Here is a 65095-nt window from a genome sequence, read left to right as displayed (position 1 = left end):
TGTGGCCTTACCCAAATCAGCTGCTGGAGGCCTCTTCAAGCCTTGGGACCCCTTGTGGTATTTCTCTAGAAGCACCTACAAGACAGAAGGGTTTTGAAGGTATGCTACTGACATGGAAATCCTAAGTTGACAGCAGTCAGTAGGCAGTGGGAGCATTCTAGATCCCTGGCGGTCAGGTTTGGCTTTCCCTGCTCCATCCTGCCTTGGAGTTCCTGTGAACTTCCCCCATCTTTCTCTCCAGAGCAAGTAAAGTTTTTCCTCTGTTCGCCTCCTCTAGTGCTCAACCATGGCCCAAAGGATGCTCTCAGGACCGGGTATAAAGTGAATGAATGAACAAATGAATGAATGAATAAACAAATGAATGAACAAATGGATAACTCTGAGGTGGTGGGGTTAAGAGCAGGGGAGTGAGTCACTCCCCCAGGGCGAAATTTAAAGGGACACCAAAACCCTGTCACATAAATGAGTGATGATTTAATAAAATATTGTAAATACATTCAAATAAGCATAAAAATACAAGAGATGAAATGCCAGCCATTTTTTTTGGACGTACCTTCAGGGATACACTCGTCATTTCTTATCTCCCAATGCAGAGCTACAGAGACAGGAGACCAGGCACTAGGAGAGGGGCCCGTGGGCAGGGGGACAGCAGTGAGTTCAAGATGAAGCAGAGTGGGTCCCAAACGGTGAAAACCATCCACCCACCTCTGGCCTGATCCTTTCCCGAGATCAGTGCATCCGGGTCTCACAGTTGTAATCCACAATGGCGCACACACCTGATGTCCGCACACCAGTGAGTTCTGTTTTACTTGACATTTTCTTTTATTCAACAGAAAACGAAAGTCAAGAAGATGGCACGCTGATTTGTCGTGAGAGACGCAGTCCATGGGACAGAGGGCAGGTGTGTTGGTTCACAATGGTGTTCAACTAAGGTCTTAGTCAACCCTTTTTTACCCATGCAGTAGCCACATCCATCGGCTGCAAATGGCACAGAGGATGAATTGTGCGGTACCTAGGAGAGGTTTTCATTGAACACGTGGGATGCCCACACAAGGCTATCTGTCCGATAACTGGATCCACTGTCCTATGAGACCTTGAAATTCAGAGAAATCAGTATCTCTTCACACAGTCTAAAACTATTTATATCTCCAAACATCTTACTCTTTGAGATAATTGACACTTCATCCAGACGGCCCTTGAACTCAATGACTAAATGGTCACGTCCACCATCCCCACCGACACGGGACACTCCAGACATGTAAAATTGACAAGAAATCCTTGATCCCTTGCTCATAGAGAAGGGACAACGCATCGTTCTGGAGGACCTACCTAGTTTTTGGGATCAGTGGCAGCCTAGGGCCCCAGAGGATCCTTGTCATCAAACTCTTGCTAACTCCTTTAAACACCCATTGCTTTCTTAACCCAGACTGTCCCCAGATCAAGGTGCCCGTGTCCTAAGAGGGTCAGTCTCCGCTCAATTTCAGATCTCAACTCAAAGTGAAAACGAGCACAGGTGGTGAGCAGCCCCAAAGGCCATGAAGAAGAACTTCCCTAAGAACAACAAGGCTGTGGTATGACTAAGCCATCCAATAGGTTTGCATGTCACCTTTTAAACTGGAAGTCCCTGTCGTGTTTATGCAGTGTATCCTACAGTTTGCAAATTAGAGCCTTGGAAACAGTATCTGCCTTAAAGCAATAGATACACGAAATAACCCTACCATAATTTATACAGGTGAAGTGCTTAAAATATGTTTCCATATATTCATAAGCTGCCTTAGTCAGCTTATCTGATGACTTGTTCAGCCTAGAGTCACCTAAGAAAGCAGTCTCAAATGAGGGCTTGTCCAGATCACATGGGGTTGTCATGACTGTTTCTTGGCTTGGGAGACAGCATCTCCCTATGCAGCCCTGAATGGCCTCAAACTCACAGAGATCTGCTTGCCTGTGTCTTCAAAAGGCATGAGCAACCACAGTAGTTGTCTTGACTGTGGGCGGTACCATTCCCTGGGTATGAGATCTTGAAACACATAAGACAGTTACATAAGCATGAACTTATGAGCCAGCCAGCACACAGTGTTCTTCCACGGTTCATGATTCACACTTCTGCTTGAGTTCCTGCCCTGACTTCCCCTCCGTGATGGTCTGTGACCTGAAGTAGGTCTTTTCCTCCCCTACGTTGCTTTGGCTGTGGTTCTAGTCACAGCTTAAATAAAATCACAATAACTCACATATACCTATATGCTCATTCATGCCTTTTGCAGAATCGGGCACACACACACATGCTGCAGCCCATCACTGGCTCTTACCCCTCGGTATCAAGGACACCCACCAGCTTTTAAAGTCTTAAGGGGTGGAAGGAACAAAGCTCTCCATCAAGAAAAAGGGACAGGCTTGATACTCCTTCTAGTGTGAGGAAAGCTTATGCCAGCTGTCGCAGGTCTAAACACACAGGGGGCCGCAGGCACCACACAGAGCATCATGCCTACATGGGGCAGGACACATGCCTGTGGCTTTGATGCTCCTGGAAGTCCCAGGTATGTGACAGAAATGCCTCACTAACTGGTTTACTGGGATGGCCGGCTCACCGTTAGAGACTGGCACAGCCCACTGTCGAATGGCAGATCTGAATCCCCTAAGACCCATGCTCTGAGTTTGGACCTGTAACTTCACTGTCCCACAACTCAGGCACCAACCTCCTCTGGGGACTTGTGCAGAATCAACTCCCTGTACTGCACAATGGTAAAGACACCTAAGGAGTTTCCGTCTTTGCCAACTAAGTTACCACATTTATGACCATTGTAAATGAAAAAAAAAAAAGCCACTATGGAAACAAAGCCATAACTCACACGGCTTGCTCTCCAAGAGGAGAGCATCCCGGATCTCTCTATACCAAGGCCTTTCCAAACATGCTCTCTCCTCACTTTCAGTGGATGTGGTGGTATGGTGGGTGACAAAAGATAGGGATGCCCAAACTGTTCCGTGGCAGCTGGAGGCAGACTGGGCTGTCATTCAGAACTGGCCCCATAGCTGGGCGGTGATGGTGCACACCTTTAATCCCAGCACTCAGGAGGCAGAGGCAGGCGGATTTCTGAGTTTGAAGCCAGCCTGCTCTACAGAGTGAGTTCCAGGACAGCCAGGGATACACAGAGAAAACAAGTCTTGAAAAAGAAAAAAAAGGTGCCAGTTAAGGGATCAGTTAAGGGATCAGCTGACAGTTAAGGGTTCCATCAAAATGACGTGGAGGGTATCTCTGAGCAGCGTGCAGATACAGGCGCAGTGGCGTGCTTCTTTGCAGAGACATTTGTCAGTGATCAGCTCCTGACATAATGTTCGCTCCTGGGGATGCTCCCTGTTGCCTTTCATGCCACGGACAGAGGGTCACCTCTCTCCATCCTAGAAAAATCTAATCGACAAACATGCTCAGTTTGAAGTCCTTCGAGGGGGCACTCACGGGAGGTCTTGTGTCTGAGACCTCCTGGTCTTGGTTACATCCACCAGGTTGGGAACTCCTTACATTGCATAGCAGAGTCTCTGCAGCCGCATCCTGAGCAGTTAGCAGGATGAAGATGTGTTCTCAGGAACATTCCTGGAAAAGAGCTCTCCAAAGAAAGGCCAAAGACTTTTTTTTTACTGATTCTCTAAGTACATCACAGAGGAAGAACACAGCAGACCAGAGACATCCAATCCATGGCAGCAGGAAAGCCAAACTTAACAATGCAGGGTTTTTGTTGTTGTTGTTTTCTCTGTGTGTCTCTGTCTCTGTCTCTGTCTGTCTGTCTGTCTGTCTGTCTGTATGTATGTATGTATGTATGTATGTCTTCTTGTTCTTGTTTTCTTCTTGTTCTTTTTGTTGTTGTACCCTTCTTCTTCTTCTTCTTCTTCTTCTTCTTCTTCTTCTTCTTCTTCTTCTTCTTCTTCTTCTTCTTCTTCTTCTTCTTCTTCTTCTTCTTCTTCTTCTTCTTCTCCTTCTCCTCCTCCTCCTCCTCCTCCTCCTCCTCCTCCTCCTCCTCCTCCTCCTCCTCCTCCATCCAGGCAGAGCTCGCAATATTTTACCCTGACAGGAAAATCCCTGGCTGGAGTGTCCAGAGAGAAGTTTCTGACCCCAATTTCTTTCAGGTACTGCTACCCAGTGTGATGTCTCTTTCTGCTGTGGCAAGGTCAGGGGGGAATTGCCTTGGGCTGCGGGGGACAGGCTTGAAGAATGTCTCTCTGGACCTCCTTCCCTGAACTTCCCCTCTTTTCCTGGGAAGGGCTGAGAATTCTGGAAGGGACTGTCATTGAGTGCTGGTCGCTAGGTGCCCAGGTGGGGAAGAGTTCTCAGCATGGAGATCAAAGCAGCTGGCCAGTGCTTGTTCCGTACAGCTTGGCCCCTCTGTGGATTTCATGCTTAAGTGACCTGCTGGGTATAGATCTTTCTTTCTGGCAAGGATTTCTGTCACCAGGGAGTTTGGAAGTTTCAATTACTGCCCAAAGTAAAGCCTAACCACATTGCCCACCAAGAAACCCACCTTGGTGAGGAGCTGGGTTATGGTTAAAATCTACATAACAAATATGGTTATGTAGTTCCTAGGCCTAGGCACTTTCCAAAGGTTGCCTGGTGGGTCTATGCAGGAAGAGCCCAGATCTACGCGGAGGTTTCTGAGGGGCACTGACATCAAGGACTGGGTACCCTGGACTGTCATGGTCCTCCACATCTTTGTGTTCCTGGCCAACTGTGCTATGTCTGAATCCCTCTATGACACCTTGGGCTGAGGTCGTCAAGGTGCACCGCAGTCGAGGATTCCCCACAGAGAAGGAGAAAGGCCTTGACAACACTTATCCCCTTCCAGTTGTACCCTCACCCCATGCCTTCCTCCTTCCTTTCCAGGGGCTCTGCAGACTGCTAGAGCTTTTGTTCTGGGCTCTCTCAACAATAAAGTGAGGGACGTATGTGCTGACCCTTCAGAGCCTCCGTCCACCTTCCTCAGGGGAAACAGCAGAGCAATGGCTGTGTCCCTCAGGGCTGGGCTCGCCACCCAACAAGTATCACAGGCCAACACCTTTGTCCTTTCCCATTTCTCTTAGTCAACATAACCCTGGGGAGCTCAGCTGAGCTCCTGACAACTGGGACCCCCTTTTCTTGGGTATGCAAAGATGTGCCTCATCCTCGGGCCTTCCTGTGGAAGCATCCAGTCCACACCCAGGAAGTGACCTAAAAGTGGAATATCGGAACTGGACCATCTCCCACCTGAAGAAATAGAATTGTGGATGACATAAAACCAAGCATCCAGAACAGCTAAAGTAGAGTGGAACTGGAACCGCTTCTTTCTGGTCTCACAGGGACCTTAGATGTCCCCAAATGAAGTTTTGTTATCTGTTCAGAGAAACATTGCAAGTGGGCAAGGCTCAGCCTCCTGAGCTCTTGAATACAAGTGGCTTATGGGCTGGGCGTGTAGCTCCAGGCTTTAACAAAGTGGAGACTATGGCTCCAGGCATTTAAAGGCAGAATCTCCACAGCTCTAGGCTGCAGCTTGAGCAAGCGCTAAGCTTTCATAATTGAGAGAGACATCTCTGGACCCTGAGAACTAGAAACTTAGCAGAGACTTGTGGGTTTTCAGGTCAGTTGCTTATTGCTTTGAGACTTGAAGACCAGCAGGCCTGCAAAAGTCAATGTGAGTTTCCTGGAGCCTTCATGCCTGGAGCAAGGCCTCCTGGGGCAGCAGCATGGCTTCCACAACAGCCCTGCTTGCTGTTGTGATTGAAGTGCTTCCTTTGAGTGGTAGAGGGTTTAAAACAGCTAGGATTAATGACCCCTATTTGTGTTTAAACACTCTTTGGCCCCATGTGCCTTTATACACGCCAAAGGGCAGACAATGGATTCTCTTGACTTACCTCATGGCGGGAGGGCAAAGCAGCTCAGCTAACTGTGTCCTTTTTATGTAGTCAGAGACCCTAGCCCACGGCCTAGCGCCATGAACATCTCGCTTGGGTCTTCCCACCTCCGTCAGCCTAATCCAGAATTGCCTTCAGAGGCACACGGTGGTGAGTCTAAATCCAGTCAGGTTGACAGTGAGATGAGTCAGGCGCACTCTGCTGGACTGCCTCGCCTGCTGAAGGAGGGGCCGCCTGGCTTACAGCTCCAGATCAAAGGCTTCAGGCAGTGTGACCCCGGGACCAGACTGGCTTCATGGATAGAAAAATGGGTCTATTGGGGATTAAATTGCCAAGACTATCTCTCAGGAGGCAGAGTGGGGGGAGGGGTGCGGAGCAAGCAGATTTTTATGTGTCAGCAGGGTACGGTGCTTAAACTAAGACTGCTGGCTGTTCGGATTGACCCAGAAATAGATATCTTTGCCCAAAGTCATTGACCTTTGAGACTGATTAAGGGAAGTTTCCCATAAACTGAAACCTCCTTAAGATAGCTGCTTTTCCAGTAAACAGAAATCTGTCTTTAGACTTGTTTATCCAATAACATTCTCTCTGATTACCTGACCAAAGTCCTTCTGATTGGGACACTGTCAGCAGCACTGCCATTTTGGGGTGCTGCTTTGAACCTAATGGGCACAAGGAGAGGTGTCTGTCAACTGTCATTTAAGCACTGCACAGAAGGCATAGCAAGTTTACATTTCTAAGACTGCTAACGTTGCTTCGTCACATTCATGTACCCTTACAGTGTTAAGCATCTTTGACCCACCTCAGATATGGCTGTGGGTTCCATTTTGGACACTGACAGGTGTCACATGAGGAGTGGTCTTATATGCCCATCTCCAGAATGTTCCTGTCTCCCCCACCTGACACAGCTCGGCAGAATGCAATTCTCCTTTGTGGGTCCCAGAAACCAGCATTCCACATTCCGCCTCTGTAAATTTGACTAATTAGGGACCCCGTCTAAGTAGCACCGCACTATTCATTCTTCTGTGCCTGCTTTATCTCAATATATTTTCTTCAAGATTTATGTGACCGCAGGCCAGACAGACCACTGTGTTCTCCCTCTGTAAGTCTCATAAAGACAGAGATGACAGTAACAAAATGAAGGGGGCTGTCAGGTCCAACAGAAACTCCTATTCCCCAACTCCCAAAGGCAGCCCAGATATCCAGAAATGAGCTCACCCTGGACTGTAAAAGGATTTCCAGTAAGTAGACAAAAAGCAGCACTTCTCGGGAATTGTGAAACCAACTCCCCTCTTCCTACAAGAAAGGAGTCATTTCCCTTACCTCTGACAGAGGGACATATGGCTACCTGTGATTCCAGGCTCCCTCAGTATCACGAGTGCCTGTTACACATTTCAGAGTCCATGCTGGGACCCCAGAGCTTCTTCCCTCCTCCCTCCCCTAAACTCATGATCTTCCTTCTCCCAAGCTACTCCTTCTCCTAATGACCATGCTGTCCGATGTGCCCCGCCCCCTCACTCCCTTGCTCTCCTGCCCCACCCCCTCTTCCTGCTTCTCTCAAGTGTTTTCTCCAATGTCTATCCACTGCTATCCTCCCCCCTCTCAGAGCGGCCCTGGCCAGACCCAGTTTGCTTGTCCTGTTCAGTCTTCTTCCTCTATCTGCTCTGGAATCTCCCAGATTCCTCTGGCTGTTCCATCTGTCTCTCTGTCTCTCTCTGTCTCTCTGTCTTTGTCTCATCTCTGTCTCTCTGTCTCTCTGACTTTGTCTCTCTCTGTCTCTCATTTACAATAAAAACCATTCCTTTAACCACTGTGGAGTGACCATGTCATTGGTTTGTACAGTGTTGATGGGGATCATGATGATGGTGATGATGGTGATGATGGTGCAGACGATGATGTGGCAATGATGGTGATGATTTCCAAGTGGAGATTTTCAACATTACTTACTTAGAAGCTTATGTCATCTCAGGGTTGATCAATATGAGGCCAATATGATCAGTATGAGCTCTGTCTGTCTCTCATTCTGCACGTCCTTGTCATCCTCCCAGGCATTGTGAGAGGCCTCTGTCTCGTCTTGCATATTTTTGCCTCCAGCCTTGGGCTCACTCCAAGGTGTTCAGATTCCTCATAGTGTAAAGTCAAGGAATCCTTGAACTTTCTCCTGCGCAACTCCTGTTCTCAGGCATCTTGGTGGACAGAGGCACTGAATGAATGAATGAATGAATGAATGAACAAAAGAATGAATTGATGAATGGGTGAGTATACTCACAGCAGGCTCACACAGATCCTGCCAGTTTCAGGCTCCTGCCACAGGCTTGCTGTGGCTTCCTCTGTGTCTTAGTCTGTCACTTAGTCTATCACTTCTATGAGGAAACAGATTTCTGTCCTCTGAGATGCTTACCCCCTACCTTATCCTACATACATGAACACACACACACACACACACACACACACACACACACACAGACACACATTCCGATTCACCAGGGTAGGATTGAAGTCATAGAAAGTCAAGGTAAAGTTGAAACTCCTACTGCCACCCAATGGCAAATGCAGTGCTTACTGAGCCAGGTGTGGTGACACTAGCCTTTGGTCCAAGCACTCAGGAAGCAGAGGCAGGTGGATCTCTGAGAGTTGGTGACTACTCTGGTCTATAGAGCAAGTGCCAGGCCTGCCAAGGCTACTCAGTTAGACACTGTCCTTATAAAATGGTGTTTACGAGTTCAAATGAGGCTTTAGGGTAGACCTGTTCACCAGAGTGGTGAGATTATAAATGGGGGACATTTGGCCAGAATAACAGAAGAGAGAGATGGTGCTGGAATACATAGGGAGAAGATGGCCATAAGCTGGAGGGACGTGTCTTTGATATGAGGGTCACCAAGAGTTGCAAGCAAAAGTCAGAGTCTAGAAGAAACTGCATGAGTCCTATGGAGCTATCTGGACTGGAAGACACTGTGCAAGAAGAACTGCAGTGGGCAGGAGACCTTCCTGGAGACGGCTGGCTATATTGGGCAATTTCCTTGAAGATCAATAAGAAGATGGACTTTCATAAAATAATCTTGTTTAGATGAGTTAACGATTTTGAAGAATTCCTGATTTGATTTAAATCATTCGAGGAAGTTAGAGTGATTGGTAGAAAGTTTTACAAGATCATTTATTATAACAATGTTGGAATTAAGAGCATTACGTGCCCACGCCCTGTAGTGAAGGCTGCATAGGTTAGAAAGGTGCACAGTGAGCTTTCACACCTTACACGCCTGTAATTGTACTTGGAAGAGAAGGTAATGATCAAAGAAAACATTCATTCTAGGCTGGTCTGATTTCCTGGATCTTGTGATCTAGGGGTGTGGCCACAGGTTTCAGGGTGCACCATGAAAAGGCAGGGCTATGAATAAAGGCTAAATAATTCTATAATGAGCTATTATAATTACATAGTATTTCTATATAAAATGTAATAATTCCATAATTATAATTCTAAGCTTCTATACGAATAGAGAATAGGTGATTAACCAGTTTAGCTGAACAAGGTTTCAGATATTAGAAGTGAGATAGATGATCTGTTTCTTTGTAAATACAAATTGTCGTCAGCTAAGCATAGGAAAAAACTCGCTAGTATTGACTGGCTTGCTTGAACTTCATTGATGAATGACAAAAAATTATTGCTCTGGGATTTCAATGAACTTATGGGGAGAAAGATTGATGGGAAATGTTTAGATAGGTCTGAGTCTCAAGACAAATGTACATAATCAATAAACCTGGTGTAATTTATTTCATGAAATATTTTAAATGTGTTTTTGAAAGGTATGCTTTGTGGTGATTGTTTTTAGAGGATATGCAACTTGTGGCTACGAGGCAACCTTTTTCTTACATAGAGAACTTTGTCTTAGACAGTATAAAGGCTAAGAAAGAAAGTTGTTGGTATCTGCTTCACCCACCAAACAAGTATATGTGTTCATATGGATATATGTGATGTTTTGGAGCCTGCTAACTGGAGATTTGTTCCATCTGCCCAATGTGTATGTGTGTATGTACCTATTTATCAGTGTATGTATGCATGTATATGAATATGTATATAAATAACTGAGTATATATGAATTCACTTAGTGTACATATGTATGTGTATGATTTTCTTTACCTTTTTCCTTCTTCCCAAGTCTCTGGTACCTATCAGTGCCAAACTCCAATGTCTGCTAACAGTAAGGGCTCCCACTCACAGACTTCATGCCTGCCTCAGTTTACTCTGTGGTGTTGAAGATAGCTTTCAATACTGGATGTTGTGGTTTTTCTGTCATCTTGGTTTTAGACTTCCAGTGCCTAGAAATCTGTAAGATGACACATTTCTGCTATTTAGGATGCACGGGTCCTTTTTTTCTCGTTGTGGTAAGCAGCCCCAGGACACTGAGTTCCCTCACGCTGGTTCAGCTGCCAGTGTGTGTCCTCCCAGCATGCAGCAGGACAGCCTGATGACTTCAGCTGAACAATCATGCAGAGAGGGAAGGAGGACATCTGGAAACAGAACTTGAATTCAAACCTGTTCCTGTCCAAAAGCCATAATTTATTTCATTTTGTTCTTTCTGCAGAACAAGCAAAATAAGCCTATTAGTAGCTCTTTTAAAAAAACGCTTTCTGATTTTTGTGGATGGAACTCAGGCCCTGGGTAGTACCAGAGAAGTACTTTACACCTGAGCTATGTCCCCAGGAAGCCGGCAGACCATAATAGTTGTTACAAAAGGTTCTGGCACACTGGCCTACAGACCATAGTTTGAGATGAAAGTACTTAGATAGGACCAGAGTAATGGCTCAGCGCATCAAGGCATTCACCACCAACCTGAGTTTGATCCCTGGGAATATGTGATGGAAGGAGAAAGCTGTCCTATGACCACCACAAATGCCCTCATCCCAATCAATCAATCAATCAATCATCAATCAATCATCAATCAGAAAAAACATAATAAAAATACTTAAGGGATCAGAAAAAATCAAAAGGAGAGTATTTCATGACACAGAGAAATCCCACAAACTTATGAAACTTGGGGCCCATATACGCACACTGTGTTTTTTTCCCATAATGGAAATGCCCGGTAGTCAGAACAAAGATTGTTTGGCCTGCATGAGCATATTTGCATAATGCTCTTTTTTTTTTTTTGAAAAGTTGGCCACTGTTGTTACTCAGGGACAGGGCTGGGGGTCAGTTCTGAAGGGTGACATAAGGCGCTCACATTATCAATTTATCGCATCTACTCAGTGATCCTTGAATTCCTGCTGTGTGCCTGTCGTAGGACATGGAAATGATCTTGAATTTCCAACACAGAGCTGGATATACACAAACCTGCCCGTCCTGTGTACCCCACCAGAAGCCCCAGGAAGCCAGAGCACATGATCCTGGGAAATCCAAGCACCAGGAACAGAGCAGGCGGTCCCTGGAGCTGGGCAGGCGGTCCCTGGAGCTGGGCAGGCGGTCCCTGGAGCTGGGCAGGCGGTCCCTGGAGCTGGGCAGGCGGTCCCTGGAGCTGGGCAGGCGGTCCCTGGAGCTGGGCAGGCGGTCCCTGGAGCTGGGCAGACGGTCCCTGGAGCTGGGCAGGCGGTCCCTGGAGCTGGGCAGGCTTGGGAGATGACGATGGTCTGGTCAGGTGGAAAGACCTACTGTGCTCTTGGAGGTTTTGCCTGAGGAGTCAGCATTCCTGGTGTCCACTCATTCTTCTGAAGACTTAAGGAGGGTGCCCGGTTGTCAAGACGACTAGGACAAGGAGTGACCCAAGCCCTTTCCCTCCCACACTCAGCAGGTGCTCACAAGTAGTGGCTGAAGTGACAGCCTTCAAAAGGGTGTCCCAGATACAAACATGGGGTCCTGGGATTTCTGTCCTTTCCCCCTGTGAGCTGTACCCTCTGGAACTTTAGGAAGCAACATGACTATTATGAGGAAAGCCCATTTTGGCCTCCTGAGGGAGACCCATGGAAAGCTTCATGAGATGGGACCTTTGCCTCTCCCTGCTCTCAAAGCCTATTTAACCATCTTCCACCTTCTGCTGCAGATGCTTACCCTCCATCCTCTTTGCTAGCCTAGCAACCAATCAGGAGCAGGGGATGTATTGGTACTTCCTAGCCACGTTACTAAGGAGCTGCAGAACCAGATATCTGATGTGCTAGGATGCTGAGGAAGAGCAGCAAAGGACAGCCCAAGTGGGAATGGCACACACTCCCAGACACGATCCCGGTCCACACGGATGGCCTCTATCCATGGGTCTCCATAGTCACAGGCTCTTCCCCAGGTCCTCTGTGGCAATCACCGGCTCCCCAGGCCTATCTTATCTGGGAATCGATCACACCCACTTTTCGTTCTTCAGTGTTATGGTATCTGAGTAGACTTCCTTTTCTCTCTTGAGAAATTGCAACTACTAAACCTCAACTCTTTATCTCCTGAGCCTGGCAGTTCTCAGCCTGCAGATGCTCCCATAAGTCAATCAGCACCGGGTCCTCTGCCTGCTGTGTCTCACCTGTGTGATCTGAGCGTGTGTCCATTCCCCCCCAGCCCATCTCTCCCTGTCCCTGCTGCCACCTCCCCGGCCTTCATTCTGTCCCCACAGACTTCCTGTTACACGTTTCAGCCTGTGTCCCTTCCTCACAGGGCAGCCCCCACGCCAGACTTCCCAAGCCTCACTCTTGGAGGTGGAAGAACTTAGGCTGGGCTCCCAGTTCATTTTGTGTCCAGATTCCCTTGACTTTTCTCCCAAGTCACACCTGACCCTGCAGTCCCACCACACCTACTTCACCACCACAGGCAGAGCATACGCACCTGTGGGAAATACGTGGGACTAGAAGAGTTAGGAATATTCACATATATACAAGAGCTATCTAGAGGGCATGCCCAAGTCTATACAGATTTATTATGTGTTATGTGTGTCTTATACACAAGAGCCCTGAATTTGCCCTGTGGCTGACCCCACAAAATGACACATGTAATTTGTCACTTGTAACACCATGCCACCATGTATTTTTTAGTTGGCCTTTCTTAACCTGAATTCATCCAACTCCTGGCTGCATCTCCTTCCTCCCATGCCATCAAATGTCCCTTTTGATCCACACCCTTACCTGCCACCAAAACTCAGGTCTAAGTGGTCTGTGAGCCTCAGACCTCCAGTAGTTCTGAGCCCACTTGACTTTGTGTGACTAGAACAGAGCTATGGGTAGGTCCTCTGACCGGCATCTGGTTTTAAAACTCTAATGTTTTACAACTTACTTTTTAAAATCTGTGTGTGTGTGTGTGTGTGTGTGTTCATGGAGGGTATATGGGTGTGCACATGCATGTGGAGACCAGAGGTCGTCAACCTTCATCGGTTTAATTCAGGAGCCATTTCCTGTGTTTTGTGAGGCAGGATCTATCACTGAGATGCTAGAGTCCACCCATTAGGCAAGTCTGGCTGCCAGTGTCCTCAGGGACCTGCCTGTCTCTGCTTCCTCAGGCCTGGGTTGACAGACATTCACCACCACATACTACTTACCTTCCTTTTTAAAATGGGTTCCAGGGACTGAACCTGGGTCTTCATGCTCGTGAGGCAAATGCTTTACCCACCGAGCAGTTCCCCAGCTTTCCAACTTTCCATCAGGTGACTGCTGCACCCCAACCCGAGCAGATTTCAATCCCAAAATGTTGAAATGGCCGGCTGTTTGGCACAATGTCTTGGCAGCCCAGTGAGAAAGGCTGCGAAGAACTTACAGCAATGAACACCGCTCTCTTAAACCTTAAATGACAAAATCAAAAACTGTTCTTGCTGTGACCAGCAAAGCAGCCTGTCTATTGGAGAGGGCCTGGCCATCTTTTTGATTGGTGAGCATGCCCTGCTGACAACCCCAAGAGACCACTCATGGTGGCCTCTTAAGTCTTCCATGTAAAGTGATATGAACCCCAATCCCACTTTAAGCCACACCCAGGGACAGGGCTCTGGCCTACATAGTCATTCTCATATGCCTATGTGGACGGCAGTGTCATATCAGCGTGGACAGTGATATTGAGTCCCTCTTTATCAACAGATAAACTTAATGCTTCCTTCCAAATATGGTTAGAGACACGGGGTAACCAGTCAGAAAGAGGCCAACATAGGGATAACTGAATTTTCAAATTTTCACCCACAGAATATGCTACTATTACAGTCATTAAAAGGCAACAATGTTCTGGGTGTAGTGGCACAAGCACTTAATGCAGAGGCAGGCGGATTTCTAGATTTGAAGCCAGCCTTTTTTACCTAGTAACTTCCGGGCCATTCAGATCTACACGGTGAGGCCCTATTTTAGATACATAACAATTTGTTAAATGCACTGGGGAAGCAGGGCATTGGGAGGAATCAGAATGGAGCCAGAGCCTGAGGGAAGAACCGGATCCTCAAGGGAATGGGGGTGTGGAGAAGGCCCGTGTGCCAGGGGACTTCCGCTGTGGTCATGACTTGGGACTTGGCACCGAGAGGCTGTGAGTTTCAAACAGGTGGCCCTTGGACTTTGTTAGCCTTTGAGATGGTCATTCCAGCCGCAGTGCTGAGAACAGGTGGAGGGAGAGTGCCTCGCTAGCTGGAAGTCGGTGCTGACCAGGAGGGACTCTGGTGGCAACAGTGGGGAAAATCCAATGGATCCTAAATGAACTTAAGGATCAAAATCATAGGATTTGGTGGTCACATTGTCCAGGACATCCAGGAGCTTTTAGGGTCTGTCACAGAACTTGTTTCCCTAGTATGATGATTTGTATATGCTTGGCCCCGGGAGTGTCACTATTAGGAGGTGTGGCCTTACTTGAAGAGGTGTAGCTGTATTGGAGTAGGTGTGTCACTGTGGGCATGGGCTTTAAGACCCTAGCCCTAGGTGCCTGGAAGCCAGTATTCTGCTAACAACTTTCAGATGAGAATGTAGAGCTCCTAGCTTTTTTTTTTACACCATGCCTGCCTGGATACTGCCCTGTTCCCGCCTTGATGATAATGGACTGAACCTGTGAACCTGTAAACCAGCCCCAATTAAATGTTGTCCTTGTAAGAGTTGCCTTGGTCGTGACATCTGTTCACAGCACCATAACTAAGAAACCTAGCAACACAAGAGCCACACTCCTGGCCTTCAGTATCTCTCCCTGTTTCCCTACTCCTCACTGACCTACTTCATTGGTTTCTGCCTGGGCCAATAGTTCCTCCCAGTCCATAGAGTGCCCTACACTCATCTTCCTGATGCGGGAACCTGTGGAGCCAGAGTGGAAAACTGCAGAGAAGGCCTGAGGCCCTGCCCCTAAAAACTGCATGGTTTCCTTCAAGGATGGCTGAAGACAGGAGCTGGTCAACATCAGAAACAGACTTGACAATTGCTCTCTGTCTGGAAAACCCCTGCATTACCAAGGCATGAGGAGAACTCTTTTCTTCCTTCACAGGCCTCAGGCAGGAAAATCAGAGCTGAGAGGTTCCCAGTAATCAATGGTGGCCGGAGCAGGCATACTCTAGCAAAGCCTATTGAAGGCCTCTGGGAGAGCAGGCTCTTCTGAGATGGATGCCTCCTCTGGAAGTGATTCGGGGTGGAGTAGAGCAAGGCAAGTCTCCTCACCTTGAGTTTTTCCTGTCAGGGACCTCAGCAAGGGAAGGAATGCAGGAAGTGAGTTGTCAGGAACAAGGGGGCTCCCACCGAAAGAAGCCAGACTAGTCTCAGGCATGTGTGTGACAATTGAAAGGGAACCCCCAAAGCAGCCACGTTCTATGGGGATCCCTCTTGTCTTAAGTCCAAGTTGAGGATTGGGTGTGTGTGTTGCCAGCTGAGGGCTGTGAGGGCAGGAACTGTGGTGTGGAGACTGAGAAGCCCATTCTGTGGACTGAAAAGCTGTGCTCCAAGCATCACTGCATGGGCTCTAGGAGGAATTCCTAGGTATGTGTTCTGGACAAACAGATTATGAAGCTGCCTTAGACAGTGTCATGAAAGTTGGAGATGCTAACAGAAGCTAAGAGAGGCGGGTTTACAGAGCTGACCAGAGAGGACAGGCTGGGCTGGACCACACGAACAGGGCCATCATTGGATGAGCATGGAGGAAGGATCTGGAGGTACACAGGCCCTGGTACCCTCCTGGGCATCCCCCACTCAGTCACCATCTGCAGGGAACTGTGCAGGACATACACAGTACCCAAACTCAGTTCCTAATTTCATAGGCCTCTCCCCATGGAGACTTGCTTCTCCTGGGTCTAGCTGTAGCTTTGGTTGAAACTCTGCTCAGTTCTCCTCTCTCTGTTGCATAATTTAATTTCTTCAGATTGATAGTCACCCAAGCACAACACAGGAAGTGGTGAGCAGGTGCCCGAGATGATTAGTATTAGGGCGGAGGGGCTGGGGACACACGGCCATGCACACTGGACAGATATAGGGACAGCTAAATATCTTGGAGGGGGGAAAGTTGAAAGAGCTGAATGAGTTCAAGTTGTGTGGGTTCATAACATTGGGCTCAAAGGCCAGTGAGGTAGCTTCCATCTTGGACTCCACAGAGACTTGGCCTTGGCATGATTTCTTCTTTCTGGCCCCAGTGATGGGCAGCCTTCCATGCAGTCTGTCCTCTGGAAACCCCATGGTTCTCAGGGTCACCCTCTCTCTTCAAGGGGTTCCATTGCAGTGGCCTCCAAGGTTCCAGTCTCCTTAGATAAGGTAGCATGATTCAAGAAACTTTTGGTTTGGCTTTTCTACTGAACGACCGACTCTGCCTGGTAGGGCTAACCAACTTGGCTGGCTGCAACAGGCACCAAGTTTCTGGGAGATACTGTGTGACCTACCTTGCACAGAGAAGCCAGCCAGCTGGTGATGTCAACTGCTCCCCAGGCTTTAAAGGATGTCATCCTGGTGCCATCTGAGAGATGGGTCTCTGCAGAGCTTGTCCTTGATGTTCAATTTCTATTGTCAACTTGATAAGATTTAAAATCGCCTAACCAATGGTTGTGTCTGTGAGCCTGTTTTCAGAGAGGTAAACTGAGGCAGGACGAGCAACCATGAGTGTGAGCAGCACTGTCTTATTGGCTTGAGGCCTAGACTGAATGGAAGAGGGGGAGGCGGGAGAAGGAGTCCAAGGATACATCACTGTCTACTTTCTGACTAAGGACACAGTGTGATAGATTCCTCACGCGTCCTCCATGATGTTTTCCCGCCATGAAAGATGGACTGTACTCTGACACCGTGAAGCAGATACATCCTTCCTTTCTCAAGTGGTTCCTTGCCATATATTTGTTCCTTGCCACAGCAATGAAATAAGTAACTGTTTATCTCTCAGTCCAGTTGACCTCAGACCTCCAAGAGTACAGGAGGATCAGGTGCCCTTTGACCCTGGTGCCAGCTGGAATGATCCCCTTTCCCCCAAGAGACCTCAGGGCCACCCCAGTGCATGCCTTCAATCCTGGACTCAAGTCAGAGTCTGTGTGCACATCTAACCCCTGGGCCATCTAATCCCTTCCCTCCTGTCCCTCTAGTCTCACTGCAAATGCCCTTTCACATTGAGCACCAGGCCCCTCAGTTTCCTCCTTGACTGCCCTCTCTGTCCCTGCCATAGCTTAGATTCCTGAAGTCCCCAATGCTTTGGATATGGCCTTGATTCAAAGTTGGTTCAACTTTCTAGGAGAAAAGGGTAAGTGCACCCTTGACGGGACCTAAGCACACACAACTGGTGCTCTTACAGAAAGACAAGCCATTGGCTGGGAAGGTGGTGGGAGCGTGAGTCTAGAACTCAGCACCCATGTAAAAGCTGGATGTGGATGCACGGCCGCATGGCTGCGTGGCTGCGTGGCTGCGTGGCCACCTCTAATCCCAGCACCATGGAGGAGATGCCACTAGCCCAGCTCGTCCAGATTCATTCACAGACCTTGTCTCAAGGGAGTAAGACTGGGAGGGAAATAGCTGAACATCCAATGTCCTTCTCTGGCTTCCCAGTCCTGGTACTCACTCATAGGAATACACACACACACACACACACACACACACCATAACACTCTCTTCTGTTTTTGTTTTTTATTTATTTATTTATTTATTTATTTATTTATTTATTTATTTATTTAGAGACAGTCTCACCATCTAGCATTGGCTGCCCTGAAACTTACTATAGAGACCAGGCTGGTCACAGACTCACATAGCTTTGCTTACCTCTCCTTCCCAAGTGCTAGGATTTGAGGCATCGGCCACCATGTCCAGCTACACTTTACTCTCATATATACATGTGCACATCCATCAAACACCTCCCTCTCCCTCTTCCTCTTCCTCTTCCTCTCCCCTCTCCGTCTCTCTCTCCCTCTCCCTCCCTCCTCCCCCTCCCCTCTGCCCTTTCCCCTCTCCCTCCTCCCCCTCCCCTCTGCCTTATCCCCTCCCCCTCTTTCACACACACACACACACACACACACACTCACACACAGAGGGACAAATTGCCAATTAGGGGACTGGAAAGATGGCTCTTCAAGATGACCAAAGTTCAGTTTCCAGCACTCATGTCAGGGGCCCACACCTACCAGGAACTCCAACTCCATGATTCCCAGTACTCTCCCTGACCTCTGTGGGCAGGTGGATTCGTGCACATAAGTCTCCCCTATAGTGGGTTGTCCTGATGCTGCTTGTATTCTAATGCTAATATTGGTTCCTCAAGATCTGGTTGCCCCAGAGATGAGAAAAATCTTACGTGACTGTGCCCCCAGGTTATTTCTGATTGGTGAATAAAGATGCCGGCAGGCAATAGCTGGGCAGAAGGACATAAGCGGGTTTTAGGGTTCATGGGCCTGGGGGTTGGAGGACCATGAGGGAGAGAAGGAGGTGAGGAAGAAAAAAAAAGTCGCCATGGGTTAGGAGTCATGAAAACACGGCCCTGAGGGCTGGCCAGTTGGAGTTAAGAGCCTCCGATGAAAGACAGTAGGTAGCAACTCGGGGTTAGCAATAGAAATAGATTTTCATAGCATAGAGGGTAGCTATCTGTCCAGCTCTAGTGCTGATTAAGGCTTATTGTAAATGTAAATGTTACGTGTGTCTTTTATCTGGGCACTAAATGGCCAAAGGTAGGGTAGAAAGCCTGACTTGAGATTAAAAATGTTAATAGCACTCTCCCATAATAAAGCAATTCTTTTAAAAATCAATTAAGTATAAAGCCATTAGCTAAGTAACTCTAAGGGGGATGGGGAATGAGGGGAGTTTAAATGAGGAGATTTAAGAAGGGGTGTGGGGTGGGGGAAACTGTCACTCAGGGGAGCCTGTCCTGCCGGGGTTAGAACCGCTGTAAATCATCTTCAGTCACTGCCACAGGGTGAAGTGGTCTATCTCCAGGTCTCTTCCACTTCCCCTTGCAGAGGTAGCGGGAACCAGCTGACAGAGGTCAGCGGGACTGGGGAGTCCTAGGTCCTCCACAGCAGCGCTCAAAGTGCAGGGCAGAAGCTAAGGTTTAGAGTTAAAGAGCAGCCCCCAAAACAGTGACAGGCAAGGAGGGAAACAGGGAAATAGGGAAACGGACAGCGGACAGTGGGCGGCCTGGGAAGGTGAGGGTTCCTGCAGCCTGACAGGAGAAACCCCAGCGGGACTTACCAGCTCAGAGCGCTTGGAGAGTCAACAACAGACATCTTTCCAGGATCAACACACATGGGTCACACAAGGAGCGCCACACCCTGTAATCAGAAACTGGTGAGGGGGGTGTGGGGTGCATGGCATTTGAAACCACAACAAAAGGGCAAAGATTTACAAAGCAGTTCAGAGTTGGGAACTGAACTATGGTCATTTTAGCCAATATATATGCTTTTAAACACTGTGTGTGAGTGTGTGAGTGAGTGAGAGAGTGTGTGTGTGTGAGTGTGTGAGTGTGTGTGTGTATGTGTGTGTGTGTACAGAGCTGGGGATGCAGCTTCCTTGGTAGAAGGCTCGCCTAGCATGCAAAGGCCCAAGTTTCATTGCCAGCACTAAATAAAACCAGGCATGGATGCCCAGGCCTGCAATCCCAGTGCTCAGGTATAGCAGGAAGCTTAGGAGTGCAAGGTCAGCCTCAGTAAGTTCAAGGCCAGCCTGGGCTACATGAGACCCCGCCTCAAATGTCTGAACATCCCAATGAACAGTGATTTGGAAGGAAGAAAGTGGCCAAGAAATGTGGAGAAGACATTTAATCAAAAGGCTCAGTGGCCAAGAGGATGGGGCATCTCCGGGTCTCTTTCCGATTCAGGCTCTGGACCACATTATCTTTCCTGCGAAGCTTTGACCCCACCGATGTGATGCATGCCTTTCCTGGGAAAATGTGAAGAAATGTCTAGATACCCCAGATAGGGCATGACCACAGGCTGGAAAAACCATCCCACACTTGCCTGCTCTCCGGATAAGCCAGAGTTCAGTTGGGCTACTCACAGGGACATGGGTGAATTTGGGCAGCTATGCCCCCAAGCACACTCCACTCCATGCTGACAGTTGTTAATGGCTGCAAAGCCCTCCTTTTTGAGGGCTTTTTGAGGACACTCACAAGTGGGTCCAATGTCTGAGGCTCTCCCTTGAGAAACCACGGCTCTGGTTTTCAGGTGCCAATGGGCAGTGCCCTCATTTCCCTATTCCCTTTGTTGGCCTTTGCTACCCCAATCCCCTCTGCTAACACATGTGCACACACTTGCTTGTGCATACACACGTACACACGGGTTTGCACTGATACTGATCTCAGAGGCTCACTGACAGCCCCTCCCCATCTCATTCCCTGACTCCGAACTGCAGCCCAGCATGCAAAACTTAGGAAAGAGCCTATGTTGGTCCACACGACCCCATCAAATGTCCGCTGTAGTTACAAGGCCCCAGAGTCCATTATCTTTCCCTGCAGGACTCCCGAGGGTGAGGTTCTTGTCACCAGTTTGTCAAAAGTCCACCTAGAAGCCAAAAACATGTCACTGCCCTCCTGGATAGCTTCATGTTGTCGAGATTCTTTCTCTGCTCGGCTGCATTGTCACAAGACCCATAGGACATGAGGAGGGTGAGGGGGGTGAGAGTGGTGTCCACTGAGTCCTTGTCAATTCTGGGCCATGTCTTCATCTCACATTGCTCAGCTAACTTCTCTGCTTGCTACTGGTAAGTGTGGCATTTGTGTACTGGGCAATGTGCCCATTTTACAGATGGGAAAGCTGAGTCTCTCAGCAAATGACGCAGCTAGGACTGTTGCAGATGGGGAATTTGAGTCTCTCCTGAAAGTGGTCCAGCTAGGCAGAAGTGAAGGTACACCTGGATCCACCTCTTAGCCTCTCTTGCTTCCCTGATCTCCATAGCAACCTCTGAGTAGGTCACTCTCTGCCTCACATTCTTATCCCAGTCTCTTCATGCTCTCTCCACGCCTGGCTAATCAACTCCCTGTCTCATTCCAATCACACTTTAAGACAATCCTCCAGACCACAGCGCCTGTGAGGTGCTTCTGTTTGCCGGGAAATGGGATATTATCTGAATTGTGTGAATGGAAAGTCCCCAAGTTTTCAGCCTTGGCAAGGATATTCAAGTCGCACACGCCAACAACGCTAGGCTTGGTCTCATGCATGGACCAATCTTCTCCAAGGTGAGATTCACTCAGCCACAGCACCACCCAGCCCTGCCTTTCTGGAAAATCCCTCGCATCAAGCAAATAGAGAAAACACACCGAGGTCATGTTTACACATTGTCTGCTGCAGCTGTGGCCACCACAGAGCAAGAAGCCCCTCCCTCTCAGGTCATTAAGAACAAACCTCCGAACTGGGGGCTGGTGCCTTCACTGGCCCTATCATATCGCTTATAGCAGAGAGGGCTTATCAGTGTTAGTCAAGACCCAAGAGTGCAAAGTGCCCCAGGAGGAATCAGAGGGCATCATGCCAAGTACAATGATAATTAATAATAATAATAATAATAAATAATAATAATCTTCACATGGGGACAAATACCATCTGCTCTCTCTTTTATGTGAAACATGAGGCAAGCCTTAATTTGGGCTGGAGGGTGTCTGCTGCTCTTGCCGAGGACAAGAGCTATGCTTGTAACCTCAGCATCCTGCACCTCATTCTGGCCTCCTCTGGCACCCAGACTCACACACACACACACACACACACACACACACTTAAGAACAAAATCTTTTTTAAAAAAGCTTGCTCGAATGTAGAATAATGATTACTGGAAAAATAAAATAGAATTCTTAAGATTAAGGAGGTCCATTTTATCCATATCTGCTCGGTAGGCAAACATTTTCGTTGTCGCTCAACATTAGGAAGATAGTATTTGGTACATCTTTTCCAAGGGTGTGGCAGCTTTGATCCCACTTGATTAGTCCCCCTTGGAACTGAGCAATGCTCAAACATTGCTCCTGGACCCCACCCTTCCTTCCCACACTGCAGAGAAAACACCATGAGAGCCCTTCTCAGTGTGCCTCTGTGCTCGGTCCTGGCCCATTAGGAACTCGATCCCCATGCATTTGGATGTCCCCGTGTCCCTTACCACCTGAGTTGAGTCGTGTTCCCATCGTAGTACCACCTTCAGTAGAGCCTTAGGGTCTCAATTTCTTTGGCATTGTGTGTACATTTTTGCATACACTTATAAAATTCTAAACAAAAAAACTGTAGAAAGGCTTTTTAGTTTGCTTTCTATTGCTGTGTCTTATTTGCTTTATCTTAAGCAAATCAACTTGGCAGGTGGAAAGAATTTATCAGTGCACACTTACAGGCCTCAGTCAGTCACCGGGGGAAGTCAGGGCAGGAGCTCACAGCAGGAACCATGAGAGAGGAAGAAAGCAGGGATCATAAGGAGACACGGATTACTGCCTCACTCCCTAGGGCTTGCTCGGTTTGCTTTTTTTATATAAAACTTGGGACCACCTGTCCTGGAACAGTAAATCAGGTCCTCTACCATCAACTATTGATCAAGAAAATGCCCCCAAAGATTGCCCACAAGCTAATCCTATGGAGGCATCTTCACAACTAAGATCCCCTCTTCTCAGTTTCTGTCAAGTTGTCAAAAACAAACAAACAAACAAACAAAAAACCCAAAAAACCAGCACTCTTGATACCTTGGCAAGTTGACACAAAACCACATCACTATTAAACCAGAATCTCCCTTTTATTGTTTATCCCCAGGATCTTGTGATAATGTCATGATGAGACATGGTATAACTTTAAAGATCCCATAGACTTAAAAAATCAAATACTTCAAAAGTTCTAATCTCTTTAAGAAATGTAAACTCTCTTAACTGTGGGTTCTTGTGTGCTGTCTCCAAGGAAACACTTTCCTGAAGAGTCTATCTCATGCTGCTGCTCTCTCGCCTCTTCAGCCTCACAGTAAAGCAAAAGTTTAAATTCCACATATCTTTAGTCCAAACTATTACATAGGTGGCCCTAATAAAGGGCCCCTCTTAAGCTCCACGTGCCTGGAATCTGCCATCATTGCCCTCAGTGTCAGCTTTCATGAACCCATAACAGCTCATAAAGCCCTGGGTACGCAATGACTTTCCCCAAAGCTCTAAAAATTTCCACTTCCCTCCCATGAGACACTCCAAGGCCTCCAAAGGCCACATGGTTAGGTCCATCACAGCACAATCCCACTCCTGATACCAATTTCTGCCTTAATTTGCTTCTCTAGAGATGTGATAAAATGCTGACCCAAAGCATCTTAGTAGAAAATGGAGTTTACTTCATGTTACAACTCTTAGGTCACACTTCATCCCTGGTGTAAATTATGGCAGAAGCTCACAATAGGAACCCGGAGGCAGGGACTGAAGCAGAGCCATGGAAGAATGCTGCTTCCTGGCTTTCTACCCATGGTTTTCTCGGTTTGCTTTCTTACACTCAGGACACCTGCCCAGGACCACCCACAGTGAGCTGGGTCCTCTCACATCAATCACTAGTGGAGAAAATTTCCCCACAGACTTGCCTATCAGTGTGTCTTATGAAGTCAGTTCCTCAACAGCAGAATGACCTTTTCCCGGGTGACTCTAGTGTCTGGCAGGTTATCAAAAGCTAATTGGAAGAGGCAGGCAGATTTCTAAGTTTGAGGCCAGCCTGGTCTACAGAGTGAGTTCCAGGACAGCCAGGGCTACACAGAGAAACCCTGTCTCAAAAAAAACAAAAAAACAAAAACAAAACAAAACAAAACAACAACAAAAAAGCTAACTGGATCAGGATGTTTCAACACTGCATCGCAGTCTATGAATCAGTGGGGAGAACTGACGTCATAGATACTGGCTTCCTGTTCATGATACGGGCTTGCTTTCCCTGAGTTCAGCGACTCTTAATTCTCTAATTTTCACTTGATTGCTTTTTTCCTTTTTGAGACAGAGTGTCATGTAGTCCCAAAAGGCTTCAAGCTCACTGTGTGACTGAGGATGACATTGAGTCAGTGACAACCCCCCCCCACCTCTACTTGTGAAATGTTGGGGTTGTAAGCATGTACCATCTTTCTTACCCTCTTCTGGTGTGTATGTGTGTGTGTGTTAGGTGTGTGCTTATCTTCTAGTGTGTGTATTTGTGTGTGGTGTGTATGTGTGTGTGTGCTTATTTTCTAGTGTGTGTACTTGTGTGTGTGGTGTATGTGTATGTGTGTGTGTGAGAGAGAGTGTGTGTGTTAGCTGTGTGTGCTTATCTTCTAGTATGTGTACTTGCATGTGGTGTGTATATGTGGTGTGTGTGTGTATGTGTAGTATGTGTGTGTGTATGTGTGGTATGTGCGTGTGTGGTATGTGTGTGTGGTATGTGTTTATTTTCTGGTGTGTGTATGTGTTCAACATCATTAGTTAAATTATCCCTAAGTCTCTTAAACATATTATTATTGTTGTGCTGCAAATGACATTCCTTTTAAGGTTATTTTTCAGATTATTTTGCTGCTGTGTAAGAAGGGCAATCATTATTTAGTATCTATATAATCATCCATCCAGAATATCTCCACGATGGCATGAAGTACTTTGCCTCTATGTTCTATTGAATCTTGGCATACAGTTGTGTTAAGTGTGAGTAATGACAGTCACACTTCCGTCAGTCAAGCCTTATGAACACATTTCTTTTCAAAGCCCTTCCAGACTAGCTGAGGCCTCTAATGCTGAATGACTAAATGACAGTGTGTTTCTGCCTTTTCCTTCCTTGCAAAGGAACTGTTGTTATTCTAACATTATATCACTGAGAATGATGATTGTTGGGCTGCAGAGCTGACTTAACAGTTAGAAGCACTGTTCCTCAGAGGAGCTAGGGTTTACTCTCAGGATCCCGTATCGTGCAGCTCATAACCACATGCAATTCCAGTACTGGGGGATAAAACACCCTCCTCTGTCCTCTGCAGACATGTGTACATGTGGGTACACACATAATACACACAAATAAAAATAATATCTTTCTCATAACTCTTCAAGGTCACACGACATTATCTTAAAACCCTACCTAAGGGGTTGACTAGATGGCTCAGAGGATAAGAGTGCTTGCGGCATAATTACAAGGACCTGAGTTCAAGTCTGCAGCATCCAGCATCTGTAACCAAAGTGCCTTGCAAGTGGAAACAATAGTATTACTAGGGTTCACTTATGCTTGACCATGGGAACAGTTCTAGAGCCAGAGAGAGGGAAAAGAAAAAGAAAGAGAGAGAGAGAGAGAGAGAGAGAGAGAGAGAGAGAGAGAGAGAGAGAGAGAGAGAAAGAGATTAAGGAAAAGTAATAAAGCAGGACACTTGATGTCCTCCTTGGCATCCCAAAGCAAATATATAGACACATGCACCTGTACATACATGTGCACATACATCGCACACACATATAATACATAAACATATATATACATACACACATATACATATATACAAAACCACATATATACATATACATATATACACACATTTTATGCATATATACACACATACACACACACATATATATAAAACATACAAACACACACAGACTCATACCAACACACACACTTACACAGAAAAGGGTAGAAGGAGAAGGAAGAAGAAACAATTAAGTTACTGCTTAAGAGGTCTGGTTTTTTTTCTGCTTTTGTTCCCCCCTGCCCTTATTTTTTAGCTCTTTGAGAATATCTTCAGTGGATTTAAGCATTCACCCTCTGTCTTTCTGCTCCCAGATCTACCTACCTTTTCTACCAAGCCAACTTTGTGTCTTCTTTAAATAAAAACAAAACTCAAATACAATGTGTGTTGCCCATGTGTTCTCGGATGTGCAGTCATCACTGGAGGGTAATCTACCACTCAGTTTACACCCTCAAAGAAAGCCGACCCTCCTCCTCCTAGGGGCCACCAATTGCCAACAGCTCCTCAGCTAGGGGTGGGATGTCATGCCTGCCCTCACCCTTCCTGCTGGATTGTGTGTAGCCTGAGCCTACGGAGGTGTTGTGCATACTTCTCAAATGCTATGAATTCATACAGACAACTTCCCTGTGGTTCCTGATGAACAGTTTTCTTATACACATCCTGTCTTCTGTGACGATCCCTGAGTGACAGGGTGAGTGTGTGTGTGTGTGTGTGTGTGTGTGTGTGTTATTTAGGACTGATCATTCCTTTGCCTCTGCCCACATCTCTCTAAGTTGTGGCTCTCCATGTTAATCCTCATCTTCTGCAAAGAGAAGCCTCTCTGGTGAAGATTGATTGTGCACCAATTTATGGGTATATGGAAGAGTACAGGAGTCCACTTAGCAGAGTAACAGTAGTGGGATCTCCCCTGGGGCCTAAGGCACCCTAGCCGAAGGATCTTGGTCTCAGTAAGGAGATCCTGTTATGGGTTTTAACTTATGGAGTGGCCTCAGAGCCACTCAGAAAGTGGTCAGCCACTCTCATTACATTCAGGCCACTGTTGCACCAGTGGGTGTGTGGCTGTGTCTCTCCAGGCAACCACTGTTTAAACACGCAGGGTTCACAGACAGGTGGGACTGGCGATTTCTTTTCTCCATCAGTAGAGCACATAGCACTCTCCTGCATTATGAATGCTAGCCAGTCAGGATGAGTCCAAGCTAATTTCTCCACGTTTTATGACTCAGGTATGTGGTGTCTTCTGCAGTTGGATCTGTCTGTCAAGGTCTTGAGCTCTGGGAGCACCGACAATAGCCTGTAGTGTTGGGAGGCTGATCTATGAGATCTCATTTGCAACAGTGACAGAGGAGTATACCCATCCCTTGCTATATGTCTGTCACGTGAAGAATAGATGATAAAGATTCCCTGATGTTAGGAAATATAAAATTCAGGGTAAATGTAAGGAGCAGGAAACCATCACTCTGAGTGAGGTAACAGAGCACGATAACTGGTGAATATCTTCTCTCACGTGAGGGTGTTAGCCTGGAGTCTTCAGAGATATGTGTTCCACTGGGAATAGGCATGGAGGTCAGGAAATTAGTAGGGAGGATTTCAAGAGGGAGACAGAATGCAGTAGTGGAAAAGGCTGGAACAGTGGTGTAGGAGGTGAGCTTCACTGGAAGACAATGGTAGGGCTGGGTAGAAGAGGCAACATGGAGAAGGAAGAATAATACTACAGAAATTTTTGTTTGATGCAAAAGCCAGAGGTTTATTTTCTGGCTTGTCAGGGTCGACCTTCAATTAGTCCCTCAAGGTGAGTTACTAAGAAGGCACGTAAAGATATTTTTAAAAAGTGGAAGCCTAGTATTGAAACTCTCTAATGTATACGTATGTGTATGTATATGTGTAGGATGTACATGTGTATGATGCATATGTGTATATGATGTATATGTATGCATATGTGTGTATACATATGTGTATACATATATGTGTGTGTGTGTGTGTATACATGTGCATATATGTATATGATGTCTATGTATGCATTTATAAAGAGTTTGAATAGCATTACCTAATGATGGGACAACAATGCCCCTTACTAAACACTACAGGATAACAAATGAAAAGAAGCCATTTTAAAACAAGAGCATTTCCCATGATCCCCTGGTCATCCTTTGGTTCAAGGTCAATAACTAACAAATACAAACACGTGGCATTATCACGTCTGTGTTGCTATCATTTCTGCTCTTATCTGTCCCCACCAGCCACTTCCCCCATCACGCAAAGAAGGACCAAGAGATGAGTCACAGGCAACCTGGCTTTCCACACCAGCTCGCTGGCTGGCTGGCTGGCGAGCTGGCTGGCGGGCTGGCGCGCTGGCTGGCTGGCTGGCTTGCTTGCCCACTCTTGGGCTTATCACTGTTTTCTGTAAGGATGAAATTTGATGTCATCTTCTTGTTAGTCACAAGACATTGCCCACACCCCAGTGGGCACGTTTGTCTATAAACATCTTTACGAGTTTAATCTGGGTCAAACAGTCTATTCTGGTTTATGAGCAACCCCTCATTCCCCAAACCCTGCCATTGTGTGAGTGACCCGGAGGGAATTGTGGAATCTTGGGCTTTGTGATTGTAACATGTTTACATGCTGAAAATAAAGTTGCTCACCCTTCCTCTGAAATTCCCTGTACAGAGGCTACATAGCACACACACCCTAGGGAGAGATAAAAATGAAACTGTATTTTTCATAGAAGGAAGGAAGGGGCTGGTGCAGCAGGCAATACCCTGCAATTATTCTTCCCAGTCCAGAGAGCCACATGCTGAGTGTGTGCCACTGACCCGAGGGGATCCTTACTGAGTTAGAACACGACCCTGGAGCTGGAGAGATGGCTCCATCAGTAAAGACTTGCTGCTGAAGCATAATTACCCATGTTGAATGTCCCAGACACACACAGAAGCCAAGCATGGTGGACCATGCTCCCAGTCTCAAGTCCTGGTGAAATGGGAGTGGGGGCAGGGTGGGGGTAGGGGGAGACTGATGGAGCCCTGGAGACTTACTGGCTGCTCGCTTGGCCCTACTTGATGAAGCTTTAGGTTAGGGAGAGACCCCATCTCAAATCACAAGGGGAAGATACCTAAAGAACGGTATTCAAGGTTGCCCCAACTTCTACATGTGCATATGAACACACACACACATACACACACACACACACACATACACACCAAACAAACACACAGAGAGAGTGACAGACAGACAGATGGACAGATAGACACAGAGAGACACACAGTGAGACAGTGAGACAGAGAGAGAAGGGAAAGATGCAAGGAGAGAGAGGAAGAGGGAGGGAGAGAGGGAAAGAGTGTTACCTTTTCTTGGTTGTTCCTGGATGTCACATGATTGAAATGCTAGTTCATGGACATCAGGGATAGTGACACAGTTGTCACTGGCTAGCTTAGTGAGTCTATCGGTACCTTATCTCCATCCTCAGCCAACATACTCTCTCTCTCTCTCTCTCTCACTTCCAATCTGGACATTTTACCTTAGACCTAAAGCTGCAAGGGAGTCCATTGACACAGGGAAGAACAGCAGGAGCCACTGTGGTGGCTAAATGCAACTGTTTAGAGTTGAGCAGTGCAGCAAGCAAGATTTGCTTTGTAAAAAGAAGTTTGACAGCCGGCTAAGTTCAGTAAACACTTCCCATTTGTACCCGGGCATGGTGGCCATAATCTAGAACAAGAGAAACATACCAGTAACCACTACCACAGAAAAGACTTTCCCTCTTTCCACCACAATCCACTGCTAACAGTTCCTCAGTTAGGGTTGGGTCTTGAAGTCATCCACCCCATCTGTGCTGGGATCCTGGCTGCCTTGATCTTGTGCCAGTGTGCCCATGGCTGCTGTGTGAATAAATTCCCTATTTTGCCTCCATCTCTCTGAGTGCTTGTGCTTAGCCCATTCAAACCTAGCACCAAGGTGCTGGGTTTCTCCCTTCAACTGTTTTATGGCTCCAGCTTCATATGTGGCAGAGGAAGACCTTAGACATCAATGGGAGGAGAGACCCTTGGTCCTGTGGAGGTTCAATGCCACAGTGTAGGGGAATGCCAGGGTGGAAAGGTAAGAGTGGGTGGGCGGGTAGGTGGGGGAACTCCCTCATAGAGGCAGGGGGATGGGGGACAGGATGGGGGTTTCTGGAGGGAAGACCTGGAAAGGGGATAACATTCGAAATGTAAAAAAAAGAAAATATTCAATAAAAGAAAAAAAAGAAAAGCACAACATAATTCTTGTTCTCACCCTCATATAGTAGTTGGAGTCACTATCGAAGCACTCATTGTTTCTATACCTTCTTTTAATTTGTTAAGCACTGGTTGAGCCTACTTACACCATCTGCTTTGAGGTCCTTGCTTGCTGTATTAGCTGGTTTTGTGTGTCAACTTGACACAGGCCTGAGTTATCATGGAGAAAGGTGCTTCACTTGGGGAAGTGCCTCCATGAGATCCAGCTATGGGGCATTTTCTCAATTGGTGATCAAACAGGGAGGGCCCATTGTGGGTGGTGCCATCCCTGGGCTGGTAGTCTTGGGTTCTATAAGAAAGCAAGATGAGTGAGGCAGGGGGAACAAGCCAGTAAGAACCATCCCTCCATGGCCTCTGCATCTGCTCCTGCTTCCTGACCTGCTTGAGCTCGAGTCCTGACTTCCTTTGGTGATGAACAGCTGTGTGGAAATTTAAGCTGAATAAACCCTTTCCTCCCCAACTTGCTTCTTGGTCATGATGTTTGTGCAGGAATAGAAACCTTAAGACACTTGCTAAGTCCAGCATTGAGCCAACCTTCAAAGATAATTCTATGACCTACTTCCCTTTACCCCTCTAGGGCTGGATTATGAGTTTTTCTTTGAATTTCACATGATTTTTTTCTGAGTACTGAACCTTTTAAATAATAAATGATAGGAACTGTAGATAGTGACTTTCCCTCTTGTCCTTAAAACTTAATATCATTCTTGTTTGTTTGGTCATAAGTTCATTTTTAGTGTTATGGAGAAACTAATTCTTTCAAGTCCATTTTCCCTATTAAGTGCAGTTTCTAACGGCCCTGATGAGATTTTCCCTCCTTGGTCTTTTTGGCCTCTTTCCTAGGAGTTGACTCAGTTTGCATACACTGCTTATTGGTGAACAATTGGGTTCAGGCCTCTCTGCCAGTTAGATGTTTCCCTTTCAGCTAGGGCCAGGCATGCACGTGGGAGACTACTCTGTCCATTAGAATGTTTGTAACTTTGCCTGTGTTTGGTTTCAAGTTCATTCCTCCAGCCTGCCGTGAGAGCAGGCAGCCTCCGAGTGTGCACTGTGCAGCAGGCTTCCAGCCCAGGAAACCAACGCTATGTCATTGGTGAGCCTGCCTTCCCACCAATCTCCTTCAAGTCAGAGTAGCTTGTTGCTCAGTCAACATCGTCTATGAGTCGCACTGGTCAGTCAGCCTGTGAGTTCTGTTAACAAAAGCCCAAGACCCCCAAGTCCAAGTTCTCAGCACAAAAGAGATTTATTTGCCCCAGAGGGACAGAGGACAGGGAATAAGAGACAAAGACAGGAGACAGAGGATGAGGGGGGAGAGGATGGAACAAGGGAGATGGGGCATGGGGTAATTGTCCTGGAGGGGGACAATGGCGATTTATAAGGAAGAGTGGCCCCTTGTTCTGGAAAGACTCAGTGAAGCAGTATTCAGCAAAACCAGAACGGGGAAGTAGGAAGGGGTGGGTGGGAGGTCAGGGGGAGAGAAGGGGACTTATGGGACTTTCGGGGAGGGGGGGGCTAGAAAAGGGGAAATCATTTGAAATGTAAATAAAAAATATATCGAATAAAAAAAATAAAGGTATAAGGGGAAACCCTGTGTCAGGATGGAGTATTTAATTTTAATTGGGCATATTAATTAGATGAGCCAAAAGGAGTTTTTGTTTGATGGACTTCAATGCTTTGATAGCTGGACCTTGGTAGTCAGCCTCAGCTGGAGAAAGTGGCCAACAAGGGAGTAGACCCTGAGGCTAGCTTTAGGGATGTAATCCAATGGTTTTCAGTGAGGCAGAGGGAATGAGGGAAAGGCAAGGCCTGCCAGAGCCGTGCTCACCATGCTTGTGTTGCCTAGACTCCCTACAAGTTCTGCTGAGGGAGCTGTGATGGTTTAGACAATCATCTCAGGTTAGAAGCACTTTTTGTCCTAACCTCTCCCGAGTGGATGCTGCCCACAGAGGCAACCTTCCCTAGCCCTCAAAGATGGCCCCAGTTCTAGAGAGCCAATCGGCTGTGTCTCCCTGGGTTCACCCCATGCTTCTGACCTCACATATCTCAGAGATGACAATCCTTTCTGTATTACTGCTCATTACAACTTCTATTATTTGAAATCTTTTGTGTGTGCACGTGCCAGGGTGCATGTGTAGAGGCCACAGGACCACCTTAGGTGTCCTCACCTACATCATTTGAGACAGGGTCTCTAGTTGTCACCTTCAGCACATGCCAGGCTAGCCCATGCATTGAGCCCAGATACCAGGAGGTTCTGGCTATCTCTTGCCTCCTCTTTCCATATTGCCTCACGAGTAATGACATCACAGAGCCTGAGACTGCAGCATCTCGCTTTCCGTGGGTTCTGGGCATTTGGATACCCTCGTGTGTCAAGTGCTTTGCCCAATGGCCTCTTTCCCTAATCCAGCATCCATTATTTTTAGTAATGTTTTCAGCTTTCTCCTCAAGAGAAATCAATGTGGTTCAGCATTCATTTCTCCAAGGCCAGAGCCTTGTGCCCATCAGAGCCGGGTTGTGCCCATAAAGTAAGTCTGCCTCTCCTGGAGTCTTTCTTTTCTACAGGTTAACCCCAGAGGGATACTGTCTTTTGATGGGCTAGGCGTCTCCCTGTTGTCATGGAAACCTTGCTCTTGACTAAAGATGCACTCTCTCACCTCTGGCTTGTAGCACCTACAGCAGAGCACTTGCCCTTTAGTGGGAACAGTGTGACTGAAGTGATTACTATAGGTCAAATGGCTGTGTCCGGGTTAAAAATGTCATGTTGAAGTCCCCACTTGTAGTGTGGAACACAACAGTTCTGGGAGACAGGTGAGGAAGTTAAGAACAGGGTCATTGCTGTGGCCTCTAATTCAGTCTGACAGGTATTCTGATTTTAAAAAGGGCGATTAGATGCAGGGGCAGGCGCACACAGAGAGGAGATGTACAAGAGGGACCTCCCATGAAATCAGAGTGAAGTTTCTACAGGCTGAGGGACGCCATAGGTGACTAGCAGATCACCGGGTGCTGGAGAGTTGTGAGAATGTCTTCCCTCAAGTTTCATGGGGAGAGGATTCTGTAGGTTCCCCAGTTTTGGATTTTTGCTATCCAGAACTACAAAGCAGTCCCTTTCTGTTTTCTAAGTCTCCATTTTGTGGTACTCTGACATGGAGTTCTGGGATTTAGGGTATTAATCACAACAGCCTGGCAGTGCATCTCCACAGCCCAGCCTGGGGCTGGAAAGGGCAGGGGATTCTGGCAGGCTTCCCACTGTGTGGGAGAGCAGGAGCCACAGGGAAAGGGAACTCCATCTTCTTGACCACACCAACCCAAAGCAGTGTGGCTGGGTGCGATTTGCACCCCATGGGTTTGGGGCAGGGCAGCTACGGATGTAATACCACAAATCCAATAGTTCTCAAACCCTGCTGATGGACAGCGATTCTTTTCTCCCTGATGCATGCTTTTAGAGACGTTGAGTGGATGATTCTAATGTCCTGTTAAGTGTGGGCTCACTGTGTCCCCCAAAACATTGTTTGGAAAGGTAAGAGGTCTTAGTCAATTATATTTTACTCCCCAGTCCTTCACAAAATCCCATTTCCCAACTGTGGCCCTTAGAGACAGAATGGTTTATTTAATTCCAAGGTAAAGGGTCAAAAATTAAGTAGAAGCCTGTCCAGTGGGCTCGCTGGCCCGGGCAGGAGGTTTGCATGTATGCCAGCCTCCCGGGAGGCCTTCATGTTCTGAGAAGGTAAAGGCTCTTTGCTGAGTACCCTGTTCTTGCCACAGGGTCCCTGTGACTCAGGGTACAGTGTTGTAGACACTGTAGTTGTCCTTCTGTGTGACGTGTAGCTTCCAGGGGAAGAGGCGCTTCTGGGAGGGGAGGCCTTGGGCCTGCTTCACCATGAGTCTCACATCCTCGTCTGACAACAGCCGGACCAGGTCCCCCTCAGCATCCTGGTAGTTAAGGGCGATGTCGTCGCTCTGGAACTCACGCCTAGGGGGACACACTGGGCTTAGTCTCTGGATCCCAGGAGAACCCAGGGCCTTGGAATCTGAGGATCTGAGCGGTACAGGCCCCCATCATCCAAGCAGCCTTACTCCTGTTCTGCAGATGGGGAAACTGAGGCCTCAGAGGAAGAGGATACTCGGTAATCCATTAATAGTACAGCCTGAAGCTTCTTGCATATAAGTGGGTGAAAGGTTTAGGAGTTTCCTAAGAGATGGCAAGGCAGCCCCGGGTGGCCTGCGGGAACCAGCTGACAATTTTGGGAGGAGGGCCATGCTTCCTCATGGCTGGAGGGGACAGGATCTAAACGGGCTTCCCGTGCACCATCTGACCCAACAGGCCCAGTCTAATCACCCTGCATCCACTTCCATCCCATAATCCCACTTCTTGAATATTGTCCCCAGAAAATAAGGAAGCAGTATATGTGAGTGAACAGTATTGGTGACAGTAGTAACAGGGAGAGTGGGGCTAAGCCACCGGGAGGCCTTGAGAATGGTAGGCATGGCCAGGGGCACAATGTGAGTGTGTGTGTGTGTATGTGTGTGCATGTGTGTGTGTGTGTGTGCAAATGTGTGTGTGCATGTGTGTGCATGTATGTGTGTGTGTGCACATGTGTGTACGTGTGTCTGTCTGTGTGCATGTATATGTGTGTGTGAATGTGTATGTGTGTGCATGTGTGTGTGCACGTATGTGTACGTGTGTCTGTCTGTGTGCATGTGTATGTGTGTGTGAATGTGTATGTGTGTATGTATGTGCATGTGTGTGTGCAAATGTATGTGTGCACATGTGTGTATGTGTGTCTGTCTGTGTGCATGTGTGTGTGAATGTGTATGTGTGTGCATGTGTGTATGTGCATGTGTGTGTGTGCACATGTGTGTACATGTGTCTATCTGTGTGCATGTGTGTGTGCATGTGTATGTGTGTGTGAATGTGTATGTGTGCATGTGTTTGTGTATGCGTGTCAAGTTTTTGTGTGTGCACGTGTGTGTGTGTGTGTGTGTGCTTCTCTTTTGTGTATGTTTGTGTTACAGGTATTTACATATATTTGTGTTTCTGTGTATATGTTTGCTTAGTATCTGTGCTGTGTGTTGTGTATATTATGTGTTCATGTATTGTATTTTTGCGTGTGTATGTTTGTGTGTACCGTCTGTTTGTGCTCATTTGTTATACATTGTGGGTGTGCATTGTTTCATGTGTTTGTGTGTTTGGTTTTGTGTGTGAATGTATTTGTGTGTGACTGTGCTTACATATGTGTGTGCATATACTGACAGACACTGAACACACATCAGCTAACAAGAGGGGTGAAATATAGTTATGGGTGTCACATTCTCATACAGGCTGCACTGTTTTGGACCGTGAGAGATGGCACAGTGCTATAGGGTTCTATGAGGAATCTTTTCATCGATGGCATTGTTCTCAGGAGGTAGCAATTTTCCCAGTTGTATGTGTGTGTGTGTGTGTATGTGTGTGTGTGTGTGTGTGTGTGTATGTGTGTGTGTGTGCACCCAATTTTCACTAGAGAGATGTTCTGATGGCAGATCGCAGTTATACACTGGGACCTCAGCTGAGCCCTTGCCCACTGCAGCCTGCTTGTCTCCTCTCTACAGCACCGTGGGCTGCAGAGACTGGAGCTGTCACAGGTTCCCTACCAGCTCGTTCTCCTCTGCAGGTCCCCTCCCAGCTGCTCACCTCATGAGTGCCAGCAGGTCTTTGAACAGGGGGGTGCTGCTGAGGTCCTCCTCCACTGCAATGTCCCTAAGGGGGACAGTAGAAGAGACAAGCATCAGAGTGCAAGGGGGACATGCTTGGGACCAGAAACAAGTTCTTGCTAAAACCACTGTGGTTTATCTGGGAGCTGCAGCAGCTGCAGGGGAGGGGACAGACAACACAGGAGCGTTGACCGGGAAATAGTGGCATGGTAGGGGTGGCAAGGGGGAATAAGAGGCCCTGTGCCCCAAGCAGGACACCACCTACTTGATGGTTTTGCCTGTGTCTTCATAGAAGTAGCATCGTAGCCAATTGGTGGTGTCCTCGTCCTCGGGGAAGTCCTTGAGGATCTTCACAAAAGACCCTGGGAAGATGCCTGTGGCTCCCTGGGAGGTGCCCTGGGGGGGGGAACAAGAGGCTACTTCATGGGGAAGTAAGACCCAGGGCCATGTCTCAGAGCCCCCCACTCTCTACAACAACAATTGTCATAGATTATCCCCGCCAAAGTCTATGCATCAAAGACTTGGTCCCCAGGGTGGTTGTGGGAACTTGGAGAAGCAGGTGCTAATAGAAATGCCTTCTCTCGATGAAGAAACAGCTCCCTTAATCAGGTAGAGAGACCCACTCCTTTCCTCTTTTTAATTAATTAATTAATTAATTAATTAAAGCATTTTACTTATTTATTTTTCTTTCTGAGCATAATGCAAGAATTTTACTCTCACATGCTCCTGGCAGGGTGAGTGACTTCAGCATAGAAATTGTAGCTTCCAACACAGTAAGCCATAGCAAACCTTTCCTCTTCATAAGCTAGATGCCTTGGGCATTTCATTATAGTAATCAAAGCCAACTAACACAGGGAGACAAAGTGAGGAGATTCACCAAACTGCCTAACCCAGAGTCCTGCACTCCAGTTTAACAAGAGCCCTGAATCTATCCGGGAAGCTGCCTGCCTCTCTGCCTCTCTCCTCTCCCTTCTCTCCCATCTCCCTTCTTCCTTTCTTCTGTTCTGCATTCATTCATTCTTTCCTTCAGCAAACATTCTCGAGCATCATTATGCACAGTGCCTGGGAGTTACACAAGCGTTGTTCCCTTATGTGGAACAACTCCTGACGGCACAGAATAATAGGGACACATGAACACACAGGCAGGCCCTGTGTGGCTGATAGCTATGTGTAAAGGGGAAACCATGGCAAGGTCAGATGTTGGGGCTGTAGAGAGACCTGAAAGTGCTGCATGTTCCTCCCCAGGTTTTGGGTGTCACCTGGAGGCTTGTACCTCTCATCTAAGTACAGGACCTGGACCCTAATCCTGTCTCTGTGTTGCTCATGTGGTCACTTAAAACCTCCATGACCATGAGACAGAAGATGCATTCTTTTCTGTATCCATGCATGTTTATGCCTATTTATATATGTGTGCACCTGCGTATGCTTTTGAATATGCATGTGTGTATATAGGTTTATGCACTTACGTGTGTGAGTGCATTTGCAGGTATGCACATGAGCACATTGTGTATTTATGTGATTGTGTACATACATGTGCATGTATATGTGTACATACATAGTCTAGAAGATTACTTCAGATGTCACTCTTCAGTCTTTACCTACATTTTTTTCCTCTTTGAAACAGGGTCTTTCATTGACCTGGGGACTCATCTGTACTGGCTGGTTTCTGTCAAGCTGACAGAGATAGAGTCATCTAGGAAGAAGGAACCTCAGCTGGGAATATATTTTCATCAGATCAGCCTGTGGGTGAGTCTTTGGAGTATTATTATTATTATTAGTAGTAGTAGTAGTGATTGACTGATTGATTGATTGGTTGGTTGATTGATTGATTGGTTGATTGATTGATTGATGTGGGAGCGCCAGACCACTTTAGGCGGAAACCCCGGGTAGGTCGTCCTGGGTTGTACAAGAAAACAGACTGAGCAAACCATGGGGAGCAGGCCAGTAAGCAGCACCCCTCCATGGCCTCTGCTGCAGTTTCTGCCCTCCAGGTTGCCTCCTGTCCTGACTTCCCTCAGGGGTGGACTGTGACCTGAAACGGATGACCCAGTGAACCCTCTTCTCCCCAAGTTGCTTCTGGCCATGGTATTTATCACAGCCATATAAAGCAAATGAGAGATTGGCCGATGTGAGGCTGGTTTGGGACCGGACAGCCAGCCCCGGGATGCACCTGCCTCTGCCTCCCCGGAGCTGGATGAGAAGCAGAAGTCATCAGGGCTGCCTGTTAGTGTGGGTCCTGGGATTAAGCTCAAGTCCTGTTTGCTGCCTGAGTTATCTCTGCAGCCCCAGGAATCACATCCTCTTCACGCTGTCTCACAGACTGAGGCTCCTTCCTCTTCCTACACCACCAAGGCCTTTCCTACAGCCTGAGGTCTGACAGTGATGACATGCTAGGCAGTAAGACTTTCCAGAAGACAGGACAGCTGTCAACAGTTCCTCTTATGACAGTGGTGGTCACAACAGCTCCCTGGGTGGACGTGACTTCTGAGACACAGTGCACAAGGAGGCAGAAGCTCAAACAGTTATATCCCTACCCCGCCACGCCCACTCCTGTCCAGCCTTAGGATAGCAGGGACCCTGCCTCTGTCAGACACCGGAGGGCCAGAAAATGTCCAATGGTGACAATATTATGATAGAGATAACCAGGCCCACCTCAGGGACCTGGCACAGTCACTCCCTGTCAGTGTGGAGCTAAGTGACACCCAGGGGACTCAGCTTCAGGGTCACAGTCAAGACTTTCCAGTCCTCTCCCACACAGTGGGAACGAGGCACCTAGACTCTCTGGGGACGAGGCCTGGAGGACAAACACCTCTCCCTGTCAGGAAGCAGTGAAGAAACTATTTTCATCATTTACAGGAAAGGAAGCCTTGGGGTTGAGCAACCTCCTGACGCGCACAAGGCTGAAGCAGTGAGGTCTGACATGCTAGTAAATGCTCTTCCCTTGTTGCACAGTGGTGGGTGGGACCCAGGGCCTCGCACACCGGGCAAGCGCTCCTCCACTGAGCTGCCTCAGGCCCGACACCCACTCTTAATTAGTCAACCTTGCTGCTGACCAGGGAAGTAACATGATTACGTCTCTCAGTGGGGAAAGTCTGACCCCCCAAAGCAAACCTGGAGAAACCTATGTGATTGCTGTGACCAGGTGCACTGCTGGCATCTAGTGGGGAGACCAGGGCGCTGCTAAACACCATGACTGCCTTTCCTTCCCTAGGAATTATCAGTCCCCCCAAAGCCAAGAGCGACAGCTCCTAGAAGCCTTGGTAGTGGTCAGAAACTGACTAGAATGGAGAGGGGCTGTGAAATGGCTCCGAGGATAAAGAGGCTGCAGCCGAGCCTGACATCCTTAGTTCCACCTCTGGACCAGCCTGGCAGGAGAGGGCAAGCAGCTCCCTCACTGCCACCTGTGCTGTGGCATGAATGTTCCGCGTCACCAGCACAGCTGGCTCACAAACAGGTCACCTCACAGGTCACCCGAACCTTCTGGGACCTCCAGGACTGTAACAGAAGACGTCTATCCTGCGGCTTCCTCAGACCTTTCATGGTGTCTGCCTGTGAAAAACTCAAACTGTCTTCTATTCTTGCCTCTACCTTTGCCTCATCCCTCACCTCACCCTCACCTCCATCCTCAACCCCAACTTTAACCATCCTCACCTCCATCCTCGCCCCATCCTCACCTCCATCTCCACCATCATCCTCACCTCCATCCTCAACCCCAACTTTAACCATCCTCACCTCCATCCTCACCTCCATCCTCACCTCCATCTCCACCATCATCCTCACCTCCATCCTCAACCCCATCCTCGCCCCAACCTCACCTCCATCTTCACCACCATCCTCACCTCCATCCTCACCTCCATCCTCACCTCCATCTTCACCACCATCCTCACCTCCATCCTCACCCCCATCCTCCCCTCCATCTTCACCACTATTCTCACCTCCATCCTCACCCCCATCCTCCCCTCCATCTTCACCACTGTACTGGCTAGTTTTGTGTGTCAACTTGACACAGGCTGGAGTTATCACAAAGAAAGGAGCTTCAGTTGGGGAAGTGCCTCCATGAGATTCAGCTGTGGGGCATTTTCTCAGTTGGTGATCAAACAGGGAGGGCCCCTTGTGGGTGGTTCCATCCCTGGGCTGTTATTCTTGGGTTCTATAAGAGAGCAGGCTAAGCAAGCCAGGGGAAGCAAGCCAGTAAGTAACATCCCTCCATGGCCTCTGCATCAGCTCCTGCTTCCTGACCTGCTTGAGTTCCAGTCCTGACTTCCTTTGGTGATGAACAGCAGTGTGGAAGTGTAAACTGAATAAACCCTTTCCTCCCCAGCTTGCTTCTTGGTCATGATGTTTGTGCAGGAATAGAAACACTGACTAAGACAACCACCATTCTCACCTCCATCCTCACTCCCATCCTCACCTTCATCCTCACCTCCATCCTCACCCCATCCTCACCTTCATCCTCACCTCCATCCCCACCCCCATCCTCACCTCCATCCTCACCCCCATCCTCACCTCCATCCTCACCCCCATCCTCACCTTCATCCTCACCTCCACTCTCACCTCCATACTCACAACCCATCTTCACTACCATCCTTACCTCTACCCTCACCTCCACCCTCACCTCCATCCTTACCTCCATCCTCACTCCCATTCTCACTCCATCCTCAACCCCATCCTCACCTCCATCCTCACCCCCATCCTCACCTCCATTCTCACCCCCATCCTCACCTCCATCCTCACTCCCATCCTCACCTCCATCCTCACCCCCATCCTCACCTCCATCCTCACCCCCATCCTCACCTCCATCCTCACCCCCATCCTCACCTCCACTCTCACCTCCATACTCACAACCCATCTTCACTACCATCCTTACCTCTACCCTCACCTCCACCCTCACCTCCATCCTTACCTCCATCCTCACTCCCATTCTCACTCCATCCTCAACCCCATCCTCACCTCCATCCTCACCCCCATCCTCACCTCCATTCTCACCCCCATCCTCACCTCCATCCTCACTCCCATCCTCACCTCCATCCTCACCCCCATCCTCACCTCCATCCTCACCCCCATCCTCACCTCCATCCTCACTCCCATCCTCACCTCCATCCTCACCCCCATCCTCACCTCCATCCTCACCCCCATCCTCACCTCCATCTTCACCCCCATCCTCACCTCCATCCTCACCCCCATCCTCACCTCCATCCTCACCCCCATCCTCACCTTCATCCTCACCTCCACTCTCACCTCCATACTCACAACCCATCTTCACTACCATCCTTACCTCTACCCTCACCTCCACCCTCACCTCCATCCTCACTCCCATCCTCACTCCATCCTCAACCCCATCCTCACCTCCACCCTCACCCCCATCCTTACCTCCATCCTCACCCCATCCTTACCTCCATCCTCACCCCATCCTCACCTCCATCCTCACCCCCATCCTCACCTCCATCCTCACCCCCATCCTCACCTCCATCCTCACCCCCATCCTCACCTCCATCCTCACCCCCATCCTCACCTCCATCCTCACCCCCATCCTCACCTCCATCCTCACCCCCATCCTCACCTTCATCCTCACCTCCACTCTCACCTCCATACTCACAACCCATCTTCACTACCATCCTTACCTCTACCCTCACCTCCACCCTCACCTCCATCCTCACCCCCATCCTCACCTCCATCCTTACCCCCATCCTCACCCCCATCCTCACCTCCATCCTCACCCCCATCCTCACCCCCACCCTCACCTCCATCCTCACCTCTACCCTCACCTCCATTTTCAACCCCATTCTCACCTCCAACCTCAATACCATCCTCACCTCTGCCCTTACCTTATCCTCAACCCCAGTCTTTCTCCCATCCTTAACTCAAACCTTACTTCCAAGCTCATCTCCAGCCTTACCCCAGCTTCATACCCACCTTCACCTCCATCCTCACCGCTAACTTTACATCCATCCTCTCTCGCCTTCCTCTCCACTTCCACCTCCACCTCTGCCCTTCCTCCAATCTCATCTCCATCTGATCTCCACCCTCTCCTCCGACTTCCTTTCCGCCCTGTTCACCATGCACGTACTCTGTCATCACCCTCCATCTTGCCTCTCGTTAGTCTTCCTGACTCCGAGCCCCTCTCTCCATCTCACCTCCAGCCAGTCTTTGTTGATCTTCCTGAGAAGGAAGATCACATCTCCAGCTTTGAAACTTAGCTCCAGTTTGCTGTTCCCAGTGAAGTCAAACAAGGCCTGAGGAGAAGGACAGCATTGCTGAGATGGAGAAAGTGTTGAGTCTTTGAAGGGCTTGACTACTTTGGGGTCCCTCTGCAGGTAAGGAAACTGAGGGTTTGCACTGGTGCTGATTCAGCCCCTCTGTTTGCGGAGGACTTCGATTAGAACCCTTCTTTCCCCAACTACAGAGTGGGTGGTCCTTTCAGAGCTGGTGGGGTTCACATTTGGGAGGGGGATCCAAACTCTGAGCCTGGCTTGTCCTGGTCACCCCACCTCCGCCGCTGGCCTCCCTGTGGGCCACACCCCTCCTGTGTCCCACTGCTGTCTACCAGAGCATATCCTGCTGTGCACCCAGCACCACCCGAAGTGCACAGTGGCGTGCAGCAGGCGAACCCCTCAGTCGCGGTGGGTGAGGTCTAGCCTGTGTGTGGGTACCTCTGCTCTCGGCGCTTCCATGCGGTCCGCGATGGCCCCTTGTGGAGACACACCCTTGCTATGGAAAGAAAAGTGGGTGTCAGCCTTGTGGATCCCCGGAGAGGCGGGGAGAGAACGACGATGCGCAGCCACCAGTGGTGGTTGGCCGCTCCTGCAGCCAGCCCTTCGCCTTGTATTCTCACCACTGCACCAGGTGAGGTTGCTCTCCCACAGAAGACCCAAAGGGAGAGCTTGGAGAAGGAATGGAGAGGGGACCATGGCTCAGCGCCTCTAACGCTCCGCTAGTCCTCAACTTGACTCTCAGAGCCAAACTCCTGCGAAGCTGGAATTTAGACCCTGCCCTCTTAGGTGCTCTGGGGGAGGTTAGGGCTCAGGATCCCTGCCTACTTTTCCTTGACTTCTTAAAGAACTGGGTCGCACGGAAACTAGCGCCATTTCACTATGGTGGTGTCTCGAGGCCTGACTGGTTCATTTTTCTGCAAGGAGCAGGATGAGAAGGGAGCACTGGATTCTTTGGAACAAGCAGCAGCAGCGACCCCTGGAGGCCAGAGATTGGACTCAGTCGCGAGCTCAGAGGTGCAGATTGCCACCTACACTTTGCGCGTGCGCGGCCGGAGCCTGCGGAGTGCCTGGGGCACCTGCTCCGAGTCGAATGCAGACTGGTAGAAGAAGATCCTGACGTCGGGATCCATCAGCACGCAGACCGGCAGGCTCAGGAGGTTCTGTGTGAAGAGGGACAGGTGGGCAGTCGACTAAAGATCTAGACAGTCCTGTCAACACACCAGCCGGGCTACCGTCTCTGCTAACGCATTCTCGGCTGACAATTTAAAAAACATTACTAGCCCTCAGTAATGATAATTCCCAAGGTTTGCTCCTGGCCCAGTGTGAACAGGATGCGGGTATGGAAGAGGTCATTTGAAATCACCTAAAGGTGTCCAGAGATTAAGGGGACTTATTACACCAGTAACAACCTGTAAGTTAGGATCAGAGAGGGAAAGGATCTGCCCAAAGCCACACAGCTGGGGCATCCAGAGGCACTGGAGGTGCTTACAGCGGGGCTCATGTAGCCCAGGCTGGCCTCAAACTTGCTATATAACCAAGAATGACCTAGAACTTCTGATCATCTTGCCTCTAAGTGTTGGGATTATAGGCGTGGGCCACCATGTGTATTTTATTTAATACAGAGGAACAAAGCCGGGACTTCCCAAATGTTAGGGAAGCACTCTATCAAATGAATCATAAGGAGAGACTTGGATGGGGTGGGGGTGGGGTCAGATCTGGAAAGTGATTGGGAGGGGGAGCATGGGGGACTTGCAGGCCAATGTCCTCTACCGTGTGCACACTTCTCTCTGCCACATGCACACAGCGTGACTAAGATATGAGGACATGGAGCAGCGGAGACCAGCATGGCTACCTATTCAGTCCCACAGGGCTCGGGAACCCTGTAGAGCTGAGGCCACTGTACGGGAGCTACAGTTCCAGAGGTGTTCAGAGTTCTGTGGAAAATCTCTCAGGATCACAATCGAGAAGCAGGTTCCCAGTCCTAAAAACAACTTCCCCTCATTCTCTCAATAGACCCTAGCTTCGCTCGTTGAGAGCTGAGAGGCGGAGGGACTGTTCGTCTCATAGCAGAAGGAAGCTGAGGCTTCCTGAGGGAGGACGGCTTGCTCACACCAAAGCACCCATCCAAACAAAAGCCTCCACAGCCAGAGCTCTCGAGCTGGAAAGGACCCCTGGACAGCCAGGAAGGCTTTCCGTCACACATGGCTTGGATGCTCCTGATGACAGGGTGCCCACTACCTTGTAAGGGTCTCCCCTGGGTCGCAGGTGCTCTGGGGCAGGCACTGTGTCCTAGAGCCCGGCACAAATATTCCTTGAGCTTGGCGCACTTAAGGATTCGTCAAGCGTGACTCTTGTGACCTGGCTCCTTGATCTTGAGCACATGCCCTGCTTCCCTCTCCAGCCAGGCCTTTCAGGGTGGAAGATGGGGCCATGGGGAAATGTCAGTTCTCAAATTCTCACCCCACGGTAATGCCCTGCCCACTCAAATGCCAAGGGGACAAGGCAGCAGGTACCTTCATGTAGGCATTGAGGGCCGGGATCCGAGTCTCAGCGATCTCTTGTTTTGCGCCCATGTAGACTTTGGCTGAAAAGAGAAAAGCTGCCCAGAGCCTGGACCATATGGTGCCTGCCCTTCAGCTGCCCCGTCAGCCAGAGAACTGCCCAGTGCTCCTCCCCAGCTCAGAGCTCCTCCTGTCTTCTGTCATGGTACCAAGGGTCACCAAGATGCTTTCCAACTGCATCTTCCCATCAAGCCATCACTAGAAGGCAGAAGGAGTTCTCCGTGTCATGCCTGCTCCTACACACAAAGGTGTGTACAGGTACTCACACTCACATGTATGCATGCACAGACATGCACACTCAGCACAACACACACACACACACTATCTACCCATACAAAGCTCATACATGCATAAGTCCATGCACATACACCCTCATTCACATAGACATGCGAATACACACTCACATGTATGCACATACATGCACACAAATGCACCCACATGAACTTATATATACATGCTGATATATGTGCACACACATGTGCACAGATCACCTGCAGTCTGGAACATGTATATACATACAGACATACAGTATACCCACGTACACATATATGCAAATACCCATGTAAGGCCTATGTGTACATGTATACACACTCATGCATACATACACAAATGCACACAAATGCAACATTCTTTTACATACAAACATACATACACATGCATAAAACAGATGCACATGTATGCAGGCACGCACACTCACAAGCCTTAGCTCTGAACACAGGACCTCTTGCCTGCCTGGATCACAGTGATCTCCCCATCCTCAGGCTTGGATAACACTCAGGTCACCATGGGAGCTTTCGAGCACCCCACTAGGTAGGGCTCCCCAGAAAACTACATTGGCATCTTGGAGGTAAGGGGGCTCCCTAAGGTCCCTTTCAGCAGGCTACCACCATTAGTAGCCATGGGCCCCAAGTCCTATTCACACATACTGACATGGAGAGAACTGAGACTCTGCTGTGGGGATGAGTGAGCCATGCCCCTAACCAAGGAGTGTTCTGGGAAAGAGGAAACAGGTAATGCCCAACCAAACGACGAAGGTCTGCCAGGAGCCTTTAGGCGGACACTTGGGGAGCTGCCACCCAGAGGTCCCTGTGCTACAGGGCAGGCAGGGTGGGCACCTGTGATGCCAGGAGGGTGGTATGTAAAGGTTGGGGCCCCAGTTGTTCATAATGAGAGGACAAGCCAGGCAAGGACAGTGGGGAGAGTGCCTCACTCCAAGGCCAGCAAGAGAGCAGAGTCTGCAGCAAGAAAGGTGACCGGGACTCAGGAAGGCTGGAGGGGGACTGGAGGGGGAGGGACCTAATGGAGGAAGAGAGTGGGCACAAGCGGGGGGGGGGGGGAGCCCTCGGCTTCCGGACATCAGGTCAGAACCACAGGTCTCTGTCCTGGGGGAAGGGTTGGGCTGGAAGGTGAGACTCCGAGACTGCAGAAGAGTTGCCGCAGAGGAATGAGAGCAGGATCTCTGGGGACTCTGGGGACTCTGGGGCAGGAGGCTTAGAAGAGAGGCTCCCCACAGGGACGGCTGGTTATGACTCATCAGTGGGGTGTGGTCAGGGGCCTAGGCAGATGCTGCAGAGGGGAGCAGTGTGTCCAGGAAACTGACCAGAGCTCAGGGCAAGGGTGTGGGGAGGTGGGGAAGGGGAGGAGGGAGAGAGGCGGCTCCTCACTACTCAGAAGAGTGTGTGTGTGTGTGTGTGTGTGTGTGTGGTGTGGGGTAGGAAGTCCCTTGCCTCTCAGTTTGGATATGTTTGGGGGGCAGGGCACCCACAGGAGTTGGGCTGGAAGAAGGGAAGATGGGCAGGCCTCTGAGGCTTAGGGAAGATGTGACATGATAGAGCCAGGGGGCATCTCCGGGGGCTTCTTAGGCAAGCTCAGGAGCAGGTGGCACAGGAGATTTGGAAAGAGGGACATGTGGGAAGGAGAGGGGAACATGGGGTGGGGTTGGAGGCTATTTGTACTCAGAATCATGTGGTTCCCTGCTTCCCCAAGGGACAGAGAAGGAGAGCCTTGGGGATCTGTTGAGGCTGAAGCTGTGTGGCTGGAGAGCTGGCCTCATGGAAAGACCAGAACCCAGGTGCTGAGTGCTCCTGGCCAGGCTCCCTTGGCTGTGACAAGGTTAACTGTGCTGGGTTCCCAGATGTCAAGGGTTATGACACAGAAACTATAGCAGTGAAGGTGCCCTGAAGACAGAGGGGTGGCAGGCAGGGGCCGCTGAAGACACTGCCAGCCTATGGCTACAAGAGTGGCACCAGCCAAACGAATAGTTTGCAAAAGGGGTTGAAATAACATCCTGTAGAGCTGGAAGGCGAGGCCAGGGCCAGGGCCAGGCCCAGCTCTGGGCGTAGGACAGTGCAGCTTACCTGGCAGTGTGGGCAGGCTGCAGGTAAATGGGCTGTTCCTGCTCTCTGGCCCAAACCGCTCCTCCAGCTTGCTCTGCAGGGCGTGGAACTGTCGATAGCGGCGGTAGATGAGATACTTGGATCCTCCTTTTGTCTTTACCTCGATGACAAAAACCTGAGGAGGAGAGAGGCTGGGGGAGGGGAGCTAGAACAGGGTAGGGCAGAGGCTGGGAGGTTGGGTGTCTTTATAAGGTAGGAGAGCTAGGTGATAGAAGGGTCTGGAAAGTGGAGAGAGTTGGGGGCTGGGGAGGGACTGGGAGGTGGAAGGGCTGGGGAGGTGGGGGGACTGGAGGATAGGAGCACTGGGAGGTGAGGGGGATAAGGGAGCCCAGAGGTGAGAACAGCATGAGGTCAGAGGTCACAGAGAGGGACAGGCTTTCTCCAAACTTGCAGGGTACTGAGTGGGGTAAGCCTTCACTGGGGTGTCCCATGCTTTTGGATGTGTTCAGAAGCACCCCTACATTCTATCCAGTAACCATTCTGTTCAGAGAAACCACCATCATGGTGTCTTAGAGAATCTTCAAATGTTCCAAACAGAAAAATGTCCCTACCGAGACCCACTGAGACAGAAGATGAAAGGTCAGAGGTTAGAGGTCAAAGAACAGGGATTGCTGACTTACGAAGTGGCTGGTGAAGCCCCTCTTCTCCTCGATGTCAGCGATGTTGGCCGAGATGGCCACGTCGTCTGGAAGCTGCTCAAAGTCGCTGTAGGAGGCCAGAGGGAGGGGATCAGTTACTGCCTTGCCTGTTCTGGACACAGCCAGCTGATGGAGGCCGGCACACCTCATTTTGAACACTGTCCATGCCTGGCACCTCACTGATGCAGGGAACCCCAGGATGTCAGGGCAGAGGTCAAGCCCTGAGAATGAGGGATGCAGAGTTGGAGTTGGTATCACCAGCCGGCTTCTAGTCCAACCCACCACTTGGCAACCGCATTGTCAAACCATGAGCCTGCCAGGTCCCGGTGCCCATTTTGTGCCAGCCTTGTGCCAGGCTCTGTGTCACAGGATGAAGAATGTGCTGGGAAGCCTGAGGTGGTTTGTATGGGTGTCCCTACTGTCCACAGTTAAAGGATAAGTCCCCAGGGTATCACCACTAGGGAGTGTGAGGACCTCTAGGAAGGGAGCCTCATGGGAGGCCCTTGGGTCCCCAGGGATTGCCTTGCAGGGGACTAAGGGACCATGTTCCTTCTCCAGCTCCTCTGCTTGCATCTGGTTCAATTTGCTGCCATCTCTAGAGGCTCAAGGCAAAGGGATTGCCCCACTTTTGAGTGGGACCTATAGAACCATGGACCTAAATAAGCCTTTTTACTTTGTATGTTAATTGACTCCCGTATTTTGTTATAGAACCGTGAGGCTGACTGACAGAGAAGCACTCATCCCCCAGTCAAGAGATCCGTTGACTGTGCCCAAATAAGAAAAAGTCTCAGAAAGGTGGCGTTTGAGCCAGCTCTAGGTGGGTGAACTGGAATTCACTGGAAATTAGGGAGGTTCTTCCAGGCACTGGGATAGCTTATGCTAAGGTTCCAAGCAATGAGAAAGATCTTAGAGGGCTGAAGGCAGAGCCTGGTGGATCTTAAGGTGGATACGTTCGTCTGAGGGTCTTGAGGTCAAGGAACAAGGTGGGATTTGGAAAATCCTGGTTTGAGGAGGTCACCACAGGTGGTCAGCTGTGTGGACAGAGAAGGAGGGGCAGTGACTTAATGAGACAGTTCTGTGAGAAGTCCCAAGAGTGAGGGGTGATATGGGCCAGGGCACACAAACGATAGAGGACCCCCAACAAAATGCTAGAGTAGCATTTTGTATGTTCCTGTTGTTTGGTGTTTTCCTGGCCAGTCAAGTGCTAGCTGTGCCTAGCTTGGAGAAGCAGTACGTCAGGATTGGCCTGAACCAAAGAAGGCTCCTAGTCTTGCCCCCATCTGCCCTTGAGGCTCAACACAACCATGTGACTAGCTCTGATCAGTGAGAGTGAGTGGGGGTGGCATCTGGATCTGCAGCAACTACAGTACATCCACGAGGCAAAAACACGATGAAAAATGAAAGAATGCATAGGGTCGCCTTGAGCTATGGAGAGAGTAGCAGCCTTCCTCTGGACTTTTACTGTGAACAAGAACAACTGGTCACCATCTAAGCCAAGACCAGTCCCGCTTTTCCCCAGCAGTCTAATGCATTTCCAAGGGATATATGATCAAGGTATGGCAGCTGAACTGGACTGAAAGAAAGAGCTACGACAAGCGTGACGCACATTTCTGACCAGCACAGGGAGGGGCAGGGCTGTCAGACTCCACTCGACGCCTCTGGGCAGGCATCCAGCAGGAGGTTGGTGTGCAGGTGTGGGGATGGCATGGTGGGGCTGATGTGTGGTTAAGGTGAGAGCCACCTGCTTGTGGCTTACGGCTGCGGCTAAGACTTAAGACCCTTAAGTGAACTGGAGAGGGCTGGGAAGGGCCAGCAAAGAAAGAGGAAGCTGCCCACCAGGCACAGCCAGAGTCAACCAACTATCACTTGGATACAGACCAGGAAGGAGGAAGTGGGTGCAGCCAGGCATAGGTGGCATGTGTCTGTGATCTCAGAAATTGGGGGGCTGAAGGGAGGGAGTCAGGATGGAATGAGGAGTTCTAGATGAGTCCAGGCTGCAGAGTGAGAATCTGTTTCAAAAGAGGAGGCAGAGATGGAGGAGGAAGAGGAAGAGGAGGATGGGAGGAAGAGGAAGAAGATGAAGAAGAGGAGAGTGAGGAAGAGGAGGAGGGGGAGAAGAAAAAAGGGGAGAGGAAGGAAAGATAGAGGAGGGAGAAGGGAATATGGAAATGGAGGAGTTGAAGAAGTAATTGGGTTCTCCTGGCAGTGCCTGAGAGACAGATAGGACATGTTCTATACCTCCCAAAGTATGGGGTCCCCAGGAGCCCACACACTCTGCACAGAGTCCATGCTAGTCCCCTGGCCCCCTGGGACCTAGTCTGTGCCAGGCTGGTGTATCTGGATTCACAAGTCACCAGGCAGTGACTGGGGAAGTCAGCAGACCACCAGGGGCTGTCCCCCAGGCTGGGGCACCTCTGCGGCCACTGGTGCCGTCCCACTCACTTTTCAACATGTCCCATGAGGACACCCTTTGGGAGAGTGGCCTCACCCACTTCCCCCAGAGGCTGGGGTGGGGCAGGAGGGAACTGGAAAGGGAGGACCTTTCAGGCCAGAGACGGAGTGGACAGCACAAAGGCCCCCTGGGAGGCGTGTAAGAGGAGCAATTTCAAGGAACCTCAGGGAGGCAGGCATGGCCAGAGCACAGGACAGGAAACAGAGCAAGGAAAAACAAGCCCAAAGCAGACAGATCTCACACAAGGGGTCTTCCTGCCTCATGGAAGAATCTCAACTTTTTTTCTCTGGGTAGAGGAACCCAGAAGTGTTTTGGGCAGCGCTGGTATCAGAAGACATACTAGGCCAGACAGGGCCAGAGACTAGCAGGGCCTAGGACCAGAATTCTACTCAGCTCCCTGTCAGAAGAGACCTTGTGGGGCCTCCCCCATCCTGTGGCTCCTCCCACCCTTCTCTGAAAACGGAGTCAATCATCAAGTCCTTATGGTCAGGAGATCCCCTCTGTGACAGGCAGGGTCCCTGCAATCCCCTAAGAGCAGAGTTGTTCTTACACTGCATCCCTAAGCACCCAGAGTGGTGCCAGGCACTTAGTAGGCTCTCAGCAGCTTCCGCGTGTCCCTAGCCAGCTGGCAGGGGCAGCGTGAGCCATCTGGCAGCTTACTGAGCTGTCAGGGAGGCTGTGGTGTGGGGATAGAGGAGGGGCCTGAGAAGAGAGCTGTCCCCCTCAGGCCCCACACAGGTTTTGCTGGGTAGACACCAGGCTCCATGCACACAGGAGCTACTCATGGGGGTCCACTTGGGGGACCTGATCTAGAAGAGTCCTGAAATCTGCAGGTTCGTGGTACCTCAATCACAGTCGGGGCTGGACACGTGGCTGTAGGAACTAAACTTTGCAGCTGCCCTCGAAGAGACCCTGCTTAGCATTGGACATTTTCCACAAGGTTCTAGAAAGTGCTGTTGTTGTGTGTTCTGTCTCTTGGTCTATATCTCTGCTGGGCTGGTTCTCAAAGAGGACACTGAAGATGCTGGATCTGATGACCCTAAGACTTGGGCCCATGGTCCCATCAGGGACAGAGGAGGGGAGCGGCCCTCAGAGGGTGGGGGACAATTGTGGAAAGGGCAGAGCAGGCAGAGGAAACTCTCGGTCCTGATGGCCATCACTGGCATCAACTGAACCCTGCACCCCAAGAAACAAGAAGGGACCCAAGCCTCAAGCGGCTACAGTTTCTAGAAGATTCAAGTCTGCATGTCTGTCAGTCTCTGAGGAGAACTTGGAGGTCAGAAAGGCTGGAGTCACATCATGTAACCTTACTTAGCACCACAGTATCACTCGCTGTAGCTGTGGAAGGAAGGCTGCCTGACCCTCACCCAACACTAACTCTTCTTACCACACAGACAAACCTTCTCTGACCTTTGACCTTCCAGATGCCATGTGCTAAGTGCTCCCACCTGGGCCTGGTCAGGCAGACCTGCTCTGGTGTCTCTGGAGCAGTTCCCAGGAACACTTGCCTCCTAACAATGCTTTCTGCTTGATCCAGGGGACGGCTCTGTCATTTGGGGTCTCCACACGCAGATGGGAGCACAGGGCTGGCTCCATACGAGACACTAAGCAAGGGCTGACTGAATGAGGTGGCCGGGCATGGGGTCATCAGGTCCTGTTCTCCCTATCTGTGCAATGTCAACTTTGTCCAAAATAGATCTGGGTCTATCCTGAGCTCTAGCAGATGTATTGAGCCCTTAGTGTGCACCAGCGCTGTTCTGACTCCCAGAGACAGGACTGTGATCCAAAAGACTAAAACACCCTCAGAGCAGGCAGAGCAGAGGCCCCACCCCCCAAATTGTGACAAACATCTAAGGCCTGTATAAGACTAGGATGTAGAGTGAGGGGTCAGACAGGCAGAGCCTGGGGCTATCTGAACCTATCGACAGGAAACGCAGAGGCCCGTTTCAGTCTGAACGGCAGATGGATGGCAATGTGGGACCTGGAACCCGGAACCCAGAACCCAAGCCTAGCGCCCAGGACACCTGTGCTGCCAGGCTCTGCTGCCCACTCACCCTGTGGCCCTTGGCCACATCCAAGCCACTCCCCATTCTGCGCCTTGGGCTTCCTACTGGTGCATGAGGCTGCTGACCTACAAGGGTTCTAGAAACAGCTGCGGGAGCCTGCAGGTCCTGCAGGATCATTCAGCAAGACCGAATTTGACTCTGTGTTGATCCACTGATAAACAGGTGGCAGGAGGGACAGCCTCTTACCACACCATGCCCACCTCACCCCCAACCCTCACCCAGGCCTGTTGGGATCAGCCAGAAAGCCTGGCAAGAAATGAAGGCCCACTCTCACCTCTCTGATCGCAGCTGCTGGGCCAGGGCCATGGCTGTGGGTTGTCAGGAAAGAAGATGGATGGGGGCCCTGCCCAGCCAGACCCAGGCTGAGTTCACCTCTCACTTCCTCCTGTGTGCATCTGGGAGCATCCTGAAGCTTGGGGCGTCCCCGGGAGCAGCCTTTGAGGAGGCCCCTCCTTGCCCAGCTTCTCTGGACCCTCCCTGAAATAACCTCCTTCAGGCTCTGAGCTGCCTGGCCCCCACAGCTCTTCTCATCCACTTCCCCGCTACACAGCTGTTGAGGAAGTGCCACCCTTGGGTGCTGGGCTTGCGTGAGGCCACTGGCTTTGGGGACTTCCTCAGTGCCTGTCTCTGGTGTTAAGCTCCACCCACCATAGAGCAGTTTTAGCTCTGGGTTGTCCATCAAGGAGACCTGTGGCCCTGGGGAACTGCTCATGCTTCCTCCAGGATCCCTTTCCCAAGTTTCCAAGACGTTGCCATCCCTAAGGTCTGGTGGAGATATTGCTTCTTCCAGGAAGCTCTCCTGGTCCCCCTCCCTCTTATTCTGGGATGTTGTTGTCTTATGTCCCATCTTGTCCTCACCCTGGTGCTCTGAGTTCTGAGGTTCCATGGTCAGCTCTCCCAGAGCTTCCAAATACACAGAGGCCCTCCTTACAATCTGCCTCCACCTCCCTACTCGGCTCTCAGACCCAAGCCCCACTGCTGGCTTCAGAATCCCCGAGGCCCTATGGGCTGCCTGTTCTCCCAAGCTCTCCCTTCCCTCATTGCCTTCTCATTCCCAATGTTCCTTTCCTGTCTCCTGTAGGTCTCAGCTCAGAAGCTGCCCTCTGAGTAAGAGGCCTGTCCTCCCCAGAACTCCCTGGCTTCTCCTGCAGCAAGCTCTCGCCAGCCAGGGTTCCCTAGACACCCAGATTATGTGAGCAGGAGAAGGAAGTTCTTCGTCAGCTCCTTCTAATGCTTGATTCTGCAGGGAGTTCTCCAAAGCCTACAATGCAGCAGCCCAGAGGATGTCCCCATCCCTCCTTTCTTCCTGCCCCGCCCCCGGCTTCACTCCTCGGTGTGCTGAGAGGAGAGATGGCACCCTGCCCATCCTGCCTGTATCGGGATCCTATCTCCCCAACTTGGGAATGTGGCTGTGGGGGCAGGGCCTTCCCTGAGGAATCTGGTCTCACCTTAAGTAGGGCTGGGTTGGAACCAGTCTCAGAGTCCCTAGGATCTGGCTCCAAGAATATAGAACTTTTTAAGACCCTTACTTTAAAATGCCCCCCTCCATCCTGCCTTCCCAAAGAATCTTCTGGCCCTGACTCAGCCCAGAATGGATGGATCCAGAGTTCCCAGGATAGAATCTGCCCAGTGAGAACTGCCCTCCCTGTGGCTAGGCCGGGCATGGGCTCCTGGGGAGAGGGAAATGAGGTTGAAGAAAGTCACAGGAGGGGACAGGAATGTGGGAGAGGGGCATTCCACCAGTGACTGTCTGTTCACCAAGGCATTTGCGCTGCACAGATAGATCAGGTAGCAGAGCGACATAGGCCGGACCGTCCCACCTACTTCAAGCACGTAAAAGTGCCGCAGTTCCTGGAGTTAGGTCTTTCAAGCATGTGAATCCCTGCTCAAGACAAGGAAGGGTGATCTGCAGGGTCTAAGGTGGGCAGGAATTCTACCCATGACCGAGGCTGGAGACTGATAACCGGGCCTAGGGCACAGCAAACACGTGTGTTGTTAAAGATGAGGTTCCAGTGACTGGCTGGAGACCAGATGCAGGTCACATGACCCAGTGCTGGCAGGAAGTCCACCCTGAGCTCTCATGTTAAGCTGGATATCACAGCAAACGCCGAAGAGGGTTTCTCAGCCGTTGGCCTGGGTGTCTGACGGAGTGGGGGAAGTAAGTCCTTCAGCCATGAGGAGACAGAGGGAGTTAGCGAGCAGGAATCAGAGTCTCAAGCCTGGAGCCCCCACTGGTGTGAAATCCCGAGAAAAGCTGGCTCTGAACTCTGCTGAGGAAGCAGTTTGTTTGGAGTCAGCACTACGCAAAACTGCAAAGCAGGCGCCTCGGGCTTCAGAAGAATTCACACCTGAGGAGCTAGACATGATTCAGAGGCCCTGGCTAGGCCTCACTCGGGGCTCAGGCCGTCCAGCTTACAGAGGAAATAAGCAAGCAGGGAGCAGGGAGGGGTACAGTGGAAGAGGGTGTCTGTGAGCACAGAGGTACAACGCGGCCAAGGGAGAGGGAGAGGAGGACGTTGGTCAACAGGTGGTCAGGAAACAGGAAATGATGACATCTCTTCCACAAGAGACTGTCACTTAGCGCTAGTGAGACTGCATCACAGCATGCCTGTCCTGGCTTTAAAAGGTGCCTGTTTGGGGCTGGGATGCAGAGCGCTTGTGTAGTGTGAGTGAACCCTGGGCTCAGTCCCTGCACCAGATAAAACGAGTGTGAGTACACCTGTAGTCCCAGCACTCGGGAGGCAGAAGCAGGAGGGCCAGAAGGTCACGGCCTCCTCAGAGGGCCTCAAGGTCACGGCCTCCTCAGCTGTGTATCAAGTTCAAGGGCAGTTTGTGCAGAGCCGAGGGAGTATGGGTATACATGTGGGCAGGCACGCGTGTCTCTGTGAGGCCTCTAAAGGGCCTCTTGACCCAGAGAGTGGGGACATCACAAGCAGAGTGAACATTCTTCTCTGATGGAGTCTCGGTGGTGGCACGCACACACACACACACACACATACACACAGAGAGACACACAAAGGCACAGACACATACACACATAGACATGCACATACAGACACAGACACACATACACTCATAAACACACACAGACACATATACATAAACACACACAGATACACACAAGCATATATAAACACACATGCACACACATAGATATATATACACATAGAGATACACATACAGACACAGACACATAAACTCATAGACACACACACAGACACACACAGACACACATAGTACACACAAATACACACATGCACACATACACGCATCATACACACTCAGATATAGACACACACAAAGATATACACACACAGATACACATATGCACACACAGACACACAGAGACACACACATACATATATGCACACCTACACAGATATGCACAGATACACACATACACAAACACACACACACACACACACACACACGCACACACGCACACACATACTCAAGCACACAATGGCAGTGTGTCCCCCCAGAAACCAACATACTCTAAACAATTTCTCCTTTATTTTTCTTTTTTGGCTCTCTTTTCCTTTCCCACTCTCCCCTTCCCTGTGTGTGTGTGTGTGTGTGTGTGTGTGTGTGTTGGGTTTGTATATATGTGCATGTTTACATGTGTGTGTGTGAGTGTGTGAATCTGTGTGCATCTGTGTAGGTGGGTGTGTATGTGTGTAAGTATGTGTGTGTCCATGCGTTGAGTTCTCTCAGCCACCTGACCAGGTGCCCTCAGTTCTCCCCTTCCCACACTCAGTCCTCCCTCCCTCCCTTCCCCAAAGGATTAGCCTGTGTTCCTGACTCAGCCTGGGAGCCACCTGGGCAGCAGGGGCCAAGGGTGTCCTAGGAGGGGCCTGGAGTCCATGCTGGGCCAACCCCGCCCTTTCTCTCTGTCTTCTGTCCCTGCTCGGGGTTCTGCTGAATGTAGCTATTTCTCTGGCTCCTTTTACAGAGCACACTGCTGCTAATTTTGTGCGGAGCTCTGAGGCAGTGTAATTGGAAGCCAGACACCCTGTCAGCAGTGGGCTCCGGTCCTGAGCTGCCTGCTCTCCTCCCTGTCCCCGCTCTTCATTTCAAGCGGCCACCTGTCCCAGGGGAGAGAGGAACACCCAGGCTCCTCCTCTGTCCCTTAAATAAGAAAGCCTCCATCGCTCTGTTGTTCTGCACGCATACCGAGAAGCCCCTGGCGCAATCTTCCAGACTCCAGTCTGACTTCCGATGGTCTCCGCCCTCAGCGTGGGCCAACCTGGGCTACACAGCAAGCCCTTGTCTCAGACAAACAGATATCCATCTAAACTCAAAGGCCACGTGGAGACTGGCATGTTTCCTTCGCAGCAGAACGTTCTCAACCCCTTACTTCTGCCAGGTTTCTTCCACATCTCCCCGAAACTAACAACTTGGTGACCAGATGAGAAACTTGAGATTATCAAGTCAGAAGGAGGGATGAATTGCAGGAGGAAGTTAAAGGGAGACAGGGTTTAAATGAAAGAATAGCAATGACCAAGAAACTGCAGCATAAAACAAAAGCACCATAAACTCAAAAGCAGGTGTCAAGGGCCGTTCAGAAAGGAGCATCTCCACGTGATCCGGTGTTTCCGGATGCCCCGCCCCCAGAGCAAGACTGAGCATGCTCAGAAAAGAGCTGTGGTTGGGGGGGGGAGAGAGAGAGAGAGAGAGAGAGAGAGAATGTGCAGACCACAAAATGCCCAGCGCTGTTCAAACCCTCCTCGTGAGGGCACAGGACATGTGAAACTGCACCATTTAGGGGATGAGGCAGAGAGCGGTCAGCAATCGGAGCTAGAAGCCCAAGAGCGGTCAGCAATCGGAGCTAGAAGCCCAAACGGCAGGACCTGAGGGAACCTTGGGACCCCTTGTGGGGCTGTCTGTTCTGCCATCTGCATCAGCCACTTTCTTGGGAACAGAAGGAAAATCCCTGATTAGAGAGAGCCAGAGTCCTGGGGTTCCCTCATGCACCGAGTTCCCGTGTCCTGACCCACATGTGTCTCCCTTCATAATTTATGAGGGGAGTTTCACTGGACGCCTCCCTGAACCATAAATAGCCATCACTGGCAGCTCCCGGGTGGAGCTGAACACCCAGAGGCTGTGGGGAAGCCCGGAAGGCAAATGCCCTAAAGGCAAGGCCCCACCCTCCTGGAAGCAGAGCTGGTGTGAGCTCACAAGCTCCACACGAACCAGCTCTGCCACCTTCTTGGCCATGAGTTTGTGCCTCCAGTTTCCTATGTTGAGATAATATTTGTCTCACAGAAGTATGTTAGCCATATTGGGCCCTCGAGACGGCTCGGTGGGTCAAGGTGTTTGTGGGCAAGACTGCCCACTTCAGTTTGATCCCTGGGACCCACATGATGGAAGGAGAGAACTGATTGCTAAATGTTGTCCTCTGAATTCCACAGGCATTCTGTTAGCACATGCAAACCTTAACCAAAAATACAATAAAAAATTTAAAAAGCTGTCACCTAGTCAACAAGGTAATGAACACCTACTGCACGCGTGGCTCCAAACACACCTTGTGACACTTGTGTTGACCAAGGAAACGAAAGCTTAGTTTAACATCAAGTGCATAATAGGTGGGGAGGGAATTAAAGATGTTAACATTATCTATGATCATTTCCTTATTATGACTTGACCCCTCCTTTTCTCTCTCCCCCCCAGCATATCTGTTTCCCATTTGCCTTGCTCCTGTCCATGATACAATTTATCATATTGAAATCCCCTCACCACCATATTTAGTGTATTCTAGAACAGCTTCCCATTTATTACATTTTTATGTCAATAAACACCAGGGGTCGCTATGACTCAGTAGTCAGGCTTCCTCTCTGCAGCGCCACCTAGAGGACAACTTTAGCATCAGTCCACTGGACCGTAAGCTAAGGTCTGGACTCTTCTTGGATATCCACTGACCATAAGTGTGAAACTGCATGGGTGTGCACTGAGAAGAGTTCGTGCTACCACGTGGTCCATGAACTGTGGGGAGGAGCTGTGTGGAAGCCCTTAGGACAGAGTCATGAGCCAGCTTGGAATGGGGCGGCTTTGATTACTCTTCCTTCACCCCACACTGGGGTGCATAGGGCAGATAATGGTCTCTTACCTGTTCTGGAAATGAGGAGACTGAGGCGCTCAGTGAGTGGCAGAGTGAGGTGTGGAGCTCCACTGTGGCTGATTCCAAAACTCATGCTGTTAACTGTGCCATATGCCATTCATTCATTCATTCATTCATTCAATCACTCGATACACAAGCATTCATGTTCTCCACTCTGAAGCAGATAACAGTAGATAGAGACAAATCCAGTACATTGCTGCCAAGCCTCTCAGAACGCTGCTAAGGTACCCTAACGAACCCTGTGTAGAACACACATGGACAGACACATGCACACATTCATGTTATTTATGCATGCAAACATGTCCTCATACACAGCCATGCATGCCCATGCACTGGAGCTATCGACTTACCCATGCATGCCACACATATTCTTTGATACGTGCACAATGAGGGAGAGACTGGGAAACTCATGTTTAGTATCTAGTTTCTCTGATCTCATTTCCAGTGCAGTGCCATGCACAGGGCCTTGCTCTTTCAAAGGCAGTTGGGGAAAGACAAGGAATCACAAAAACAAAAACAAAAACAAAAACAAAAACAAAAACAAAAACAAAAACCTGGGCTAGGCTCTGGCTCTTCATGCTGTTACCTTCTGGCATTGACCTGACCTTCCAGGAGTCCATTTGAGCCTGACTCCAAGTTGTCCTCAATGGACAGGAGATGGCTGCTCACTGGCTCTGAGACTGGGCCCCTGCTTTGCAGAGTCCGGGAACAATTGTTGCAAAGGTCAGAGCTTCTGGTTGGTGGTAAAAACTATTTCCTCTCAGCTCAAAACCTGGCTCCTGTTCTCTGGTTTTCTTGTCTATAAAGGGCACTTGGCTAGACCCTCATATAACCGAGGGCTTCATAAATATTTGAGGAGAGAAGCGGAGGAAGGAGAGGTTTCTTATCTGTCGCTGACATCGGCACAATTTGAGCGTGCTACACACTTTGCCTCAGTTCTTAACTAGTGTGGCAGAGAGGGCCGGCTCCGGTACAGTCCACTCTTCCAGTCCCCTTTACTCAAAACTCCTGGGGGTAGAAGGTGTCCCATGGCCACCCAGCTAAAGTAATATGTTGTGGTTTGGTCTAATGCTTGTATTGTGTTAAATAGGTCCCTAGAATTGTAGGAGAATCCACTTGTGCACTGGTTAAGATGCTGAGGATCCCCGCCCCCACTTGGTTCTGATTGGTAAATAAAGTAGCCGGCAGCCAATAGCTGGGCAGGAAGACAGAGGTGGGCGTTTCAGGATCCCGGACAAGGGCCCGAGGGAGAAGGAAAGGATAGCTGCTATGCCAGGGGGGAAGAAGGAGACACGAGGCCTGAGAGGCTCAGAAGAGAGCATAGCCATCATGGAAGAGTCAGGATCACGGCCCAAGAGGGCTGCGGGTCTGGGTCCGGGCAGCCAAGATGGAATCGAGGCTTTAGTAAAGGATGAGTTGGGGTTATCGGAAAAATACACCAGTCACTTGGAGGCTAGGAAGAGGCCCAGTCATTGAACTGGCATATTATAAGGCTGTGTGTGTGTGTGTGTGTGTTTGTCTTGCATTCGAGAACCCAGAACGCTGGGGGAGGGTAGCAAGAAATGCACTGATTTGAGTAGCTTAACTGGTTTCTGCAACAGTAATATTTCCCGGCTGAGTTCGTCTGTTGTCCCCCTACTATAATGAAATACCAGAGACTGGTAAGTTGACAAAGAAATTAAGTGATTTAGCTTATGGTTTAGGAAGCCGAAAGCTTAATAGCGAATAGCATAATGCTGGCCTTATTGAGGGGCTCCCTGGCTGCATCACACCAGTGGATGACGTCACAGGGTACACGTGACAAGATGCTCACACAGACAGGAAGCAAGAGCTGGACTTAGGAGCCAGGATCCAGTTAAAAGAACACCTGAAAGCCATCTTGGAGTGGGTCCCATTAGAACCACCTTAATTCCTTCCTAGGGTGGGGCCCTCAGAAAAATAAGCATCACCCACTAGAGCCCAGCTTCTTACAAGTGGGTCGCGACCCTATGTGACTCCCCTACCCGCTGCATGGGGTCACATAACTAACTGTGGAAATCACACACACAAAATATCCCCATTACTTAACCAAAAATTAACTCGAAATCAAAAGCGCAATGGCCCCGGTGTTTGTGGCAACTTCATCATGTGACGTCACTGCAGCGGCAGTTCTGAACACATGCGCACTTTGCTCAGGGAGTGGCGTCACATTTCACCACACTCTCTAGCGAGCATTGTCAGAAACACACAGGCTCGGACTCCAGGTGATGATACATTAAGAAATGCATAAGCGGTTTCCTTCTCTCCTGGAAACATAATGGAAAACTGTAACATTTCTTTCCATCATTTCTCATCAATTCATAAGCATCAGATTGATATATAGATGTATAGATATATCAAAGAATTGTTTTAAAATAAAATTTTATTGTCAGTAAATATTTGATTTGTGTATGCATCTCTATACCCAGGTCCTGTGTTAGAATGTTCGGTTCTTAAAAATTGCTGGCTCGAGTTTCGTTGTTCTAAATTGGTGAATTTTAGCCGTGAGTTAGCAGAGTTTTCAACAGGTTTTGAAATGGTTCTGAGCACAGCGTCACTTGGTACTGTCTATGGTGGCTCCATTGTTGCCAGTTATAAATTCAAAATATCAAGTTGGAAAAACATTGAAGACATTCGATGTCCTGCAGGATCATATATTTACCCAAGATTTAATTGCTTATTAAAAATAGCAAGAATGTCCTCACTGATATGCTAATTTGATATTTAATAATGCTTTAGTCTTTAGTAAATTTAAAATTATATATATATAAAATAATTTTTCAAATAAAATCTTATTGTCAATAAATATTTGATTTGTGTACCTATTTTTGCATCTCTGTACCCAGGTCCTGTATAAACTTATTATGTGTTAAGAGGCTGCTGGTGGGTGATTTCAGAGGGCCCACACTGGATCCTCTAGAAGGTTCTGCCACCACCTCTTATGTTCCAACACAGGAACCCTCGGGTGACAAACCACACTTAAAGTTTGTCACCAACCTGCCTCAGAGCTGCACGGGAACAGAGTACCACAGGCTGGCCAGTGCCCTGGGAAGGAAACCATGAGTTCGCTAACGGAACGTAGCACACCCTCCATCTCCCTTCTCTCCTCCCACCTACTGGAAAATGGCCGGTCGACAGTGAACCCCAGCCTGTCACCCTGCTCCATTCGGACCCTCAGTGAGGCATAGAGAATCACCACAGCGTTCTGCCCTGCCCGGTGACAGCACAGGGCTGGCAGCCATTTTCAGAAAAGGCTACGTAGTAAACACTTCAGGCTTTGCGGCTGCTGTTCTGTCACGTTTGCTGAATTCTGTTGTCATGGCAGGAAAACAGCCGTAAACAGTAAATCCCTGACAGTCCTCCAGTTTCCCAGATGCGGCCTCTGCTCTGTATTTAACTGAACTCACTCCGGAGTCAAGAGGGAGGAGCCACGGCTTCGGGGTGAGGAGCACTGAGAAGGTTTGTGCTCCTTAGGGACACCTCTTTTGGCAGTGAAATCGAGGCAGTTTCCTGCCACCATTGCTGTGCTTCTGGGCCTGCCCCCCCCCCGCCCCCCCCGGACTGGGATGCAGGATGGCACAGTTAGAGGAAGTCACGAGTCACGCTGATTTAGGAATCGTCAGTGTCCAAACAGGGTCCACAAGTGTGTAGGGGCTGGGGAGGGAGGGAGGGAGGGAGGGAGGGAGGGAGGGAAACAAAATGGTCAGAGGAACAGGGGCCGAGCTTGCAGCTCCAACAGCGCCTCCTGGAGGGCTGAGGCCATTTCGGTATCTTCACGGGTTCCACCCTGGGTCTCAAGGAAAAGCTGTCCCTTATCGGCCACCCCACATCGTGGCGGTGACTGGTGGACCACCTCCTCTCTCTCTGCTGCGCATCCCCCCACCGCGTCTCCTGGATCTGTGTTCCCAGCTTACTGCTGATCCTCCCATCATTAGGACCAGACTTGCTTTTAGGGCCTCCCGGCCCCTGGCCCTGGGGTGAGCCCTGGGGTGAGCTGTTTTCACCTAGAGCAGCCATCTGAACTCAGCTGGAGCCACCGCTGGAGCCCTGCCTGGGCCGGCTCTCTGCCCTGCGGGTGGCGCTCTTTCCCAGAGCCCTCTATAGCTGTTCCTTGGCTGCCTTCTTGCCACTGGGTGTATGCTTGTGTCATCTCCCACAGGTCTGCGGTCTCTCCCTGAGCCAGATCCGTGTGCCACTGTCCCCGGGCCCTCACTTGTCCCAGTTGTCCAGCATTCCCTCACTAAATAGAATCTCCTCCTCCTCGCGAATTCCCTGCTGCTTGGGCTTCGCCTGCGCTGCTCCCTCCCCTTCCTACACAGTCTGTTAGGTGTGCACCTGGCCTCCTTTAGGGCCCTGCAGCCCTGTCCCAGATCACACTGCCCTCTGCCCGTGGATTAGGTCAAGGGCTGTCCCTCAAGGTATTCCTGTCCCAGGCCTCCCCTCCATATGGCCCCCAAACCTTATGCTCCTGTGGCTCCGGCCTCCCCATGGGTGGGAAGAATAGACACTGTTCTACTGAGCCAGACTCTGGTCTCAACTCAGTTTCTTTCCTTTCTCCTCCCAGAGCAGTCCCCAGAGGGTCCCCATGCTGCCCATGGAAAAAAACGCCAACTCTGTCCTAAGGAAATAAGAGAATAATGTATTCTGAGTTGGAGCTGAATGGCCGTGCCAGTGGAACACAGATCTGAGTGACCCTGGATGACACGTTCTGAGTGGAGAAGGTCACACGGACCTTGACAGACACAGGAAAGAAAGGCATGAATCAATACGTTTATAAAGCACAGAGTTCAGGACATCAGGCTGTGGCAGGGCGGGGCGGGGCAGGGGTCTACAGACCTAGCTCAGCTTTAGCATTGGTGGGTGATAGAGGCGTGTCAAGTTTATCTACATTGTTGTAGATGCATGAGTTGTACAGAACTCATCTGCAACGTGAGTTGTACAAAGAGTCTCCCAGGCATGCCTGTGACCTCAGGACTCAGGAAGCAGAAGCATGAGGATTGGGAGTTCAGGGTCAGCCTCAGCTACATAGTGGGTTCTAGACCAGGCTGGACTACCGAAGACCCTGTCTCAAAATAACAATGACCACAACCACAACAGCAGCAGCAACAACAACAACAGCGTAGTTAAGTCACACGCAGAGGCAGATAGACAATGACTCCAAAAGTGGCCACAGATAGGTCTGATGAGATGTCCTGCTAGGCAATGACATCTGCCTCCAGGGCTGATGGCCTGAGTTGGATTTTCAGGACCCACACGGTGGAAGGAGAGAATCCACTCCCTCAGGCTATCCCCTGACCTCCACATGCATGCCGTGGAATATGCAAACATACACACGCATACACACACATGCACACACATACACACACATACACACATATACACACACATGCATGTGCACATACACATACACATACACACACACATGCACACACATGCACACACATGCACACACACACACACACACACACACACAAAATGTAGTAACTGTCTTTAAAAGATGGACCAAGATATTCTGGCTCTTCCTCTGCCCCCTCTTTGCACCGATGCCCCTGTGCTTGTGCTCTGGGCCCTCAGGCCTCCGGCCCTTTGCTTCCTCCCAGCCTTGTCCCCAGCCACAGGCTCTGCCTGCTGCTCCTATGGGGGTTTCTACTCATTGACCTATCAATCTTTGCATCAGAAATGCAAGTGTTCAATTTACAACAACAAAGACCCCTCCTCTCTTCCCACATCCAAAGAAACACAACACTCCCATTGTAAAGGATTCCAGAGTAGGCACAGGACAGAGTGCTCTGTGAGGAACCTGGAAAGTGTGTGTGGAAGGTGGAGGCACCAGACTCGTAAGGCCCTGTCTTAGTCAGGGTTTCTATTTCTGCACAAACACCATGACCAAGAAGCAAGTTGGGGAGGAAAAGGTTTATTCAGTTTACATTTCCATACTGCCGTTCATCACCAAAAGAAGTCAGGACTGGAATTTGAGCAGATCAGGAAGCAGGAGCTGATGCAGAGGCCATGGAGGGATGTTCCTTACTGGCTTGCTTCCCCTGGCTTGCTCAGCTTGCTCTCTTATAGAGCCCAAGAGCACCAGCCCAGGGATGGCACCACCCACAAGGGGCCCTCCCCCCTTGATCACTAACTGAGAAAACGTCCCACAGCTGGATCTCATGGAGGCACTTCCCCAACTGAAGCTCCTTTCTCTGTGATAACTCCAGCCTGTGCCAAGTTGACACACAAAACCAGACAGTATAGCCCCATTTTGTCACCTGATGTGAGCCTTCTGGGGGATTTACACATGGGAAGGGGTGAAGGTCCCATAGGAAGGTCCCTGCAGCTGTTTATTAATCCTGCTTCTGTGAAGGTCAAGAAGCATCCTGACCTTGTGTATTAGAAAGAAAATATAAATAATCAATAATAATAATAATAATAATAATAATAAGCCTTTATTTCTCATGTCTAGTTTTCATTATGATTAATTTTTCCTCCATATTTCTCTGGCTATCACTCCAGGTGTGAACTTTCTGGTGTCCTGGGACTAGTGTTTGTAGGGTGGTGGGGGAGGGTGGGGGAGGGTAGAGGGAGGGTTAGGGGAGACTGATGCATTTGCTGTGTTCCTGGCTTCCTTAAAACGAAGGTTAATTAAGCAAGAAAATCTGAGAGAGACCCTAACTGCTGCCGGAAGGTGTTTCCTGCATTTCTTCATTGGTTTCGCTGTTAGTTCTGCTGTGTAGTTCTTTGTTTCTGAACAAATGCTGATAGTGTTTTATTTATTTATTTATTTATTTATTTATTTATTTATTTATTTATATTTTCTTTATTAGAAATTATATGTTAAACCGGGCGATGGTGGCACACACCTGTAATCTCAGCACTCTGGGAGGCAGAGGCAGGCGGATTTCTGAGTTTGAGGCCAGCCTGGTCTACAGAGTGAGTTCCAGGACAGCCAGGGCTATACAGAGAAACCCTGTCTCGAAAAAAACCAAATCCAAAAAACAAACAAAAAAAAGAAATTATACATTAGTCTCCTCTTTCTGTAAAGGAGAATTCAATTCTCTCATAAGCCTAATGCCTCATTCCATCCCATCCCCCAT

The 65095-nt window shown here is 49.5% G+C and overlaps 1 protein-coding gene across 1 annotated transcript; it reads right to left on the bottom strand.

The window, feature by feature from the left end:
* Positions 1-33441: 33441 nt before the first annotated feature.
* Ncf4 (neutrophil cytosolic factor 4) lies at positions 33442-52464 on the bottom strand. Its single transcript, XM_052160998.1, has 10 exons — positions 52149-52464; positions 47339-47423; positions 46680-46833; positions 44275-44345; positions 42794-42921; positions 42200-42257; positions 41684-41782; positions 35815-35945; positions 35530-35595; positions 33442-33828 (listed from the first exon to the last, which is right to left on the bottom strand). Exons 1-10 carry the CDS (start codon positions 52178-52180, stop codon positions 33633-33635), a joined length of 1020 nt encoding a protein of 339 aa, XP_052016958.1. The 5' UTR covers positions 52181-52464; the 3' UTR covers positions 33442-33632.
* Between the last annotated feature and the right edge of the window lie 12631 nt (positions 52465-65095).

The sequence above is a fragment of the Apodemus sylvaticus genome, chromosome 17 (genome assembly GCF_947179515.1).
Source record: "Apodemus sylvaticus chromosome 17, mApoSyl1.1, whole genome shotgun sequence".
Lineage (NCBI taxonomy): Eukaryota > Metazoa > Chordata > Mammalia > Rodentia > Muridae > Apodemus > Apodemus sylvaticus.
This window is presented reverse-complemented; position numbering and strand designations above follow the sequence as displayed.

What these genes read in the sequence shown, in the direction of transcription:
- Ncf4 (XM_052160998.1), bottom strand. Translation starts at nt 52,180, where the DNA reads ATGGCCCTGGCCCAGCAGCTGCGATCAGAGAG. An exon ending in CAGCAGCTGCGATCAGAGAG is followed by an intron (nt 47,424 to 52,148) that starts GTGAGAGTGGGC and finishes GGCCTCCTACAG; the next exon opens with CGACTTTGAGCAGCTTCCAG. An exon ending in CAGCCTGCCCACACTGCCAG is followed by an intron (nt 44,346 to 46,679) that starts GTAAGCTGCACT and finishes TTCTCTTTTCAG; the next exon opens with CCAAAGTCTACATGGGCGCA.